The 59,473-nt window shown below is 60.2% G+C and overlaps 5 protein-coding genes across 11 annotated transcripts; 3 read left to right on the top strand and 2 right to left on the bottom strand.

Annotated features, from left to right (window-relative positions):
- Window positions 1–14,400: 14,400 nt before the first annotated feature.
- On the bottom strand, window positions 14,401–27,829 carry OPRL1 (opioid related nociceptin receptor 1). Of its 2 annotated transcripts, none has more exons than XM_036323770.1 (4): window positions 27,421–27,829; window positions 26,512–26,767; window positions 16,515–16,870; window positions 14,401–16,443 (listed from the first exon to the last, which is right to left on the bottom strand). In XM_036323770.1, the coding sequence occupies exons 2-4, from the start codon at window positions 26,733–26,735 to the stop codon at window positions 15,920–15,922; spliced, it is 1,104 nt and encodes a 367-aa protein (XP_036179663.1). In that variant the 5' UTR covers window positions 26,736–26,767; window positions 27,421–27,829; the 3' UTR covers window positions 14,401–15,919. The 2 variants fall into 2 exon arrangements, with proteins under 2 accessions (XP_036179663.1, XP_036179664.1); XM_036323771.1 differs by lacking the exon at window positions 27,421–27,829 and adding an exon at window positions 25,994–26,005 and having other exon boundaries at window positions 26,487–26,629.
- Window positions 27,830–30,097: 2,268 nt separating this feature from the next.
- On the top strand, window positions 30,098–31,883 carry LKAAEAR1 (LKAAEAR motif containing 1). The gene is made up of 3 exons (XM_036322835.1): window positions 30,098–31,020; window positions 31,245–31,367; window positions 31,445–31,883. Exons 1-3 carry the CDS (start codon window positions 30,580–30,582, stop codon window positions 31,502–31,504), a joined length of 624 nt encoding a protein of 207 aa, XP_036178728.1. The 5' UTR covers window positions 30,098–30,579; the 3' UTR covers window positions 31,505–31,883.
- Window positions 31,884–34,713: 2,830 nt separating this feature from the next.
- RGS19 (regulator of G protein signaling 19) lies at window positions 34,714–40,203 on the top strand. Of its 2 annotated transcripts, none has more exons than XM_036322256.1 (6): window positions 34,714–34,846; window positions 35,117–35,371; window positions 37,749–37,845; window positions 37,995–38,113; window positions 39,121–39,195; window positions 39,283–40,203. In XM_036322256.1, exons 3-6 carry the CDS (start codon window positions 37,816–37,818, stop codon window positions 39,704–39,706), a joined length of 648 nt encoding a protein of 215 aa, XP_036178149.1. In that variant the 5' UTR covers window positions 34,714–34,846; window positions 35,117–35,371; window positions 37,749–37,815; the 3' UTR covers window positions 39,707–40,203. The 2 variants fall into 2 exon arrangements, with proteins under 2 accessions (XP_036178149.1, XP_036178148.1); XM_036322255.1 differs by having other exon boundaries at window positions 39,280–40,203.
- Window positions 40,204–40,846: 643 nt separating this feature from the next.
- TCEA2 (transcription elongation factor A2) lies at window positions 40,847–57,393 on the bottom strand. Of its 5 annotated transcripts, none has more exons than XM_036322254.1 (10): window positions 57,151–57,393; window positions 45,176–45,238; window positions 44,760–44,865; window positions 43,704–43,794; window positions 42,774–42,937; window positions 42,606–42,662; window positions 42,053–42,207; window positions 41,828–41,974; window positions 41,225–41,296; window positions 40,847–41,030 (listed from the first exon to the last, which is right to left on the bottom strand). In XM_036322254.1, the coding sequence occupies exons 2-10, from the start codon at window positions 45,200–45,202 to the stop codon at window positions 41,022–41,024; spliced, it is 828 nt and encodes a 275-aa protein (XP_036178147.1). In that variant the 5' UTR covers window positions 45,203–45,238; window positions 57,151–57,393; the 3' UTR covers window positions 40,847–41,021. The 5 variants fall into 5 exon arrangements, with proteins under 5 accessions (XP_036178147.1, XP_036178143.1, XP_036178144.1 ...); XM_036322250.1 differs by lacking the exon at window positions 57,151–57,393 and adding an exon at window positions 47,521–47,775; XM_036322251.1 differs by lacking the exon at window positions 57,151–57,393 and adding an exon at window positions 47,521–47,772 and having other exon boundaries at window positions 42,774–42,904.
- Window positions 57,394–57,540: 147 nt separating this feature from the next.
- Window positions 57,541–59,189, top strand: SOX18 (SRY-box transcription factor 18). Its single transcript, XM_036323523.1, has 2 exons — window positions 57,541–57,961; window positions 58,083–59,189. Exons 1-2 carry the CDS (start codon window positions 57,634–57,636, stop codon window positions 58,880–58,882), a joined length of 1,128 nt encoding a protein of 375 aa, XP_036179416.1. The 5' UTR covers window positions 57,541–57,633; the 3' UTR covers window positions 58,883–59,189.
- Window positions 59,190–59,473: the final 284 nt, after the last annotated feature.

Below are 59,473 nucleotides of genomic sequence, written 5' to 3'. Positions count from 1 at the left end.
TTTGGCACTATGTGTTTTAACCAAGGTCTCTGAGAAAGGTTGTTTCCCCAGGTAGGGATTTTCCCCTGAAGCTAGGGAGGGGATAAAACTCCTTAACTAAGTGCCAGGCGGGTAGTTAATCACTTTAACTATAAACAATCACGCTTAAGCTACATAATCTTTACTCCCTGGAATGGAGATAAGAAACGCCCTAACCTTTGTAATAGAGATTGATAGGATTGAATCAACTGGTATAAATACAGATGTAAGAACACAGAACTTAGAATACGGAACCAAGAGAGACAGAACCTAGGCACAGAACCTACACAGAACGTTCTCTAGAGACAGAAGCACTTCGCTGGAGAGAACATGGCAAAAGTTCCTGGACAGAAACTGGCAACAGAACCTAGAGGCAGAACCTAGCGAGAGAACATGGCAAAAGATCCTGGACTGAACCTGATTATAGAACATGGCAAGAGAACCTGACTAGAACCTGGTGACTGAACCTGGCTGGAGAACCTGGACAGAACCTGGCTGGAGATCCAAAGCAGAACCTCTCTGGAGATCCAGACCAGAACTTGGCTGGAGATCCTGGCTAGAGATCCTGGCTAGGCTGCTGATCAACTGAACTCCGTCTCCGTGTCATTCCTTCTTCGCCGACTCCATCCACACCTTTGGGGACCCCTGGACCTGCTGGGGTTGGACTCCGGCAAGTGCTGGCCATCCCTGGTGCCACAGGGTCAGACAGGCAGCGTCCGCCCGCCCCGCAGGGCTTCCTGTGTCCTCCAGGCCCCACGCACCTGGAGGGCCTCCATGATCCCTTCATTTCCACTGTCCCCACAGGGACTTTCCTTTGTCCCCTTCCCAGCCACACGCTCAAAGCGGGTGCGGGGCCTCCTGGGGTCCTGCCCTCCCCTCCCCAAGGCGCACATTCCACAGCTCTCCTCTCCTCCCCCTTCTCCTCTGACTGGGCCACAGACTGAGGGGTCACCTGCTCCACACCCCACATCCCATGCTACCCAAACTCAGCTCAAGGCCATCTCAGTAGTCCCGGAGGCCCCTGTCCAGCCACAGTGTGGTCACCAGCAGCTCCTACGGGACAACAGCCAAGTCCCTCTCCCAGGCCAGTCTCCCTGGGACCCAAACTTCTGTTCCCCGCCCCGATCCCACTGTCAAGCCCCGCCCACAGGGACCCCACCCAGCTGGACACTGAATTTCTGACAGTCAGAGCAAGTGCCCATCAAAGCTGGGCAACCAAAAAAATTGTTTTAAGAATTGGAGTTCTCACCAATCAGAAAGGATGTATGCACCCCTATGCTCACAGCAGCACCATTTGCAATAGCTAAGATCTGGAAACAGGCCAAGTGCCCATCAGTAGACGAGTGGATAAAAAGCTGTGGTACATTTACACCACGGAATACTATGCAGCTGTAACAAAGAAGGATCTCTTACCCCTTGAGGCAGCATGGAGGGGCCTGGAGAGTATCATGCTGAGTGAAATAAGCCAGTCAGAGAAGGACACGTATCACATGACCTCACTCCTGTGGAATCTAAGTAACAAAATAAACTGATAAACGGAGTGGATCCAGGGACATGGAAGCATGGAACAGAGTGCAGAATCTCAGAGGGAAGGCGGGGGAGGGTGGGTGGGTGGGAAGTAACCAATCAAGAACCTTGTGTTCGAATATGCATGGCCCAGGCTGGAGGGGTCAATGGGGAAAAAAGGGAACATGTATAATACTTTCGACAATAAAGGATTATTTTTTTTAAAAAAGCGTTCAATATCTGCTAATTTCCAGCAAACAGCAGATAATAATAAAATGCACTCATCAAACCAAAAAAAAGAAGAAAGAATTGGGCTTCTTTTTTTTCTCAACAGAGTCTGTCTAGTCATCCTGGGAAAAATCATTTGAGTCTTTGTTACACCGACTTATGGCTTAATGTTTTTGGTTGAATTTTTATGTCAGGGAGGATCACAACTTTTTGGCAAGGGCTCAACACACATGTGCTGAATGAATGAATGAATGAATGAACGGTGGTGCAGCACGGTGCTCTCGCTCGTGGGCCCTCTTTCGGAGGAGGCTGGGCCCTGTGCACACCGATGGCCTTCCTGGCACTCCCACCCCCACAGACCTGGCTTCGTGAAGCTGCACTTTGGCCAGACCAGGTCAAGGTCACTCACCAGACCCAGCCCTTCCTCCCTCCCATTCCCAGCTCAGTGTCCACCATCCAGCCATCCACCATCAGCCTCCCCACCCAGCCCAGAGCAGAGGGGACCTGCAGGTGCACCCGTTCTGCCTACCTCCTGGTTAGGATTGGTCTTGGGGGAGCCCCACAGGAGGAGGTATTTATCCTCCCAGCCCTCTCTCTGCAGGATCCCCATCCACTGGTCTCCCCTCCTGTTGGGCAGCCTTCTCCAGGTCCTCTCCTCTTACCCTTAGTGGCTTCTCTGTGCCCTGCACACACCTGAAGTCCTTTATTCAGTTTCCCAAACTGACACAGATCCCTGACTTGGATCTTTTTTCTTTTTTAATCCTCACCCAAGGGTATTTTTTCCATTGCTTTTCAGAAAGAGTGAAAGGGAGGGAGGAAGAGAGGGAGAGAGGGGGAGAGGGGGAGGAAAAGAGGGATTGATGTGAGAGAGACACATCAACTGGTTGCCTCCTGCACATGCCCTGACCAGCACAACCCAGGTATGTGCCCTTGACCGGAAATCAAACCCACAATCCTTCTGTGTATGGCTGATGCTCTAACTGCTGGGAAACACTGACCAGGGCTGACTTGGATCTTATACCAAAACTAGTGGCCTGGTTCATGGATTCGTGCACATTGAAAGGAAATTAATTAGAAGAAATATTTTAATAGCACTATTCACCCTTTCTCTATAATAGAAGTGTCAACTAAATTTACAATTGACAATGACAGATCGAAACACATGCATGCAATTGGAGCCAGCGAGAGCTTTATATGTATCGCGCATGTACAAGTCAACTTAGCCTTTTATAGGTATAGAATAAACTTGCTTAGACCTGCTTTCTGATTTAGCTAAACTTTCTCCAGCCCAGTGAAGCACCCCAACTTCTCTTTCAGGTAATTGTCAGCAACACAGCAGTAAATATCAACACAAAGCCGATTATTATTGTAGATCACCCAGGGAGAACAAAGGGTGAAATATTTAACTGCAGCAGCGTTTGACTATATTCTGTGCAGTGAGAAAACCTGAAGTCATTTTCAAGTTCCACCATTTCTTACTTCTTTTCAGTCAGGTCGTTTCTAAACTTTCTAAATCTCCATTTTCTGGCTAATGAAAAGAAAATAGGATTCCACCAAGTCTCCTATCCACCTACTCTAGGACTTCTGTGAGGATCAAGTGAGATGAGGCACAGGAATACGTTTCACAGACATTTCATTGCCATGTAAAATGTTTGCACCTGGCTATAAAGCAAGTCAGGTTCCTGGGTTGAAGAAACTCCAAGGAGGCTAGTTGCTAGGGAGAGGAAGCCAGGCCTTGCTACATGACATCATTACCTGGCACCCACAGTGACCGTTTCCAGGCTTTGGCTGGGCTATAGGCTGCATTTTGCGCCATGGGGTCTTGGCAGCATTGGCTGTGATTTGGTGGGGTGTCACTCCAGGGTGGTGGTGGGGCCTGTGTTCCACTTGGGGGAAGCTGAGTGTTGGTTTGTCTGCCCTGGGTCCGTGGTGCTGTTTATTTTTAAACTAGAGGCCCAGTGCATGAAATTTGTGCATGGGTGGGGTCCCTAGGCCTGGCCAGCAATCAGAGCTGATTACTGGGGCAACTGGCAGGGTGATCAGGGCCCCCACTCACACCGCCTTGGCCTGGTGCCACCCACTCACCTGCTTTGCCATCCCACCGTGGTCCCGCTCTCATCGGGGCCTATCGGGGCTGGCAGCACCTACACAGTCACCCACTGACAGCACTGCGTCACCAATGCCTGCCATGCTCCACGCCACCCTCTGGTGGCCAGCGCACATCTAACTCCCGGTCAGTGGAACTCCTACCCGTGGGGACAATTTACATATTAGCCTTTTATTATATAGAACTAGAGGCCCGGTGCACAAAAATTTGTGCACTCAGGGGGGAGGGGGGTTCCTCAGCCTGGCTGTGCCCTCTCACAGTCTGGGACCCCTCGGGAGATAACGACCTGCTGGCTTAGGCCTGCTCCCGGGTGGCAGAGGGCAGGCCCAATCCCAATCCCTAGGTGCAGCCCCTGGTTGGGCTCAGAGCAGGGCTGATTAGGGAGTTGGGGCGCCGCCCCCTGTCATGCACAGAGCAGGGCAGATTGGGAGGTTGCGATGTCACCCTCAGTCATGCTCGGGGTAGGGCCGATTGGGGGGTTGGGGCACCACCCCCTGTCACACTCAAGGCAGGGTCGATGGGGAGGTTGCGGCACCACCCTCTATCACCCACAGAGCAGGGCCAATCAGGGGGTTGGGGTGCTGCCCCCTGTCACCCACAGAGCAGGGCCCATCATGGGGGTTGGGGCTCCGTACCCTGTCACGCACAGAGCAGGGTCAATCAGGGGGTTGGGGAGCTCCCCCCTGTCAAGCACAGAGTAGGGCCGATAGGGGAGTTGGGGCACCGCACCCTGTCACACTCAGAGCAGGGCGGATCAGGGGGTTGGGGCGCCGCCCTCTATCACCCACAGAGCAGAGCCGATCAGGGGGTTGGGGCGCCGCCACTGTCACACTCAGGGCAGTGCCGATGGGGAGGTTATGGCTCTACCCCGTCACACACAGAGCAGGGCCCGTGGGGGGGGGGGGGGTTGGGGCGCCGCACCCTGTCACACAGAGAGCCGCAGGGCGATCAGGGGGTTTGGGCGCTGCCCCCTGTCACGCTGATCCCGGTGCCCGGAGGCCTCTCGGCTCCACTGATCCCGGTGCTGGGAGGCCTCGCAGCTCCGCTGATCCCGGTGCTGGGAGGCATGTTACCCTTTTACTATATAGGATAGAGGCCTGGTGCACGGGTGGGGGCTGGCTGGTTTGCCCTGAAGGGTGTCCTGGATCAGGGTGGGGGTCCCCACTGGGGTGCCTGGCCAGCCTGGGTGAGGGGATGATGGCTGTTTGCAGCTGGTCACACACCCTTCAGGGTGGGGGTCCCCACTGGGGTTCCTGGCCAGTCTGGGTGAGGGGCTGAGGGCTGTTTTCAGGCCGACTGAAGCTCCCAACTGCTCCTTTTTTCTTTTTTTATTCTGGGCCAGTTTTAGCTCTGGCTCCAGCCCTGAGGCCTCTGCTGCTGAAAGAAGGTATCTGGTTTGTTTAGATTCTATAATTGAAACAATGTATAACTCCAGCTCTGAGATCCCGGGCTTGCTGAAAGATTTCTGGGGTTTTGTTTAGCTTCTATATTTGTTACAATGTTTCTTAAACTGCAAGCTCAGAGGCCGGCAAGGCAGGAGGGGAACGTTGCAGTCCTCCGTCACTGAAGCAAGCAAGCCTCATGTTAGTTTCAAGCTGCCTGGCTGCCGGCCGCCATCTTTGCTGGCAGCTAATTTGCATATCTCGCTGATTAGCCAATGGGAAGGGTAGCTGTCGTACGCCAATTACAATGTTTCTCTTTTATTAGATAGGATGGCCAGTGCACGTCATAGCAGCTCCTGCATTGAGCATTTGCCCCCTAGTGGTCAGTGCACATCATAGCTACTGGTCAGATGGACACTTAGCCATTTATATATATAGATAAATCCTAAGTTGATCAAAGAAAAAAGCATTTAAAATAACCATAAAGTACTAGAAGAGAACATGAGGACAATATTATGAGCTCACAAAGCCCACACCATAAAGATTAATTACCTTACATAATAATAAATTTCTACATGGCAAAACTACTTTAAACAAAGACAAGAGCTAAATAACAAACAAGGATAAATTTTTAGGGATAAATCCTTCCTATGGAAAGAGTCTGTACAAATAACTAAGACAAAGTCCAACAACTCAATAAAAAACATGGGTCAAAAGTCGTTCCATCTGACTCATGGTAGGAGACACTAATTTTAAGATGCAGAGTTTCTCTTTTAACACTTAGTCAGTGGTTCTCAACCTTCTGGCCCTTTAAATACAGTTCCTCATGTTGTGACCCAACCATAAAATTATTTTTGTTGCTACTTCATAACTGTAATGCTGCTACTGTTATGAATCGTAATGTAAATATCTGATATGCAGGATGGCCTTAGGCGACCCCTGTGAAAGGTTTGTTCGACTGACAAAGGGGTCGCGATCCACAGGGTGAGAACCACTGACTTAGATTCTCAAAGATGCAAAGGTTTCCTAACACAGACATGTTGAAAGGGTGTTGGGGACAAAACACTCCACCCACTGCTGTGGGCCAGTATGGGATGAGCTCGCGAGGCCACAGTCACTGCACACTCACCACTGGGAAGTGCACACACTCAAGGACATCACTGATACCATCATCTGTGCAAAAAAGTGGGGAGACAACCCACCCGTCCATGGATAGGGGTATGAGCTGCGTGGAGAGAGGCTAGCGTGCTCACAGCCCGGGAGGTCCCCCAAGGCAGATGGCAGGCTGATGGGGACAACAGGGACAGATGTTTCCTTTTCACAGGTCCCTCCCTTTCCTGTTTGACTCTGCTCTGCATGTATGACCTATTGCCCCTCCCCCAAAAGGAAAAACAAAATATATTAAAATACTTGAATAAGCATGTTTGAATTCCTGCTTCTGTTGCCAATCCAGAGGTTCTGACCCTGGGGCCTGGGGTGGGGCCCACCAGGGGGTTCTCAGTGCTTGGGGTCGGGGGCTGGGAGCAACACGTTGCCTCTTCCTTCTGTGTCAGCCCTTCCCATGGGGGTATCACTGGCCCCCAGGAAGTCTCAGCACCCCACAGGTGGCCCCCAAGAAGCCCTGCAGCTGTCCCAGTAGGCAAATGTGAGGAGATGCTGCCACCCTCTGGTGGGTGAGGGAGGCAACACAGTCTGGGGACCCTACTAAAACCTGAAGGTCCCCCAGGGCCACATTCCATTCCTGGTGGTCTGGGGCTCATGGTGAGAGTCCATGGGACACACACTGGTGTCTGAATGTGCCATGTGTCTGCTGTGCTTCAATCAGAGATAAACCTGGGTGGCAACCCCTTCCCACCTGCCTGGGCCGTGGAGGGCTGGAAGTTAACAGGGTCCCCAGGGGCCACTGGAGGGGCTGCTCAGGCTCCTGCCAATGTGGCTGTGGCTGCGGACCAAGATCGAGGACCCGGGGAGAAGTGCGTCCCGACCCACCCAGTTCCCGGGACTCCCCGAGGACAGAGACAAGAGGAGGGGCCCCACAGGATGAGAGTGGAGCCAGAGCAGGCATGTGGGAGAGGATGGACCACCACCGCACCCCTCCTGGCTCCCAGGCCCTCATCCTGCCTCCTGCCCTGCCCAGAGACCAGGCTCAGCCAGACGCCTCCGCGCCCCACTGCGCAGCATGGTGCTGCCGGAGGGCACACTGTCCACTCTGAGGCCGGCTCTGCACCTCGTGCACCTTCCCTCTGTGTCCACACTGCAGGCCTCTGTCCTGGGACACCCACCCTGTGATCTGCCCACAAACAGTGCACGCACCTGGACCCAGGGCCCCCAGAACACAGCTCCCCTGCCACCTGTGGGCTAGATGGTGTCGATAGTCCAGGACACACTGGGAACTCTCTGCCCTCAACACCCAGCGCAGTCCTCCCATGACCTGGAGAGGGATTCGCACAACCTTTGACACAGGGCTCCGTTTACCTTCAAAAATGTATCTCAGCATTTTCTGATGAGCTATTATTTAGCTGGTGGTGGCTGCTCAAAAGCCGCCCGCTGCCTTTAGGAAAAAGTCCAAACTCCCCTCCAAGACCTACCCTCCAGCCAGGCCCGCCTGGGAGGCCCCTCCCCACACATCCCATGCACTGTGTGACACCTGGTGGCTTAAAAACTACCCGAGATTCCCTCTCTCACAGCCCGGAGGGCAGAACTCCAAATCCAGATGTGGGCAGGTGCTCTAGCTGTTTTGGCTCAGTGGATAGAGCGTCGGCCTGTGGACTGAAAGGTCCTGGGTTCGATTCCGGTCAAGGGTATGTACCTTGGTTGAGGGCTCCATTACGACCCTGGTCAGGGTGCGTGTGGGAGGCAACCAACTGATGTGTCTCTCTCACATCGATGTTTCCCTATCTCTGTTTCTACCTCTCCCTTCCACTTTCTCTGGAAATCAATGGAAAAATATCCTCAGGTGAGGATTAACAACAAAAGAAGTAAAAAAAAAATTTTTTAATGCCGAAACCGGTTTGGCTCAGTGGATAGAGCGTCGGCCTGTGGACTGAAGGGTCCCAGGTTCGATTCCGGTCAAGGGCACATGCCTGGGTTGTGGGCTTGATCCCCACTGGGGGACCTGCAGGGGGCAGCCAATCGATGAGTCTCTCTCATCATTGATGTTTCTATCTCTCCCTCTCCCTTCCTCTCTGAAATCAATAAAGAAATATTTAAAAAACACACACAGATGTGGGAGGGTCGTGCTCCCTCCAAGGCTCCAGGGGACGAGCCTTCCAGCCCCCGGCCCAGGAGTTCTCATCGCCCGGCATCCGCCTGCTGTTCTTCCTCTGTCATCGGTGTCGGGCCCAGATCTCCCGCTGCTTATGAGGACTCCAGTGCGACCTCACCAACAGTAACCGCACCTGCAAAGACCTAACTTCCAAGCAAGGTCCCATGACAGGTCCTGGGTTAGGACTTCAACATGTCTTTTGGGAGATACAATTCAACCACAGCACCGGTTAATGAAGAAAGCAGGACTGTCACAGCTCAGGTCCCAGGAGAATGGGACCACAAGAAACACGTGGGCAGCCAGGAGCCCTGAAACCATTTGTCAGTAGGTGCAGAGCTAGTTGAGACCCAAAGGCAGTCTTCAACTGCTTTCCACCGGACAAAACTGATTTGCATTTCTGTGAAGAATTGTTTGCATTACTATCCATTTTCTGCAAGCAGAGCATTAAAATAGTTCAAAAATAATGAAAGACAGGAAATCTGGAAGGGCAAGCCAACAGGACACCAAGTTAAATTTTCTTTTTACATGCAAAGTCTTTTGCAATTTATTCTGACAGAACTTCTAACATACACACAGGTAGAGAGAGCCCAGGCGCCATGGGCACCCCTGGGCCCAGCAAAGACGGCTCTGGCTACCCTGGCTGTCTGCACTTGCCCACAGCCACAGGGTCACCTTGAGTCAACCCCAGCCGTGACCACGTCATTTCATCCATCCATATTGAAATGAGTTTTTAAGGCTTTTCGAGAGAAAAATGACTTGACCCTGATGGGTGTTAGGAAGCTCGCTCTGGCTGCCAAGAATGGCCTGAAGGAGAAACAAGAGGAGCAGAGATCAGCCCAGCGCACATGCACAGGTGCACGCAGACACTGGCATCCACACAGCACGCCTGCATGTGCGCATGCACACACTACACACACATGTGTGCCCGGCCCAGAGGCGCCCCCTCAGGATGACAGCTTTCAGGTCTCCAAAGCTCCTAGGGCCTCACCCTGTGGCTGCCCTCGGCTCCAGCCTCATCCATATGCCCTGGTCTCCAGGCAACGCCCACTGCCCAGCACCTCTCCGTCCTCAAAAGGCTCCGGACCCTCTCCTCTGCTATTTCGAGGTGTGGGGTTTGACCCCACACTGCCTGCCTCACTGGTCAGGGAGATGACTGAGGCCTTCCCAGGGGCCCAGGCTAGTCTGAGGCCTTGAGAACTATTAAGCCCACAGACCCCCATCACCACATCAGCCAGGCCCCCACCACCTTCTGCCTCAGGAAGGCTGGCATCCATAACTGCTCCCCAACTCACCCCCACGTACCAGCTGCCCCCACATTCTCTGCTAGTGCCCTCTCCCACCAGGCTGGGTCCCTGGCTCCAGGCCCCACTGACCCCCTGCTGCAGCCTCGGTGCCTCCGTCCACCTTCCAGAATGACTGTTTGGATACACAAACATGGCCATGTTGCTCCTCTGTCCAAAGTGCTCTGAGCCCCCCCCCCCCACCCCCCAGCTAGAGTCCCACTGCAGCCCCTCCCAGTGCAGCCTCCTGCCTTCGGGCCTCACCCCTCCCAAAAATGTTCACAGTTCTCCCAGCAGCCTCTCTCCCTCCCTCCCCTGTTCCTCACCTCCCCGCCCCCCTACTCACCCCAGAGGCCACCTTGCCCTGACTCCCATTGGGGCAGGCCCATCACAGACAAGCCTCCAGAGTTACTAACATCAAATCCAGAGCCCTCAGAGCCCACAGACCAGCAAGTCCACAGCCACGACCCAGGGCTCTTTTGGGTGTTTCCAGGTTATTCTTCAGGAAGCGGCGCTAGGCCTGGCCCCCCAGTCACCTGCTAGGCCAACTCGCCGGCCTCCCTGCCGCAGTGCTCAGGACTGGCCACTGGGAGTCAGGCTTGGGCTGTGTTGTGCAGAGCCGGAAGGCGGAGGCAGGAGGCAGGAGGCAGGAGGCAGGAGGCAGGAGGCAGGAGGCAGGAGGGGACCCTGCTATCTCTCCCCCTGGGGCAAGGGCTGCTCCTGCTGGACAGAACTGATCCACAGGGCCTCCTGGAAGAGGGCCCTGAGGCACTGCCTGTGCCTCACAGGCTCACTTCCAGCCAGTGGCCACCTCCTGGTACCACAGCCCCTGCTGACCAGGGTCTCCCATCAGGGCCTCCCAAACGGACCGGACTCCGTTCCCAAGGTGGCCTGGCCCCACCTGGCACCTGACCCCTGACCCCTCACACGGTGCCAGCACTGCTGACTCCACCTTCGTACAGAGGCACTCACGGTGCAGGCGGCGCCCCAGGCTGCAGGCCCATCTCTATGACCGGCTGACGTCACAGCTTGATGGCACACTGAGGCCAAAATCGGGTGGGTGGGGGTGCCAGTCTAGATTCAAGCCTCTGTCCTTCCCAGGCACCAAAAGCAATGGTGGCCACGGGCCCAGGACACGGGACTGTCCCCACAGACGCTGCAGGACCCACCAGGAGGCCAGGCCAAGGCCCGCCCACACCCTGTGCAGACCGCATTTTGGACCTTGATAGAGACTGAGGTCCCAGGCACGGCAGTGGAGCTCTGACCAGGCCACACACCTCGCCTGTGTCAGCGCCAGCCCTGCGATGCCCTGTGGCTTCCACACACACCGGCACAGGCACGGACACCACGACCACATCTATGTGGGAGGCCTGCGTCGCTATGGTAACCCCAAGACTGAAACTTGCTTCTGCCAGGTCTTCCTCTCCTGCGGAAAGCTGCTTCCACTGGGTGCCAGCCTCTCCCTCCCGACCCCCCCCCCCCCACTGCCACCACTGAGCATGCGTGGCCCACAGGGGGTCCCAGACCCCGGCCAGGAGGCTTAGGCAGGGAGGAGAGAGACGTGTCTCACCGGACGCGTGATGAAAGGGGCCAGGAAAAGTGGGTTCCTGGACCCTGGTCATCACTCACTTCTCTGTCTCAGTCCCTCAGACAGAGCCACCAGCAGGACTCGAAGCAGAGCCCACCCCACCTCGCCCAGCAGCTACGAGGTGGCAGCAAAAGCACCCCGTCTCGTGAGCCCCGGACAGAGGGGAGACCCCGCTCAGCCCGGGCCTGCCGCACCATGGGACAGCACCAGGCTGCGTCACACAGACCAGCAGGAGGCCGCGGGCACAGGGCCAGGGCGGGGCCGGGGCAGCTCCCCTGCGGAGGCCAGGGCGCAGCAGGGTCCAGGGTGAGGTCCCAGGCTGAGCGTGCCTCCCTCCATCAGCAACCATCATGCACTTCAAATTGAGGCCACAAAATGCACTCTCACGTGCCCATGCTCCCTCCGCTCCCACTGTGGCTCTGGCGCCCGAGCCCTCATGCCATGGCCATGCACCTGGGAGCCCTCCCAGCAGCAGCCTGTGGCCCTTCGTGTCCTGCTCTAGGACTTGGGGCCCTTTGGGCCCCACCACAGTCCAGAGGGGGCATCGGCCATTTGGACAGGCTGGCATCTGGCCCTCTCCTCTCAGGTGTGGCCTGGGGCCTCGGCAGCACCAGGTCAGGTGGGGACACGGCCTCCTGGCTGCTCAGAGCGTCTCCCAGGTGGAAGGAGGTGGTCCCTGAAGACCGCACGGTGGCCTGGCGCTGTGCTCCCAGCTGCTCCACACGGGCACAGCCTGGCTGTTCTGCGTCGCCCAGCACCTCCCAGTGACCCTTCTCCCCCAGGTGCGCAGGTGCTTTTGGTCCTCATGACACGGTCCCACCAGTCCGTCCAGCTGGTACTCAGGACCCACTGTTTGCCATCCTCTGAGGTGGCCCTGGGGTGCAGGATTGACTCCTCACCCAACTTGTACTCCAGCTTCCTGGGTCACATGGTCCTGGCATGTCTGAGCCCCGAAGAGCTCAGGCCACACCCTCTCTCAGCCTGAGACAGCACGGTCCCTCCTGCGGCAGGAACACTGCTGTGTGCAGCCTCCCGGGAGCTCACTTTACGCGCTTGTTCCCATCACGGTGGGTCGAGCAAAACGAGGCAGGTCACTGAGGGCTCCGACAGTGACTGAATTCTCGGGCACGCAGTGTCTGTCGGTGAGGCCTGGACATCGCTCGTGTGGCATTGCTTGTGCACTAACAGACTCCAGTCGGGCGCGCCCTAACTGTTAGGCCTGTGACACCGAAGACTGAGATGCTTTACGGCGCTGCCTGGCACAGCCGTGCCTCCCAGGGGCGCCTGCCTGGGTGCCTTTGGACCCAGAACCTGAGAGCAGCTTCTGGAGGCTCTAGTCCAGATGCCCTCCCAGGGCTGCTTGGGCGGCACGACAGCGAGGCTCCCCAGGGCCAGCCATCGAGAGGGCCAGGTGCCGCCCCATTCTCTCCACTGGAAGCTCATCACTAAGGCTGGCCCACCTGCGGGCTGTGGACACTTTTTTAACCGCCACTGACACCCACTCTCTGCCCTCTCCCTCTTGCGCCACAGTCACACCTGAGGTAACATCGTGATTCCCACATCCTGTGCCCCCCAGTTCCTGGAGGGGAGGCCCCGAGACCCCAAGACGCCAAGAGAGCGGTTGTGAGGTGAAGGACAGAGGCAGTGTGAGCACAGATGGGGAGTGAACAGGCAGAGGCAGTGAAGCAGGAGTGCGGGGGAGGGGTCCCAGGTGTGACTCCCCCCGCCCCCCCCCCCCCCCCCCCCCCCAGCCGCCCTCTAGCCACAGCAGAGCGGTGCCCACCAGCCTCTCCCTCTGCTGCTCTGGACCTGCCCTAGCTCCACAGGAGAGCACATCCCCCAGGACGGGGACCAGGTGGTCAGACACAGCCAAGGCACACGGACCCCCCCACCCCCCACCCCATACCCAACTGCAGGGAGACCCAGGACCTGGGAGCCGCAGGCCAGCCATGATGCAGGGGCAGGTAAACCCTCTCCAGATTCCTACCCCAGGGCGTTACTGGCCCGGGAGGAGAATGCCGTCTCGCTACAGATGCTGGTCTCCCACCTCCACAGTGACTCCCTGAGATGGGCATAGGCACGAACAGGGATGGTGCCCATGCTCTGGGCTCCTGGTCCCAGGGAGAAGCCGGCCCTCCCCTTCTGGTCCCCAAATACCACAGCCATTGCCCAGACCCCAGCCAGCAACACCCGGCTCGCCCCTTGGCAAGGCATACCAGAGCCACAGCAGCCCTGATGGGCAAGCTCCAAGTGGGTGGGTCCACAGCTCGCCTTCCCAAGGCTGGGCCACCCCCACAGCCCCGCAGGGGAGGGTCAACCTTTGGGCTCAACTGAGAAAGGGGAGCTTAGAGGAGCCCAGAGACCAGACCAGGGGCTGGGGCTGCAGCCTGGGGACAGGCAGTTTGGGGGGCTAAAGGGTGGGGCTTGAGATGGAGGTGAATGTGGGGAGATCAGAACTATAATGGGGAAGAGGGTAGGACAAGGATTGAAGGTGGGAGAGCTGTCGATTGAATGTGGGGGGAGGTAGGGGTGGGTGGAGCCTGGGGGATCAGGGTTGGAGGTGGGGCCAGGAGTGCAGACAGGGCTCAGCCCTGGAGAGCTGGGGGTGATGGCCCACTTTGGAGATCCCCTGGCACTGCCCACCCCTCACGCCTGCCTGGCCCAGTGCTCCCTGCCGGTCAGTGCAGTCTCTGTGGAGTCGCCCTGGACACACAGCCTGTGGACACACCACTCGAGTGCCCTTTGCCTAACTGCCTGTTCCTCCCATACTTTCCCTTGATGCTAAATGTTTATTTTAACAGCAAAGTGCCGGTCATTGAAACTTGTGTAAAACTGCACCTTGGCCCGTTGGCCTTGACCAAGCACTGCAGCCCATGGTCACCCTCACACCCCTCAGAGCTGCTCCGGGAAGGAGAGCAGGGCTGGGTGCTGAGAAGCCGTACCCATGTGGGAGGAGCCCCCCCACACACACACACTGGAGAGAAGCAGGCTGTTGTTTATGGAGAAACTATTTGTCCTGAATAAAACGTAACAGCCCCAACACATGAACTAGTCGCACCCATTCCCAACATTGGAGCGGGGCAGGGGGGGCGGGGGGACTGGTGAGGAGCTCAGAGCGGGTGGGAGGACCACACATGCTAATCCCAGAGAAGTTACCCCAACAGCCCACCCTGCAGGAGTCAGAAACGCCACCAGGAGGAGTGGGCCTGGAGGGAGGGGCAGGGGAGGCTCAGGCAGGTCGCAGGCAGGGCTCACTTGGCACACGTGTAAGTACATGGGCACAGGGGGCACAGGCACGAGTTCATGAGTCTCTGTCTCAGCAAGAAAGCGCTCAGCCCCAAGGGCCAGGGTGCCGCAGCCAGTCGCAGGTCCTTGCTTCCCAGGTGCTTAAGTCACCGGGCCCAGGGCTGCAGCTCAGCTCACAGGTGGAGGCAAAATCATCTTTTCAACGTTGCAGGGCTATTTGCAAAGTCACCAAGCTCCAGCTTCCATCTGCAGGCTGGGGCAGGTGGGGGCTTCTCTGGTGACCACACTAGGGAGACACCCCCACCGGTGCCCCACAGCCCAGACGGTTCTCACAGCATCACTCAAGCAGGCCCTGCCAAGCCCCACCTCTCCCCAGTTCCCAAGGTGAAACTGCCCTCTGGTTTGGCACCAGAAGTTCAGGCCTCCCCCACAGACACCTGGAGGCTTGGAAATGAGGCAATAGGTCAGTCACTGCCAGTGCAGAGCAAACCCATCCCAACCACCACTCTTTCAAGGCCACTCAGACCCAAGGAGGGCACAGGGTCCTGCCAGCAGCACAGCTGGGGACGTCTGATTTCAAGAAAAGGAGAGACTGTGAGGGAGAGGGCCCCAGGAGGGCACAGGGGCCCCAGGCAGGGGCCCTCAGCATCAAGCAGTCAAGACCAGGTACACAGGGCCACTTCACGAATGACGGACAGAGCAGCCTGTGGCGGCCCTGCCCGCCCTGCAGCCCGAGTCAGCTCTGCGCACGTGGCCCCGCGGCTGCAGCGCATGAGTTCACTGAGCCTCTGGAGGGAAAGGCTCCTGGAGGGACATGGATGTGGGGACCCGACCGGAGGCGGCACCAGTGACGCTCGGGCAAGTCCCTGTCAGCAGCTCCCAGCTCTGGGCCAGTCCCACTGCCCTCACGCAGCCCGCACACAGCACAGGGCCCTCGGGTTGCACACACTGCTGTTCCGCCTCCAGATGTGCCCACCCAGGGCCCGCGGGTGCAGTAGGGGGGAGGCCTGGAGTCCCATGAATCGTGGGTGTGTCCATGAGCTCTGGCCAGGCTCACTCACTGGTGAGTTCTTTCACACACACCCCCAGGTTAGTGTGACTGAGGCCACGGGGCAGCCCTAAGCAATGGGTCCCATGATGTCATCAGGCCCTTGGGGTCACAGGGAAGCTCCCAGAGTCTGATGATACTCAGGGGTCAGGTTGTGAATCAGCCTAGAGAGCAGTGACCTGGGTGAGCTCCGTGTTGGGTGTTGACGGGCTCTGCGGGCTGACGGGCACCATGGGCAGGTCCACGCCTAGTCATGCAGGCCTCGGCACCGTCTCTGAGGTCTTGCGGGCGAGGGCCACATCCTTGGCCATGCCGCGCACACGGTCAGACCCCGGCCCCTCCCGGCGCAGTGCAGATGTGCAGCAGAACTTGCGGAAGCAGGCCTTGAAGTTCTCATCTAGGAAGGCGTAGAGGATGGGGTTGAGGCAGCTGTTGACGTAGCCGAGGGCTGTGCAGAAACGTAGGATGGCTACCGCCGTCTCACTGCCTGGCTGAACTCCCAGTCCTTGGACCAGCACGAAGACCTGGACAGGCGTCCAGCAGCCCACAAACACTGCCACCACCACCAGCACCAGCCGCGTGATGCGCCGCAGGTTCCGGTCCTTCTCTCGGGAGCCTGAGAGCAGGCGGACACCACGCAGCCGCTGGATCATGAGGCTGTAGCAGATGGAGATGATGAGCACGGGGATGATAAAGGAGAAGAGGAAGATGCAGACAGCAAACAGGGGGCCCCAGTAGTCCTGTGGGGCAGGGATCTCCACCAAACACTCGATCTCTGCGGAGAGAGAAGCAGGGTCAGGTGGAGCCAGGGAGCATGGCCCTGAGGAGGAGGGACCACTGACTGACCTTCATCCTCGACCTGTGCCGAGCCCATGATGGCCACCGGGATGCCGACGACAGAGGCCAGGGCCCAGATGGCCACATTGACAGCCTGGGCCTTGCTGGACGTCCGGACATCGAGGGCACGAATGGGGTGGCAAATGGCTACATAACGGTCCACGCTCATGGCGGTCAGCGTGAAGGTGCTGGTGAACATGTTGTAATAGTCGATGGCAATGACAATCTTGCACAGGGCATTCCCAAATGGCCAGAAGCCCAGGAGCACGTCTGTGCCCTGGAAGGGCAGTGTCAGCAGCACCAAGGTGTCTGCCAGGGCCAGGTTAAAGATGTAAATGTTGGTAGCTGTCTTCATCTTGGTGTGTCTGCAGGGGCACAGGGAGGGGAAAGGACAGCTTCATTTGGCTACTGGCTAGACCTGGGAGCAAAGCCACCAGGAGGGCACCCACTCTGAGACCCTTGTGAAAACACAGGCTCCTGGGCACTGAGCCCGGGGCAAACAGTGTAATAAGCTTCAAGTCCTCCTGGCACACAAGAGAGTTCCACACCTAGGACAGGTCTGCCTGGGAAAAGCAGGTGTGAGGGTAGCAGGCACACCTGACATGGCGTGGAGTGAAGTGGGGGGACTGTGAGCGAAAGAACCGTGCCTCCTCCCTTGGAGTCTCCCCCATGACCCTTCGTGGAAGAAATCCTGTGCCTGCAGCTGTCAGAATTCTCCGGCCTCCCAGACCACATTGTTTTCCAGCCATCAAGACAGGAAATGGTGACTATGATGGGAGGGGTGCTAATGAGGTCTGATTGTATCCAAGCTACTGTAATAGGGCTGGGGAAACTGTGGGTGTTCCAGAAATATTAGTTGAATGAAGTAATAGTTGTGACAGTGGTGGTGGAGGTCATGGTGATGGAGGTAGCGGTGGAGGCGGCGATGGCGGTGGAGGCAGCAATGGCAGTGGGGGCGGGGTGGTAGTGGAGGCGGAGGTGGAAGTAGTGATGGAGGGGAGGTGGTGATGGAGGTGGAGGTAGAGGTAGAGGTGGTGATGGAGGTGGAGGTGAAGGTGGAGATGGAGGTGGTATTGGAGGTGGCAGTGGAGGCCGTGGTGGAGGTGGAGGTGATGATGGAGGTGGAGGTGGAGGTAGAAGTGGCAATGGAGGTGGAGGTAGTGATGGAGGTGGAGGTGATGATGGAGGTGGGGACGGTGATGGAGGTGGAGGTGGAGGTGGTGATGGAGGTGGAGGTGAAGGTGAAGGTGAAGGTGGAGGTGGAGGTGGAGGTGGTGATGGAGGTGGGGACGGTGGTGGAGGTGGAGGTGGAGGTGGTGATGGAGATGGAGGTGAAGGTGAAGGTGAAGGTGGAGGTGGAGGTGGTGATAGAGGTAGAGGTGGTGATGGAGGTGGAGGTGATGATGGAGGTGGGGATGGTGATGGAGGTGGAGGTGGAGGTAGTGATGGAAGTGGAGGTGAAGGTGAAGGTGGAGGTGGAGGTGGTGATGGAGGTGGAGGTGGTAATGGACAGGGAGGTGGTGATGGATGTGGAGGTGGTAATGGAGGTGGAGGTGGAGGTGGAGGTGGTGATGGAGGTGGAGGTGGTAATGGAGGTGGAGGTGGAGGTGGAGGTGGTAATGGAGGTGGAGGTGGAGGTGGAGGTGGTTATGGAGGTGGAGGTGGTGATGAAGGTGGAGGTGGAGGTTGTGATGGAGGTGGAGGTAGTGATGGAGGTGGCAGTGGAGGCGGTGGTGGAGGTAGAAGTGGTGATGGAGGTGGAGGTGGAGGTGGTGATGGAGGTAGAGTTGGTGATGGAGGTAGAATTGGTGATGGAGGTGGAGGTGGGGATGGAGGTGGCAGTGGAGGCGGTGGTGGAGGTAGAGGTGGTGATGGAGGTGGAGGTGGAGGTGGAGGTGGTGATGGAGGTGGCAGTGGAGGCGGTGGTGGAGGTAGAGGTGGTGATGGAGGTGGAGGTGGAGGTGGGGATGGTGATGGAGGTGGAGGTGAAGGTGAAGGTGAAGGTGAAGGTGAAGGTGGAGGTGGTGATGGAGGTGGAGGCGGAGATGGAAGTAGTGATGGAGGGGAGGTGGTGATGGAGGTGGAGGTGGAGGTGGAGGTGGAGGTGGTGATGGAGGTGGAGGTGGAGGTGGAGGTGGAGGTGGTGATGGAGGTGGAGGTGGAGGTGGAGGTGGAGGTGGAGGTGGAGGTGGAGGTGGAGGTGGTGATGGAGTTGGAGGTGGAGGTGGTGATGGAAGTGGAGGTGGTGATGGAGGTGGAGGTGGAGGTGGTGATGGAAGTGGAGGTGGTGATGGAGGTGGAGGCGGAGGTGGAGGTGGTGATGGAAGTGGAGGTGGTGATGGAGGTGGAGGTGGAGGTGGAGGTGGAGGTGGAGGTGGAGGTGGTGATGGAGGTGGAGGTGGAGGTGGAGGTGGAGGTGGAGGTGGAGGTGGAGGTGGAGGTGGAGGTGGAGGTGGAGGTGGTGATGGAAGTGGAGGTGGTGATGAGGTGGAGGTGGTAATGGAGGCAGTGATGGAGGTGGAGGTGATTTGGTGTTAGAGGTGGAGGTAAAGGTGGAGTTGGAGGTAGTAATGGTGTTGGCAGTGCCAACAGCAGAGGTGAGAGTGTTCCATGTCAATTCCACTGCCACAACGGAATACGAGGTTTACTCTTGCCTCTTAAAGAGGAATTGAGAATAAGCCCTGAAGCCTTCATGACCAAATAGCAACAATGATGAAGGTAAAGTCCTGTGCCAAGCTCTTCACATTGATTTTATCACATTTAAGTTTCCAAAAGTGCTCTTTTTGTTGCCCCCTCAGTGCAGTAGGACACGCAGGCTCACAGGGTTTAAGTGGCTTTCTGAACACCACAGAGCCAGTAAGCAGCAGAGAGGGCCAAGGGATTGAGAAGAGCAGCCGCGGACAGGAGAGAAAATGTGCCAAAGACACACTAGGTACAGGGCTGTTATCCAGAACACAAAAAAACCAATACTCAATGATAAGAATATGGACAACTGGGTAAGGAATGGGCAAACACCTTGCTAGAACCTCACCAAAGATGACATACACAGTGAAAAAGCAAATGAGAAAATGCTCCACATCCTACATCATCAGGGAAATGGAAATTAAATAATGAGATTCCACTGCACACCTATCAGAACGGCCAAAACCCAGAGCACTGACAACACCAAGTGCCGGCGAGGACGCGGAGCAACGGGAGCCCCCCTTCACTGCTGGTGGGAAGGCAGGGGCGCAGCCACTTTGGAAGACAGCTGGGTGGTCTCTTACCAAACTGAACAGACTTGTGGGACCCAGCAGTCACACTCCCTACTATTTACCCAAAGGAGTTGAAAACTATCCTATCTAATAAAAGAGAAACATGGTAATTAGCGTACATCCGCTACCCTTCCCATTGGCTAATCAGGGCAATATGCAAATTAACTGCCAGCCAAGATGGTGGCCGGCAGCCAGGCAACTTGAAGTTAACATGAGGCTTGCTTGCTTCAGTGACAGAGGAAACCCTGCCTGCCTTGCTGGCCTCTGAGCCTGCAGTTTGAAACATTGTTACAAATATAGAAGCTAAACAAAACCCCAGAAACCTGCTTTCAGCTCACAGACATCTCAGAGCTGGAGTTGATACAGTGTTTCGATTATAGAACCCAAACAAACCAGATACCTGCTTTCAGCAGCAGAAGCCTCGAGCTGGAGCCAGAGCTAAAGCTGGCCCAGAATAAAAAAAAAAAGAAAAAGAAAAAAAGGAGCAGTTGGGAGCTTCAGTCACCCACCAGCCTGAAAATAGCCCTCAACCCCTCACCCAGACTGGCCAGGCACCCCAGTGGGGACCCCCACCCTGATCCAGGACACCCTTCAGGGCAAACCAGCTGGCCCCCACCCGTGCACCAGGCCTCTATCCTATATAGTAAAAGGGTAATATGCCTCCCAGCACTGGGATCAGCAGAGCCACGAGGCCTCCTGGCACCGGGATCAGCATGACAGGGGGCAGCGCCCAAACCCCCTGATCGCCCTGCGGCTCTGTGTGTGACAGGGGGCGGGGCCACAACCTCCCTATCTGCCCTGCTCTGTTCGGGACAGGGGAAGGCACCCCAACCCCCTGATCAGCCCTGCTCTGTGCCTGATAGGGGGGAGCTCCCCAACCCCCTGATTGCCCTGCGGCTCTGTGTGTGACAGGGTGCGGCACCCCAACCCCCCCTCCCCCACTGGCCCTGCTCTGTGTGTGACGGGGTAGAGCCATAACCTCCCCATCATCCCTGCCCTGAGTGTTACAGTGGCAGCGCCCCAACCCCCTGATCAGCCCTGCTCTGTGGGTGATAGAGGGCGGTGCCCCAACCCCCCCCCCCCAACGGGCCCTGCTCTGTGTGTGACAGGGTAGAGCCATAACCTCCCCATCGGCCCTGCCCTGAGTGTGACAGGGTGCTGCGCCCAACCCCCTGATCCGCCCTGCTCTGTGTGTGACAGGGGGCGGTGCCCCAACCCCCCAATCGGCCCTACCCTGAGCGTGACTGAAGGTGGCATCGCAACCTCCCGATCCGCCCTGCTCTGTGCATGACAGGGGGGGTGCCCCAACTCCCCAATCGGCCCTGCTCTGAGCCCGACCAGGGGCTGCACCTAGGGATTGGGATTGGGCCTGCCCTCTGCCACCCGGGAGCAGGCCTAAGCCAGCAGGTCGTTATCTCCCGAGGGGTCCCAGGGGTCCCAGACTGAAAGAGGGCACAGGCCGGGCTGAGGGACCCCCCCGCCCAAGTGCACAAATTTTTATGCACCGGGCCTCTAGTCTATATATATAAAGAGCCAGGGTCCGTCCGTAAAGTCCAAAACGACCAAAGGCTCAACCGAACACCAGGCGGGGGGGGGGGGGGGGGGGCGGCGGGCCGAGGCAGGCGCAGCAAAGTCATTAGCCTCCAGCCTAGGCAGCCCGCTGACTCGTCAGTTGACTCCAACAGGACCTGGGCCCTCCCCTCTGTGAACCAGAGGCCCTTTTCCTGAAACCACATTCCCAGGATCTCTCAGACCCCTTTGTGGAAGTCAGGGAACACTACATGTAGTCATCCTGCCCTGGGGACTCCCAGGGCTGACAGCAAGGGTGGGCTTCTGTGGGGTCCCCTCTGTTATGCGATTCAGGGTTGTTACATCCTAATGTTGACTCTGGCAGAACTTGGGCCAGTCCTCTGAGTATCTGAGGTCCTGCTCCCTATACCAAAGCCCCTGAGTCTCTGAGACCCAGATGCAGAAATCGCCTGTCATCGTCATCCCACCCTGGGTGGGATGATTCTGTTCTAGGGTCCAGGGTCCCACCCTCCTCCCTCATGTTCCTCACCTTAGCCCTGGCAGGTCCTGGGATCCTCCTTCTGTTGACCCAAGGCCGGACTCCTCAGAACAAGGCCTCACTGCCCTGAGTCCTCTGCAGGAAGTCGGTGTACCTCACATCCGGTACCAAGCCCAGCAATTCCAAAGCCTGATGGCAGGGGCTGAGATGGGTTCCGTAGGGTCCTTTAGCCCTGCCTCTGATCCATACTTTGACAGGGCCTGGGCCTCCTGTCCTCAGAACCTGAGTCTGCAATCCTCCGACCAAGGGTCTGACTACCCGAGTTCCCTGAGGAGGTGGGGCGGTGGGAGGTGCAGTTTTCAACATACAAACAGGAAGCCCAACTTCGGGAATTTAAATTCCTGCCTCATTCACCTTATACTGTTAAACCCCAAATCTAGATACTATACCTACTATGATCACCCCCAAGATTTTAAACAAAGCTAAGATTACCAGTTGAGCAACTCTATTCGTTAAAGACAGCCTAAAGGCAATGGTTTCAACCTTAAAGCAGAAAGCTGGGGAGAGCCACATGGACAGTGGGGAAAGGGGGGTGAGATGGGAAATTTCTCTGGTAGTAGCCAAGAAGTGAATGGTTTCAAGGTGCATAAGAGCAACCTGTACTAGGGAAGCAGGGTGATTCACATCTCCAGAGAGACAGTCACATTACCTTGAAAAGATTTTAGGTAAATCTTATGAAAAGTAGCTAGTGGTGAAGGATGAGAAAGAACAATGAACCACTGAAATGGGTGGCCTAGGGAAATGTTTGGAGGAAGCATCATCTCCCTACCATGTGACCCATCAGAATTGAACAGGGGGTCAATAAGTTTGAGAAGGCCTAGGAGTGCTAAAGAAATGCCCCCTTTCTCTTACCAAAGCATCTTGGCCACCCCACCCCTCCCACGGAAGTGTCAGGATGGTGCTGTATGATATCTAAGTTTCTCTCCCAGAGCTACCATTAGCTGGAGGAGAGGCTTCCTAATTAATTAAAGCCTAGGGCAGCGGTTCTCAACCTGTGGGTCGTGGCCCCTTTGGCGGTCGAACGACCCTTTCACAGGGGTCACCTAAGACCATCCTGCATATCAGATATTTACATTACGATTCATAACATTAGCAACATTACAGTTATGAAGTAGCAACGAAAATAATGTTATGGTTGGGTCACAACATGAGGAACTGTATTTAAAGGGCCAGAAGGTTGAGAACCATTGGCCTAGGGCAGTGATGGCGAACCTTTTGAACTCGGCATGTCAGCATTTTCAAAAAACCCTAACTTAACTCTGGTGCCGTGTCACATATAGAAATTTTTTGATCTTTGCAACCATAGTAAAACAAAGACTTATATTTTTGATATTTATCTTATATATTTAAATGCCATTTAACAAAGAAAAATCAACCAAAAAAATGAGTTTGCGTGTCACCTCTGGCACGCGTGTCATCGGTTCGCCGTCACTGGCCTAGGGTTTGTGGCCCCTCATTGTCCTAGAGAAAAGCATATGTTCAGGAGGCCTGGGGAGGGCCATAGGAAATTTTGACATGGTGAAGATGACCAGGAAACCACAAACTCCTAGCACAGTTATGTAACAACCAACCCCAGTCATCAAAAGAAGGTAAAAGAGGAAGAAGCCGTTAACCCAGGTCCAGTGTCCAGGATGAAAGGACCACACCCAAACTTCTCCTCCTCCTCTTCTTTAGTGGCATATCCCCAAGACTTCCTGGTCTTGCCTGGCAGATTCCATCCTCAACCCATACTTTTTCTCATGAAGACTTTTTTCCCTTTCATCCCAGCAATTTCCCCACAAACCAATGTCCTTCTGCGCTCACTCTGTTGTCCTTCCAGGTACTAAAGACATCCATGGGGGTGAAAAGATGTCTTTAAGTTCAAGGAAAGGAGCCTTCCCAAAAATTCCTACCCCTTCAAGAAAACCTACGAAAGCTATAAAGCCAACAATATGTGGCCATGATCACAGGCCAAAAGAGGAACTGAATAAAAATGATCCAGAAAAAGACCAAGACGATATAGAAAAATTCACCACCTCGAGTAATAACTTGGGCAGCCAGTAACTTCAGAGCAAGGCCCAAGACCTCAGAACTATCTATGAAGTCTCTGAAGTCTGGCCCCCAAGAAATGCTGACAGTGTGGAAGCCAGATTTTACACCTACAGGTACACCAATAGTGATGATTAAAATAAAATTGATAAGTGGTTCACTTCCAGTGTAAACATAATTTGCAGACAATTTTTATTAAATTTATTGGGATAATATCTATACTAATAAAAGGGTAGTATGCTAATTAGACCGGGAGACCTTCCGGACATTCTTCTGGACAAAGCCATGGTGGCAGGGCCAAGGCAGAGGTGGCTAGGGGCGATCAGGCCAGGTGGGGAGGGCAGTTGGGGGTGATCAAGCCAGGAGGGGGGGCGCAGTTGGGGGCAAGAAGGCCAGCAAGCAGAGTGGTTAGGGGCGATCAGGTGAGCGGTTAGGAGCCAGTGGTCCCAGATTGCGAAAGGGTTGTCACAGATTGGAGAGGGTGCAGGCTGGGCTGAGGGACACCCCCCATGCACGAATTTTGTGCACTGGGCCACTAGTGTTTACATAAAAACCTGCACATGTTTATAATCATTTTATTCAGAATTGCCAAAACGTGGAAGCAACTAAGAAGTACTTCAGTGAGTGGATGGATAAACTGTGGTTCATCCAGACAGTGGAATATTATTCAGCACTAAAAAGGAATAGCTGCCCTGGCCAGATAGCTCAGCTGGTTAGAGCATCAGCCCAATATGCCAAGGTTGCAGGTGCAGGTTCAATACCCAGTCAGGGCACATACAGGAATCAACCAGTGAGTGCATCAATAGGTGGAGCAACAAGTCCATCTCTCTCTCTCTCTCTCTCTCTCTCTCTCTCTCTCTCTCTCTCTCCTTTCACACACACACACACACACACACACACACACACTAATAAATAAAAAATAAACAAATGAGCTGTCAGGTCATGAAGAGACGGGGAGGGAATGAAATGTACGACTGAGTGGAAGAAGCCAATCTAAAAGGCCGCGTGACAGCCCGACCGGTTTGGCTCAGTGAATAGAGCATTGGCCTGAGGACTGGGGGTCCCAGGTTCGATTCCAGTCGAGGGTGTGTGCCTTGGTTGCGGGCACGTCCCCAGTGCGGGATGTGCAGGAGGCAGCTGGTTGATGTTTCTGGCTCTCTGTCCCTCTCCCTTCCTCTCTGTAAAAAAATCAATAAAGAATATGTTAGAAAAAATAAAATAAAAAAGCTTTGTGACATCGGGAAAAGGCAGCGCTGTGCAGACAGTGAAGACCATGGTGGCCAGGGGCTGGGGGGAGGGACGGACAAGGGGGCACAGAGGATTTTAGGGCCGTGAAACTACTCTGTGTGGTACTATGACGGTGGGCACATGTCGTAACACATTTGTCCAGACCCACAGAACCTACAGCCCCGAGAGGGACCCCAGTGCACACCGTGGCTCTGGGTGCTGATGATGTGTCAATATGTGTTCATTAATTGTAAAAAGTGTACTATTCTGGTGGGAACTTTGGCCATGGAGAAGACTGTGCATGTGCAGAGTGGGGAGTATGAGAGAAATCTCTGTGCCTTCCTCTCAGTTTTGCTGTGAACCTAAAACTGCTCTAAAAAAGTCGTCTTTTAAAGAGACAGACTTGGAACAGTGGTCAGTACAGGGAAGGGGGCAGCTATTCCTCCCATTCCCTTGTCTGAGCATGCACACCACACACACCAACATAACACCATGCACATGTGCATTACACACTCAGTTACATGTACACATTGTGCACTTGGACATACATGTGAGAGCCAGCACACATTTCTATATACTAGCACATATGTGTGCCCACTTGCACATACAAGTGCACGCTCACATGTACATGTACACCATTGGGCATACATGTACACAGTGGTACGTTCATTTGCACAGCCACATTTGTGTACACATGTACATGTTAACATGTTATGTGTGCACATGTGTGTACATTATATTGTGCGTGCACTCGGATGCATGCACGCTCACATGTGTGTGCATATGCTCGCATATGTGTACACACATCTGTCCTCCCATGCTGTCCCCATATGGTCCCCATCCTGTCCTTGCATGCTATCCCCCCACATGCCCCCATACTCTCCCATACTGTACCTCCACGGTCCCCATACTCTCCCCACACCCTCCCCGGCACTGTCCCTATGATGTGTAGGGGCCTCATAGCCTGGCCACCCCTCTGGGCCCCACCAGCTTTTTCATTCTTTTTTTTTTTATTAAACTCTTTATTAGTTAAGGTATTACAAATGTGTCCTCATCCCCCCCATTAAAGCTTTCTCATTCTGAGGACACAGATGCTGGAGCCGCCCAGCGACAGGCATGAACAGGAGCCTGGGGTGGACTGGCCAGCACTCCTCGCAGAGTCACTGCAGGGCCCATGAGACCTCACGGCTGGGAGCACCACCTGTCAGAATCAGGATACACTGTCTGGGGCACACCCAGGCTGGTCCCCTCGCCTCCCTCTCTCCCCAGCCAGTGCCCTTACCCTGAGGAGCTGCGCATCAGTTGGGACCAACCCCACTCCATGGCGGGACAACCAGCCACCAGCCAGGCCCACCCAGCACAGCCCTGCCTCATTGCCCTACAGCTGCATGGGGTTCACCAGGCGGGACTTCGGCAGGGCCCAGCTTACCTGAGGATGACATACATGACGAGGCAGTTCCCCAGAAGCCCCCCGACACACACAGCCAAGTAGAGTCCCACGATGGTGACCTTAAGCCCGAGAGGCAGGAAGGCCCCATGGCTGACATTGAGGAGCAGGTCAGGGGGCAGCAGGCTGTGGTTGGGGCTCACGAGGCCATCCTGCAGGTCACTGCTGTAGACCTCCCCGGGCGGGGTGGGGAAGAGGCACTCCATGCTGCTGCCCTGCCTGCGCAGCCACTCGGTACCTGGGAGGCACAGGGACACGTGACCACAGCACCTGACACCCACCCAGCCGAGGCCTCCAGCACCATGTGCATGGCCCAGCAGGCATGTGAGTCCCCCCATGGGCAGCCACAGTCCCAGAAGCACATGTTTGCACACAGGGACACAGGCTCACACATGGGCACACACAGGGACACACAAAGCATAGAGCCATGCCTGCCTACACAGGGACACACAGGCACGCAAATGTGCATACACAGGGGCACAGGCACATATGCAGACATGAAGCATAGACAGGGACACACAGAGAACATGTGTGCACACACAGGCACAGTCTCATTTGGTCTGCAGACCCCCACATGGGATGTGTGGGTGTAGGTACACACCGGGACATATTTCCCCCACAGGGACTCCTGCACATGCAGCTGCCCCGTGTGCTCACAGGCACAGGGACACATGTGCGCGCACACGCACACACACAGATGCCCAACCCTGCCTTCCTGCGCACACAGGCACAAAAGGGACCAGACCCGCCCAGAAATACCTGAGACAAGGACACAGGGAGTGAGAGCACAGCTTCCGCCCGCCCTGCCCAGAGCGCAGCCGGCTGGCGGCAGGTCACCCCACATCCACCCCACATCCACCCCACACCCACAGCCAGTGGCGCAGGCCTTACCTTGGCACCCCCGTGGGAGCTGGGGCCGTGGAGACCTGACCCTGGCCCACGAGCAGCACAGGCTGCGGCTTCTGCCCGAGCAGCCGGGGTCTGGCTGGGGCTGCAGCAGAGGCAGTTGCTCCTCCTCAGCAGACGCCAGAGCAGCCACAGCCGCAGGAGCAGGCGGGAGAGGCTGCCGCGGGGGGCGGGGCTGCGCAGGCGGGAGGAGAGGCTGCAGGAAAGGGGGTCACCAGGCCCCTGACTGGGTGGGACGGACACAAGGACCAGGGCGCGCATTTAGAGATGAATGACAGAGCCAGGCTCAGACACAGACGCAGACAGGAACTTAGACAAAAGGACAAACACAAGGACACATGAGGACTCAGAACAGGCACATGGGGACAGACACACACACACACAAGGACACAGAGAGACACACACAGACATGGGACAGAGACAGGAGGAAGTGCACACGAAACACACAGACTAGGTCATAGATATGGGGCCGTGTCTCACATGCAGAGCCAGCCTTGGATGGGCTCAGACTGCCTGTTTGAGGGTCCCAAGGAAGCTGAGCCAGAGCGGGCCAGCAGGTGGGTGGGCACGGCAGAGCCCCTCCCTGGCCAGCCTCAAGTGGATCAGTCTTGTTGTCAACAAGCAGGATGCCTGTGCGCCCTTGTGTGCCTACTGTGTGCCCCACATGCCTCCCAGGCCCCAAGCCAGTCACAAGCATGACCTCATCCACCCGCATCGTGCTTGGCCATTGCTATCAGCATCACCTTTGTGCAGCGAGAGCATTAGGACTCAGAGGTGTGAGGCCACTTGTCAAAGTGACAGAGACAGGGTTTGAACCCAGGTCTTTCTGTCACTGAGATACACTAAGGAGGTCTGCGCCACAGCTGGGCCCCAGAGTAACTTCTGAGCATCCTTCTCTCATGGCCTGCCCTCAGCAACCACACAGCTGACAGCCCCCACTGGGAAGCTGCTTCCTAACACTGGGGTCACATGCCATGTCGGGAACTCCTCAGCTGAGTTGTCAGCCCCACCCAGTCATGGGGTCAGTCTTCCTGCACAGGCTCTGCCCACACATCCCAGACCCTGTCTGAGCCTCCGTCTCCAAGGATGGGGACATGGTTGCTAGGTGACTGGTGCAGCGTTGCTAGGATACCTGGGGAATCAGGAGAGGACAGAGAAAGCAGATGCCTCAGGACTCAGCATCCCAAGCTGTCCCCCAGGACCTGTCTCTGCATCTTCGCAGCAGCCTACTCAGGGACACAACATACAGGCTCACATGCCTATAAACAGGCACATGGGAAACACACAGACATGGGCACATGCTCAGGAATGCACAGGCACTGGCAGGGATGCACAAACACCTGGGCCACACATGCAAACCCATACCAATGTGCATGTGAGGCACACGGTTAGACACGAGAGAACAGACAGACAGAAGGTAAGGGCCTTAGACACCTGGGGTACACACATGGGCACCATCCTCCCCAGGGGAAGCTTGGCCCTGCTGACCTCAGAAGCCAAGAGGCTCACCTCCTACAGCTGCCCCTGGCTAGGCTCACCACAGTCTCAGCAGCCAATCCTAGTCCCTCCTGCATCCAGGGAACCTCTATGGAAAGACGGGCGGGGGGGGGGGGGGGGCCGAGACAGTCCTTCTGTGGAGCCTGGGGGTGGGGTCCACGCTCAGAATTTAGGGGCAGAGACTCCTAGTTCACCCTTGCCCAGGAGGCCAGAGCAAGCTGGCCACAATGGGGACAGTCAGCAGCCTCCTGCGGAGAGGCCCGGACTTCAGCTAAGACCCCGATCCACAGCCAGGATGGTCCCCTGCTCTGCGGCTCAGGTCCTGAACTCCCAAGAAGGCACCATCATGAGCCCAGCGCCCACAGCCTCAGGACACATGCACGAGTGAAGGCGAGAGTGGCATAGGCACTGTGGAAGCCACCGATACTTGGACAAATTAGGACTTAAAGCACTGATTCGGGCCCAACATAAACTGTGGGGTGAGCATATGAATTAGTGAATTCCAGAATAAACTGCTGAGTGCATGAACAAATTACAGAATCAACTGAGACGGGAATTGGTTATAGAAGAGTATGAAATTAGCAAACACAAATAGATTACAGAAATCCAGGAGCCAGAGGTTTAGGGTTCAGCAAAACCCAGGTCTGATCTTGTAGGACCCCTGGGACCCCAACCTTGCCCTGGGAGGGGTGAGTGGTCGTTAGTGTTGCCCCATTTCCAGTCTGTGAACTCCAGAGGCTGTGCGGGGCATGTGGAGGGAAAGGGCTCAGTGCTAAGGTCTCTAGCTGCGCTCCTTGCCCCCAAAATTAGCCACCAAAGACTGCCCCAGCCAGGAAGCTGGGCGCACAGGCCCCCACAGTGTATTGGGGCCCCAGAAGGAAAGACAGCTCATGGGGACCAGAAAAGCTGCTGTCACCACCTCCACGATCTTCGACTGGCTGGGGCGGCTGCGGGCATCCGGTGGCGATGTGGTCTGCTCACCTGGACCAGGGTTTTGCCCTTGCCCCGTGAGTGCGTGCGTGCGAGGGGCCACTCACTGTGGCCCGGGTTGGGGAGGGGCGGGGCTCCCGGTTGCCGGGCAACCGCGCGTCACAGGCCCCAGTGAGTAGGGGCTTTGTTGGAGGCTGACTGCAGAAGCTGAAATGTATGGGGTGTCGGAAGGGGGAGGGGGGCAGGACCTGGCCCGGGGTCTAGGGCCTGGGGTGGTATGGGCTGGACCCCGGGAAGGGAGGAGCCGTGGAGGGGAGACCGGCCGACCCTGGTGAGCCCTCCCCGCTATCCCCTCACCGTCTAGACCAGTGGGGGGCAGACCAGGAAGATGGGTCTCCCCAGAAGCAAGCCAGCGTCCATTTGGCTCTGAGCCTCCCCTGGGGCTCCAGCCATCGTCGCGGGGAGGGTCTGCCAGGCCTGGTCTCCAACCTTGGGTGGGGCCTGAGGGCAATTCAAGGGTCTCAGCATTTTCTCAGTGGACAGGGAAACAGCCCGTGGGCAGAAGTGGGATTTCCTGAAACTCCGAGAGGAACAGAAAGTTCTAGCAGGACCGATAGCGAGGCTTGGCCCGGGGGCAGAGGCTGGAGGCGGGGACCTAAGGCGGCTGCGGGGTCTAGAGGGGGTGGCAGATGCCCCACGGACAACGTGCTGGCACCAATGACGGGACGTCCTCCTCCCTTAGCAAGGCCCAGGATGCCACCCCCGGCCGCAAAGGAGGCCGGGAGCAGGGACCTGCGGGAGAGAGCCGGGAAGGGCGCGCAGAGCGCAGAGTCCCGCGAGAAGCGCGCCAAGGGGGCAGCCGCAAAGGGGCCCCCCAAGCCAGGCTGGGCTCTGTCACTGGAGGGGCTGGAGGCCATGAGCCCCAAGCAGTGCCACCGCCACCTGCTCTTCGGGGACTTGCTTGAAGACGTGGGTGCGGCCGCCTCCATCTTCCCCCGCGAGTCAGCGGAGTTGGGGTACCGGATGCCCGACCCGCGGGCGTGGGCGCAGTCACTGGAGCCGTCGACAGCGCGCCAGGACCGGCTGCTCGGCGTCCTCAAGGCGGCCGAGGCCCGCGGTCGGGTCCGCGCCTTGCGGTTGCGCTACACCTACATGCGGGTCAGGCGCGGGGGCCAGAGGCAGGGGCGGGCATGCGAGACGGTGGGGCAGCCTGCGCAGGAGACAGCCGGGCCCTGAGGAAAGGGGTGGGGATGGCGAGGGCTCCCTGCGGGAGCGGAGGGTGGCGGCGGGGCGGGGCGGCCCGCGGGGTGCCCTGCGGGAGAGAGCCAGGCGGGGCGACTCTCTGGGGCTCAGAAACCCCCCACGCTGCGCCCGACCCACAGGCGGAGGAGATCTCGCTTCTCATCCAGCGACAGAAGTCCGCGCGCGCCGCCATCCGGCTGGAACTGTTCCTGCCGCCGCAGCTGAAGCCCACGCGGATCCCGGACCCCCTGGACCGCCAAGAGGTGCCTGGCAGCCCGGGAAGGGGCGGAGGGGGGCCGCCCACTGCCCTGCACACCTGGCCCCAGCCCCTCTCCCGCAGCGGAGGCGCGTGGAGACCATTCTGGAGGAGAAAGTGGACGGCAGGAACTTCCTGCGCTGACGGCCAGGCGCACTGGCGACCACACCCCACCTCCCCCATAAAGTTCTGGTTCTCCAAGGCCTGCTGGTCTTTATGCTCCCCCTCCAGGCCCCTGGGAGGAAAGGGGGTCACCGAGTGGGGCATCTCCAACAAAGCAGGAAGATGCAAGGGAGGGGTGTCAGGTCCACAGGGGCCAGGGACACCCTTAACCTCCCAAACCCAGAGCTGTCAACCTGCAGGAGAGGAGAGGGGAGAGCCTGGCTCAGCAGCAGTCACAGCTCCATGGGAGAGTACGGGCAGCCCATGCCCGCAGGCTGCAGGCCACCCCACAGGGGTTCAGAGAGGAGTGATGTTCTGGGCACACGCCTTGGAGAGCAGCAGGCTGGGCGGTCCTCAGAGGTGGGGAGGAGGGGGAGGCCAGCCGCTGTGCCCTCTGGCTCTCCTTTCCATCCTGAATGCTGCCTCTGCCCTGCTCCATCTCCCTGACCAGCCGCTGCCCCCCCCCCCACACACACACACACACGCACACACGCACACGCACACGCACGGAAGGAAACTGCCCTGTTCCATTTGGACAAACCTACCTCCTGCAGATCTTCTAGATTCTGAAGAGCCTCCAAGTTTCTGGACAACCCTTGGAGAATACTCTTGCTGTTTGCAGAGCCCAGGACTTCCCTCAGCCACCCTCCACCGCCCCCACTTCCCTACCCCCCCCCCCCCCCCGCCAGACTGCAGTGGGGGCTTCAAGGGACTCCACAAGCTCCAGCCCTAGGGGCCCTCCCCCTCCCAATAGGCTGCAGTGCAAAGATCCTGGAGGGGTGCATTCTTTACAGTCCCTAGGTCAGAGCTGGGGTCTGGCAAGGACTCTTGCTCAGTGGTAGTCACTCTCCCTCCCTCGGCCAGCTCAGGATGGGGACCGCTGTGGGGACCGGGCCTCTGTGCCCTCAGCTAGCCCTTCCCCCTGCAATGACCCTTTGCCCTCTCTGAGCTATTGCTGCCTTTAGCCTGGATCACACCCAGGACCATGTGTGGAGCTGGAGTCTGGCAGCTCCGGGAGGGAGGTATTCAAGAAGGAAGAGGGAAGGAGGAAGGAGAGACGGACAGGGAGGCAGTTTCTGTCCAGGAGTGGTGGCCATTCACACTCTGACATGCACTGGACGACAGCCAGGGCTGGCTCTCTGCAATTGGGACCCCAGCATTCTGTCTCCTGAGAATGAGCTGAGGGCCTGATGATTCCATGTGTTTGTAAAAGCACATTTCATGTCATCACTTCTCCGAGCCTCCATTTCTTCATCTAAAAAGGAGGCCCTCAGGGGCCTCGCTGGGCGCCATGCCCTCCACACAGCACTTACTCCACCAGGGAGGGAGGGCACTGCCGTAGGCAGGCACCAAGGGCAGAAGGACAACACAGACATGCCAAGCCCTACGAAGGCCAGCTACAGAGTAGCCTAATAGACGGCTGCACACCAGATGTCAAGCGGGCACACAGGGCACCCTTTGACCCCCATGCCAAGGAGCGGACCCTAGGTCTGCAGAGGAGGCCAAGGAAAGCAGTGAGGAAAGGTAGCTGGGCCTGGAGGTGGTGGCTGCTATGAGCAAGCGAAGCATGTGAACTATGATTCAATGTATGTGAGGGATTAGGTGGTTCCCAGGGCTGAAAACTTAAGCTCTGGACAGAGGGTCCTGGGTTCAAATTCCATCTCCACCATTATCTTTTTAAAAATATATATTTTTATTGATTTCAGTGAGGAAGGGAGAGGGAGAAAGAGATAGAAACATCAGTAATAAGAGAGAACCATTGATGGGCTGCCTCCTGCACCCCCTATACTGGGGATCGAGCCACAACCCGTGCATGTGCCCTTGAAGGGAATTAACCCGCTGGCAGACGCTCTATCCGCTGCGCCAAACCGGCAGGGGCATCTCCTCCACCATTTTCTTGAGTGAGTTTCTGCCCAGCCTGCCTGGGCTCCTCCGTGGAACATGGGGACACTCTACAGAGACAGACTCCCCAGAGGAGGTGCAGGACACCCAGAAAGGCCGAGGCAAGGGGATGGAGAGCAGGCCCAAGTGGCCAGAGGACGCGGGGGAGTGGCTCAAAGGGGCAAAGAGGTTTGTGGACCCGCACCCACAGCCAGCTGCTACACATTTCTCAGGTGGGGTGGAGCTGCTACACCAAGGGATCAGCCTGGCAGAGTGACCGTGACCAGTACTGGCCCGTCTTCGTGGGACCTCGGGTCTGGACAGGCTCTCGGTCTCTGCCCCTGTCCTAGCCAGCCTGTCACATGGCACCAAGCTCCCTGGGCCCACAGCATCAGGAGGCCCCCCAGGCTCCAGGGCCCTGCCACCCCTCTGCCCCTCCCCTGCCTCTCCATCTCTCACCCAGTAGCAGTCCTCCAGGGCCGGTCTGCCTGACACCCTGTGAGGCCCCAGTGCGGCATGAAGCGTGTGTGTAAAGTCTCCATTTCCCTTCACACCTCAGAGTTCTGGGAGCCTGTCCACAGGGCGACTGTACAATGGGAAGTCGTTTTGTGAGCAGAACCCAGCATCAGGAGCTGTGCAGGCTGTCGCCTGCAGGGGACCCGCTGAGACCAGGGGTCACACCCACTGCATGCCGGGAGCATGAGCAGGGCCACTGCGATGCTCCAAAAGCTGGGACAGGAACTGAACTAACAACTGTACCAGCTCTCTAAACTGTAGGGCACCTTGGGGCAGCATGAGGGGTTAGAAGGGACTCACCCCAAGACCCCACGGATAGGACAGGGACTTTTGATGACTCCAGATGCAAGAACCCATCCCCCCACCCCCCACCCCCCACGGCAACCCAGGGCCCCTGCCCCTTCCTTGGTAACCCCCTACATTGTAGGGCCTACACCATGGAGATAGGGGCTCCTACCCTCATTTTACTGGTGGGGCCTGGGGCAGGCGGGCAGAGCCACGCGCGGTCCTGGCGCGGCCTTAGCCCAGGGCTCTCTGGCTGCACTTTGGAACAGCGTCTCAGGGCGCCCACGTGCAGGCAGAGCCAGGCACGACCACACCCCCAGGGGCTGCAGAGCTAGCCCAGGCCGCTCAGGGGCCAGAGGCCCCAGGGGCGACACCTCACCTTCAGCCACAGCCCTAGCGATTCACGGCGGGGACCGAGGGCCGAGCCGGCCGGGCCGGGTGGTGGGGAGCGGAGGGAGGGGCGCGGAGCCGCGAGCGCGGGGCGGGGCGGGGCGCGCGGGCGCCTCCCCGAGCGAGGAAGTCCCGGCCCCGCGCTTTGGGGAAGTGCGGCCAGGCGCCTGCGCACAGCACCCCGCGCCCGGCCGGCGAGCGGCGGGACCTCGGACCTCGGAGCCGGGCCGGCGAGCGGCTGAGAGCCTGGCGGTGAGTGCGCGCCGGTGGCGCCGGGACCGCTACTGCCCCTGCGGCCAGGGCTGTGCGGGCGGGAGCGGGCTCCGGTTCCGCACCCCAAGGACTCCCGCCGCGGGGTCCACGTGGACCCCGGGCCGCAGAGGGACTGGAGTCCACCCCCACGCGCGTGGGGGAGGGGGTGCTGCCACTGGGTTCCCGTTTTCTGCAGCTCAGAGCCTGGGGAAGTGATTGCTCAAGGGGGGGCCGGAAGAACCCAGGTTTCCGTGTCTCCCGCTCCCCCAGCTGGTGGGGAGGGGCCGAGGCGGGACACCCTGTCGGCCCGCTCCGTCCGTCGGATCTGGCAGCTTCTCAGACCTGCGAGTCGCAGAGGAGGCGCTGACCCCCACCCCAACGGAGAGGGCCGGGCCGGCGCGATCCAGAACCGCGGGAACCTGCCACCGACTCGCCCCCGCTGCTGCGGCGCACGCCCCTTCGGCAGCCAGGGGCGGCCCAGACCGAACCGGCCCCTCCCGCTCCCGCCTCGCCGTTGGGTCGCTGGTGAGTGGGGCGCCATGGCGACTTCCTCGAGGTCGGGGTGGGGGCCTCGGGTCCCTGCAAAAGGAGACAGGCTTTTGCAGGCCAGACCCTCCCGCAGGAAAAGGGATCGAGAAGTGAGTCTCCGCCACCACTGGAAAGGTGGGCTGGGGCGCGGGTCACCTGGTGAGGAACATTGGCCTCGGAGGAGCCAATCTGGGGCTCACCCACCAGCCAGATGTGGAGGGGGGCAGGTAGGAAAGGTACTGAGCAGGATTAGGAGGGAATGGAGCCCGAAGGTGATGGCAAGTCTACTTAGAGGTACACTGGCTGCCTGTCCAGTCTCTTTCATCCCAGACTGGGGAGGGGGTGGGGAGCTTCGAGGGACTAGGGAAGGGGACGGAGCCCCCCTCCAAATGCCAGGATGAGGGGCAGGAACCCCAGCCAGGAGAGAGTAGGCGCCCTGGGGCACAGGCTGGCCACAGCCAGCCTGAAAAGGGAGTCAGGTCCAGGGCCTGCAACCTGGACAGCAGGAACTTGTCCCCCCTCTGCCCCAAATTTGGACTCCAGCACCTGGGCCCTGCACCCTCAGACAGGGCCCCTCTGCTTCAGAGCTGAGTCGGAGATGGCAGCCCACTCAGGTGCTCGGGGCTGGGGACAGGACGAGGCCCTGCCCCCACTGACGGGTGGGGGTGCAGAGGAGGAAGAGCAGCTCTGCCTGGGGAAGTCACAGCAGCCTGGGGTACAGCTACAGCTGCAGGCCGCAGAGGCTGCCACACCCCTTCCTTTCCCTAGAAACTTCACCCCTGAGGGAAAAGCTGTGGGCTGCTGCTTCCCCATCTGCTTGCTGGGAGCCCCTAGGACCAAGTTTGAACCCTAACCCTACCCTGCCATGATCTCAGGGTTGTAAGGGGCTAAGGCCCCAGGGGACCCTGTGCCTTGCTCCCAGTTATGGGTCAGGGCAGGGGCCTCTGTGCCAGGCCCTGAGACAAGGGTGCCCTGAGCATGCACAGGGTCCTGCCCAGACCTGGCCAGGGCCAGAATGGAGCCCTGCTCCAGAGCTGCTGGCCTGGGGACTCCCAGGCCCTGTCCCTAGGGCATCCACCCTCCCCTCCTGACCATGGCCTAGGCCAGCATGGACCACAAAGGGTTAAAAGATCCTCAGCTGACTGATGTGAAACCAAGTTTTGAGCCTCCTGCCGGCTGAGACAGGTGGTGGGGGCTCAAGAAGGTTTGCGAGGCAGATGGACAGGGCTCCCCAGGCCCTGTGGGCCCTCAGCTGGGTGGGTGGGGGGCTCCCCAGGCCCTGTGGGCCCTCAGCTGGGCCGAGGTGAGTGCAGGCAGGGGCCGTGGTGGGGAGACATTCAAAACTGCCTCCAGGGTGCTGGTGGCTGCCCTGTGCTGTCACTTTCGAGGTGCAGTACTTGGGGATCTGAAGTCAGCCTCCCTGGAGACACATGAAGGTTGCCTGGCTGGAGCCTTCAGCTCCCCCCCCCCGCCACCCCCCCACCCCCCGTTCCCCGCACCCCCTGCGCAGAAAATGCTGCAGAGACTTTCTGCAGAGACACTGAGAAGGACACACCCCTTGCCTCCCTTGGGTACCCCGCAGTTCCAGCTAGGGAGCAGGACACCCCCTCTCCTCCCGCTGCAGCCCCTGCTCCCCTCCCCCCACCTGTGCCCCCTGCTCTGTGGCAAGGCAGCAGTTTCCCCAGCCCGGAGCAGGGAGGGAGGCCGGGAGACCTGGGCAGTAAGTGGCCAGCTGGGGGTCGGGGCTAGCAGGGGCCAGTCGTTGAGGACAGTGGAGCGGTAGGTCCACCGCAGAAAACTCATGGCTCTCCTCACCATGAGCCCCGCTCCCCACGCCCTCAGGAAGCCCCGCTCCCTTTCCCACTCAGACCCTTCATGCTGCAGGCATGGTCGGCGCCCCTTGCTCAGTCCAAGTGACCAGGGCATTGCTGTGGGGCCCAGGGGCAGATCTGGATTCCTGGTGGGAAGCCACCCTACCCATCCCCACCCCCCAGCACAACCTCCACAGGAGACCCAGGACGGGGGGGGGGGGGGGGGGGGCTGGGATGGGGGTTCTGCATGCCTCACCATCCTCCCTGTGCACTGACCTGACAGCCCCAGGCACTTGGGGCCCCAGCCCCCTTGGGAGGGGCCAGGAGCCGGAAACCAAGAAAGAGGAACCCAGGCTTCCGGCTTCCCAGGGACCAAGCAGATGGGGGTGTCCCAGAACCTCCTGGGAGCTCTTCACAGCCCTGATATAGGCTGGGGCGAGGCTGCAGGCAGGGGAGCAGGCCCTGCTGGGGCTCCAGGAAGGAGGGAGGCAACTCTCAAGACCCCTCCCAGGGGCCTCAGGGCTGGGGTCTCAGGTTCTCTGAGAACCTTGGCCTCTCCTCAGACCCCCAGGTTGTGGTCAGGGTCCCGAGCCAGCATCACGGAGCCCGAGCGACGACCTCCACCCACCCATGCCCACCGCGCATGAGGCCGAGAAGCAGGTGCACCTCCTCCGCCCCTGCCTCGCCCCCTCAGGGACTGGGGGGCGGGGCAACAAGGAATTGAGGGACCCTCCAGCACCGGGGAGGCTGGAACAGTTCTGCCTTTGGGAGCGTGGCCACCTGTGACTGAGGCAGCCCGTCTCCCCCAGCACACAGGGCCAGAGGAGGCAGACCAGCCTCCCTCCATGTCCAGTCATGCGGGGCCCCCGGCTCCCCCCAGCCGCAACCCCTGCTGCTTGTGCTGGTGTTGCTGTTGCAGCTGCTCCTGGTACGTGGGGGTGGGGAGGGGTGGGCTGAGCAGACCTGGGCCCAAGACCCCACTCCCTGACCCTCATGTGGCTTCTGAGGCATCACCTGCAGGCAGGACGCCTCTGCCACCCACAACACGTATCCAGGGGCTGTTGGGTTCTGGTGGCTGGTAGCCAGTGCCCTGTGTGTGCGCACCCCTCTGTCTTTTATTCAGCACACGCTAACTGGCACCACTTACAGCCGGCCCCTGCTGGCCCTGCGGACCCACAGACTGTCAGATGGAGGGGGCTGAGCAGAGGCCTGGCCTGGGGACAGTGGGGACACACCTCCAGAGCAGCTGCTGGAGTGGGCATGGGGCTCCGGGTCGTCCCCGGGTGGGCAGGCATCTGGGGAAGCTGTTTGAGTTTTTGTGCCTTTCAGAGGCCTGACCCGACTCAGACTTCCAGCCCTTAATTGCAGAATGGATAGCACTGCAGGGAACCAAAGGGGGCGGCTGACCTGTGAGCAAGTGAGGCCGGAGCCCAGATCCAGGATGGCTGAGGGTGGGCTGGGGGTGGAGAATAGGAAGAGTTGGGACTCACTGAGAGTTTGGCTTTGGAGGCCAAGGGGTGTTTGGGGTCAGGCAGGCGGCAGTAGGTGTGGAGTTCTGTGTGGACGCTTTGGTGTGAGGTGTCTGTTAGCCAGGCATGGGTTTGGGAGCCAGAGGGGAAAGACAGGCTTCTAGGGAGAGTCAGGAGTCACCCCTTGGGCCAGGGGCTTCCCCACCCCATCAGTAAGGCCTTTGGGAGAAGGTGGGTGAGGTCAGACGGGGGGATACCAGGAGCCCGTGAAGGCCCAAAGGCAGGAAGACAGTGGAGGTCCTGGGTCAAATGCAGCTGGAGCAGCCAAGGCCTGGGGGCAGGGGAGAAGGAGCGGATCCTAGGGCTGCCACCTGCGGTGGGCTCACAGGTGCTGAGAGCCCCAGGCCTCATGTCCACACGTGCTGAGTGTCCGTGTTCACGCATGGGCCCGCGTATCTGCCATCAGGAGTGAAGGGCGGCGACCAGCATGGCGGGCTTCCGGGGAGAGCAAGCTGCAGCCCCTCCCCAGCTGCGAAGCCTGGTGAGTCTGGGGCCGTGAGCATCTGTGGGGGGGAGGGGGTCTGGGTGGAGCGGCACGTGCTTGACCTGGCGGCGGGTGCCCCAGCAGCACGCCAAGCCCTGAGGAGGTGCAGAGCTGGGCACAGTCCTTCGACAAGCTGATGCACAGCCCTGCGGGCCGCAGCGCGTTCCGGGCGTTCCTGCGCACGGAGTACAGCGAGGAGAACATGCTCTTCTGGCTGGCCTGCGAGGAGCTCAAGGCCGAGGCCAACCAGCACGTGGTGGACGAGAAGGCGCGGCTCATCTATGAGGATTACGTGTCCATCCTGTCCCCCAAGGAGGTGAGCCTGGACTCCCGCGTCCGGGAAGGCATCAATAAGAAGATGCAGGAGCCGTCCGCGCACACGTTCGATGACGCACAGCTGCAGATTTACACACTCATGCACCGGGACTCCTACCCCCGCTTCCTCAGCTCCCCCGCCTACCGTGCCCTGCTGCTCCAGGGGGACTCCCAGTCCTCCCACGAGGCCTAGGCCGCCCCCCACCGGCAGAGACTCAGGTCACCTTTCCCATGCGGCAGCCGGTGTTGGCACACCAGGCCCAGCACCCTGAGGGCAGGCCAGGCGCTCTCCCCGCCCAAGGGGCGAGTGCCCTGAGGCCCTGCTAACAGGCAGGGGTGTTGGCCGGCCAGGGGCTCCTGCCCGGTGAGGGGCGGACCCTCCAGGAGGCATCTCAGATCCACCAGCCTCGAGAGGCCCTGGAGCCTGGAAAAGTGCCTTTGATGGAAGAGACCTCTGCACTGTCCAGTGTGTGACGTGGCCAGACCTTCCAGCGGGAGCTGTTTGCTCCCCGGAATCAGCCCCAGAACCTCTGAACTAGGCTCAAGGTGACAGGATCCAGTTTCTCTCTTCTATGTTCATTAACTTTGAATCTGGAAACTTGTCCTCGCTGTATTTTATAAGGAAAAAAAGTTTTCATATTTATCTCCATTCCACCTCCCCCAAAATAGGATGTCTTGTTATTGAAGATACTTTTAAAGCAAGTCTCCTCCTTTCCATGTCCAGACCCAGGCAGGGGAGCAGGCGCTGTCCCACCCCAGCAGGTGTGGCTCCCGCAGCACCTCGCCAGGACTGGCAGTGCAATGGCAAGCACTGCCCAAGCCTTGGGTGGGCAGGGTCCTGAAACGCCTCAAAGGTCACCCCAGAGACTGGCCTGCAGGGCAGTACCCATGGGGTGAACCCTCCCTGAGGGTCCCCGGTGCCAGACACTATTAACTCCGCTGTCTCAGGCATGTGCTGGCCACTCATCCCTGAATTTCTGGGACGCAAAGGGGTTTGATGCTGCATGTGGCCCGAGACCCTGAGCTCGCCGGAGATCTAGCCCCTCCCCCGCCAATGCCTCCCAGAGCAGACTGGCTGTCGGGAAGGGCCGCCAGCGGAGGCTGAGGGACCCAGACTTGCCCTGGGCCCTGAGCTGCAGTGCCTGGGGAGGAGACCGGGTCCTCTGTGTGCCCGCGGCCCCCTTCACTCGGTCCCTCCAGCACTGCTCCCCCAGGGCCACCCCCATGTTCCCTGACCCCAGGAAGGAGGGTTGTCCCCAGCAGCAGTGGGAAACCCAACTCACAGCCCAAGCTCTGCATAGCCCACCAGAACCAAAAGCCAAGGGCAGCATGGTGGCAAGAAGACACATTTAATTGTTTGGATACAGGTGCGCTGCAGATGGGGGGCGGGTGTCTGCCTTCTGGGGACAGCCAGGAAGGCACAGGCAAGGCTTCAGAGGCTGTGTCCACAGGAGCCGAGGAGGGACGGCCAGCGCTGGCCGCCGTTGCAGGCACATCTGCAGGAGGGCTCAGCAGAACTGCAAGGAATGGCAGACACTCAGCATCGGTGACCCTGAGGGCGGGAGGCAGGAGCGGGCGAGGTCTCCACCACCCTCACCAGAGCTCCCAGGAGGCTGGCTGAGCAGGGCTGCCATCCAGTTCACACTGTGCAGACCCCACACAAGTGGGAGATCCCATCCCAGAGGAAGGGGCCCTGGGTTCACCCACATACCTTCCAGCGGTTCCCACACTCGTTGCAGACAACAAACGTGGTCATCGGCTCATCAGAGCTGCGGGTCTGCACCTGTGGGAGGATGTGGTGAGGACCCCCAGCCCCGCGCAGGTCTTCCCTGGAGTCACAACCTAGGAGGCCACCCATGCTGGGCTCGCAGCCCCGGGGTCCCTGTGGGTGATGTGCCCGGCTGCCCCAGCGACCCAGTCTTCCAGCCACCCTGACACACTCCTCTTCCCAGAGCCCTGCTGCCTCCTGGGGGCCACAGCAGTGTGGCCTCTGCGGGTCTGGGTGTGGTTCCATAGCCACCACCAGGGAGCACAGCCCACCCCCTCCCACCAGTAGCAACAGTCCTCGGGCCCCTCCATGCTGGGCTAGGCCAGGTTCCCCAACTTTAGTGTCCACAGCAAGCAGGACCTACCCCCCAAGATGCTGCTTACTGGGGCCCAAGGGTCCTGGCATGGGGAGAAGGTGACCATCACTCCCTGGCTTGGGTCCCAGCCCTGGCACCATTCACACTATGGGGTCAGGTGTGAGGGTGTGGACCCCACCCACAGGGCCGGCTCTGAGGGCACTTGGGGCCCTGAGGGGGTGGCCGCACACCTGTGTGTAGGTGCAGTTCTTCTTCCTGCACTTGCTGCAGGTGAACAGGTCTGTCTGGGTGCCCCCTGTGCGGGCCATCTGATGCTCTCGGATAGCCTCCTTGGTCATGGCCTTGCGGATCTCCTTCAGCTCATCACTGGCCATCTCCTGGGGGAGGGGGTGCTTAGCTGTGCAGCCAGCTCTGCAGGCAGCGCCCCCCCTCCACCGGGCGGGGCCGGGAAGCACCTCCGACGTCATCACCGCGATCTGCTGGGGCGTGATGGTGCCACACAGCACGTTCCGCCGCAGGTCAGGGTTCTTGGCGTCCTTGAGGTTGGCGATGCGGCTCCGCACGCGGTTCTTATACTTCATGTCCGTGTTCCCCACATCCCGGAAGATGCGTGCGGGCATTTAAGGACCCGCTGTAGGCTGAGGCTGCTGACCCCCACCCACCCCGCTGGGCCAGTGAGGGCCTCCCAGTGGGGGCCGCCAGGGTAGGGGTTGGGCTGGGAAGAGGAGCCCAGCCCTCTGGATCAGTCTGCCCCCAAGTCAAGTGGTGAGCTGAGGGGCTTCTGGGTGACCCACCTGGACCCAGTCCTGGCTCGGTTCCAGCTGCAGGCCAAGGCCCAGGCGGCACCAGCAGGCGGAACCAGCCCGCAGCAGGCTCAGGGATGAGCTGACCGCATCACCCCATAGCCTGGCAAAGGCGCCAGGGCAGTGGCCACCAGGGCAAGCTGGGCCTGGCTGGCCCGCTGACTCCTCTGGAACCCCCAGCCCAAAGCCCCTGCACAAAGGATATATTCCTCGATCTGGGCCGACAGGTGCTCGCAATCTGCACTGATGGCCGTGTGCTCACCTGCAGGAAACAGCTCTCTCCAGCCGCCCCGCTGGCTCCTCACCCCCTCGGCCCGCCCAGCACCAGGTGGCAGCAGTGGGTTGGGGACCAAGCTGTCCGGTGGGCACTCACGGTCCGTCTGCAGGGCGGCCGTCAGCATCTCCCGGCACTTGTTCCGCACGGCGTCGCAGGTGACCGGCGCCGGGGGGAACGTGGTCATCCTCGGGGCTGGCGGCGCCCTGGGCAGCTCCCGCCTCTTGCCACTGGAGAGAGACCGGCCCCTCGCACCACGTGAACTCATGAGACACCAGCCACCAGAAAAGTCAGCTTCATGGCCAGTTTCCCCTAAATCCCTTCAGCTTCCCCCAAAGAGCAGCCAGTGACCCCATGCATCTGCGGTCCAGCCCAGCATGCCCTGGGGTCTGCCCCACTGTCCAGAGGTAGTGAGGCCATCTGGGTAGGGCACCGACAGAGCACTAGGGGGGCAGCATCACACCCAGGGAAGCCCAGACCACGGGGCCACAATACCCAACACCATGTGCCAGATCAAGGAGAGGCAGGTGGGGCTGGGAGTCGCCCAAGGCCAGGTCTGCCCACCAGCATGGCTGCCCTCACAGGGCTGGGAGCCCCAGCCAGGCTGCCTGCCATCCAGGCTGCATCCTCCCACCCTCTCTCACAGTCTCATGCCGGTTTCATGCCGTGACCCCCATGAGGGAGGGAGAGGCCACAGTGAATGATGCAAGTTCAAGGGTGTGCAACCTGAGAACCAGACCAAGGGCCGGCCTGCAGCCCCCTCAGGGTTGCACAGCTCTTTTCAGCTCAGACACAGCCTCGCCCCTCGATGGTGGGGCTGAAGGCAGTGTCTAGAGGAGCTTTGGAAGGAAGGCATCCCCAAGAGGCCAACCAGGTCAGGCCTGGCTGCCTGGGAGAGTCCCTCCAAGAAGCTAGCAGGGCCCATGTTCATGTGTCCTCAGCCTGCCCAGGGCGCAGAAGTCAGCACCTTCATGCCAAGCAGGTGGTCCCTGGCGGCAGGAAGTGTGCACCGCCTTCCAGGTGCACTACCTGGAATCCTTGACCTCCGAGCCCTCCTTTGAGGATGATGTGGGCGGAGGCCCGCCCCTCCTCCGGTCCCTGGCTTTGGCATCTGAAGCATCTGCAAGTGCCCAGAAAGGAGGGGGTGTGGCTGGCTAGGGGAAGGCAGGCCGAAGGGCAGGGCCAGGCCAGGGAGGGGAGCAGATCATCACCAAGGCACAGCCTCAGGTAGCTGGCCAGCCGAAACCCCCCACCCCCCGCCCAACCCTGCCCTCCCCACCCAGGCCCTAGTGCTGAGCCTTCCTGCTACCAACCAACTGGGGCCCTCTCCTGCCCAGACTCAGAAGGGTGGCCCCCACCCCTTTCTCGTACACATCCCCCCTCTAGAGGCTGCCTGTGGGCCTTTCTGGGGTCCCCCTAACTGCCCGTCCTGCTGGAGCAGACTGCCATCCACCCACAGCGACTCCTGTGTACAATCTCCCTGGCATGCGCACACACAGGCACAGTCCCCACAGGTGAAGCACTTGAACTTGGACAAAGGCGAGCCAGGACAGGCCATGACCCAGCTGGACCTTGGGCACCAGTGACCCCCTCCCCTGAGCACATCCCCCACTAGTCTCCTGAGACCCTGGTCTCCCTGGGACCTTCCCGTGGGATGAGGATCCCAGCCGCCACCAGGCCACGCGGGACCAGAAGGAGACCCGGGACACAGGTCTGCACTTTGCAGGCTTGGACAGAGCGCTGAGGCTGGAGGGCCTCAGGGTCCTGAAGCGGGCACCTCTGCGGTCCCCAGGAGGAGGCTGCCCCAACCCCTCTGAGGGGCAATGCCCCCCTTCCTCTCTGCCACCTCCCTCCTCTTCCCTCCTTTTCCTCACCCTTGGCCCCTTCTCCCTCCTCCCCCTCCCTTCGCCCCTGGCTGGGTGGCTCCCTGCCCTCCTGCCCAAGCCCTGCACTCACCCTCCACTCTCCTCTCTCCTGGCTCTACCTAGCAGCCCGACCCTCCCTCCGGCCCTCAGCCCCCACTCCCAGGTGGCTCTGACTCAGGGACAGTGGGGCCCCAGCACAGCCCGTGCTGCTGACGCGCACCCAGGAGCTTCTTCCAGGACTTGATGAGCGACTTGGCCAATGCAATGACCTCCTCATCCGAGCTCTGCTTCCGCAGGGCGTTGACAGACATGCCGACCCGGGTGGACTGCAAGGCAAGCATGTGGGCTGGGGCAGCCGCCAAGCCCCCTCACAGACCCTCGGAGCTCCCCCAGGGCGGGCTGAGGGACGGGACACTTCCCGAGGGCGACTGCCCCACCTGGGACTTGGGAAGCTCAGGGGGAGGGCAGGTGGGCCACCCTGTCCTCCCCCCCCCTCAGAAAACAGAACAAGGCACAGATGGTCTCTTCGGGAAGGGGTTTGTACTGACCAAGGACGGAGGGGGGCGGCCAGGGAGCCCTGTGAGGGCCCAGGAGCTGTCCCCGGAGCTGTCCTGAGCAGGGGCACGAGGGCCCTACCTGGAGCAGGTGCAGCGTGACCGGCATGGCCTTCAGCTCCCGCAGCAGGTCCACGGCCCCGTCCTAGAAAGGGCAGGGGTGCCTTCATGAAGGACTCCGAGTCTCAGCGCACAGGCCCACCTCTGACAACGAGGGGGACAGGGCAGTGACGATTTGGAGATCCACCTGGGCCAGACACCCCGGAGGGCCGGAGTGAGAAGTGGCCATGCACTCACCCAGCAGTACAGGTCGCGTGACTTCTCACCCAGCATCAGCCACTGACCAAACCGGGACGATGGGAAGTGCCTTGGAGGGCCACAGCCAGGTGGGGGGTGCCCGGGGTGCTCACTGTCCTGTGCAGTCCCATGCCCCTTGCCCAGGTGCCTTTTTCTAAAGTGGCCCACTCACGCACTGAGAGGGGCTGACCCGGGGCCCAGGGCGCCTCCACCACACCCACACCCAGGTTCACAGCCCCCACCCCACCCCATCAGTCTCTGCAGGACTCTCAGGCCCTGGCCAGCCACCCCCCTCGCCTGGACTATCAGACCCCTGGGCTTTCTCTGCCTCACCCCCACCCCACACCTGTTTTCTCCAAGCCCTGACACAATAAGGCACAGCTCCTCAGGCTCCTCCAGGGGCCAAGCTGCCGCTCCCATACAGGGTGCCCCAAGGGCTGTGCCCTCCCTCCCTCAGAGCTGTTTAAATGGCACCTTCTCAGTGGCCGCACCCCATCCTTCTCCCTGCTTTTCTTCCCTCCAGAGATGCTTCGATTTTTAATGCAGTGAGGATTTCATGTGTCTCCCCTGACGTAAAGACCCCACCTGTCACCCAAGCTTGTGAGAGCCTCAGATGTCCCAGGTCGTGGGAGGGCTTGGCCCACCCCCACCACCAATCTGGGTGGCATCTCTGCTCAGGCTACAGCCCTGGGTGACCTCCTCCGAGGGGACGATGTCGCCAGAGCCAAGGCACAGTGCCACTCACTGATCACCTTCCCCTGACGGACCTCCGGCTCCAGAATGCCAGCTTTCCAGGGCTCCAGACCAGAGACAACTTGATTCCTGACATCCCAAGCAGGGCCCAACTCCCCCAGGGGCTTCATGGGCACTGGAACCCCCAAGGGCCTCTGCCAGCTCTCACCCCCACTCCACAGCACCCAGCCCCGCCACCTCGGCCCGCAGTGTTCACCGGCCACTGTTCCCTGGGGCGTGGCCTGAGCAGTGCTTCCACCTGCACCCCTCCCCCAGTCCTGCCTGGCCCCACCTACCCTGCTTGAGCGTCGCCACCCATCTCCGTCCCCCGCTGGGGGTGTTTATTACTCGTTTCGTCTCCTTTCTCTGGCCATCTCTGGAAAAGGCTGCAGACTGTTCCCACGCCCCTGCTCGGCTGCCCACGCCTCCCAGGGATTTGCACAAAGAGGAGGGTAGGCGCTCCCGGCAGGGTGAACGAACGAATGGGAGCCAGCCCCTCTCCCAGCGACCGGGTCAACCAGGGATCCACTCAACCCTGCTCAGCCCACAGCCACCCCAAACGGTCAGCGCAAGCCCCGGCGGGGACGGCTGCAGGGTGCGAGCCCAGGAGCTCCGCTGGCTGAGGCCACGGTCCGCCTGGAGCCCAGGAGCTCCGGGCAGCGGAGGGAGTCGCTGTGTGCTGAGCCGCTCCCGGCGGCCAGGACCCTCCGCCCACGGGGCGCTTCCGCGGAGGGCCTGCGGGTGCCCGGGCCTCCGAGCTGTGGGAACCCCATCTGCCAGGCCCCTCCGAGCAGAGGCTCCGGGCGGCAGAACAAGAGGCCCAGGCACCCCCGCCACGCTCGCGGACCAGGAGGGCCCTTTCCTGGGGGTCTCCACTGCCCCCCCGCCCCAGCTGCTGCTGGCTGAGTCCTGGCTAAAGAAGGGAAAGCATTTATTAAGGAAACCTGGCTCTTGTGAGGCGGGGACAGGGAAAGGCCCGCGGCCGGCTCCTGAAAGGTGACCATGAGGGCCCGGCCCCGCAGGGACTGCAGGGGATAAGAGGCCGATCTCGCACCCCGAACTCTTGCAGGCCGGAGTGGGTGCGGGACCGAGGGATGCGGTGAGGTGGCCCGGAGGGGCGGGGCCGAGGAAGGTCGTCGCGGGCCGCCCGCGGGGTCTGGAGTTGGGACGGGAGGGGGCGGGTCCCAGGCCGCAGTTGGGGTCTGAGTGCCGAGCGGTGGCTGCCGGACCAGGTCCAGGCCTGATGGCGGCCTAACCGTGGGTGCGGGGGTGATGGGCAGGGCTGGCCCGGGGCAGGGCTCTCGTCCTGCCCCTCGGGTAATCTCCCCGGCCCTGACGGGGGCTCGGCGGGCTCGGCGGGGCGGGGGTCCCGGGGTCCTGGCGGCCCGCGCCCCTCACCGCGCTCTTCTTGGTCACCATCTTGTCCAGTCTCCGGGCGATGCGCGCAATCTCCTCCTCCTTGCCCATCATTGCCTCAGGGGCAGCGCCCCCAGCGCCCGCCGCGCCAGCCTCAGCCTCCCGGCCCAGACGCCAACCCCCGGCCGTCACCGCCTCCCCAGGCCGTCACCGCCTCCCGCACCCGCCGCCGCCAACGCAACCTTGCCGCGGGAGGGAGACCCTCAGTTCAAACCCTTGGCCCCCGCGCCCGCCGCGCTGCAAACTGGGACATGTAGTTCCCACTCCCGCCCGCCTCGCGCCGCGCTCTCCCCGCTCTGGACCACAACTCCCAGGAGCCACGCGGGTGCGCACCGCTTCTTGGGAATTGTAGTCCTGACGCAGGCCGTCGCCGCAGACCTACGGAGCAGAAGGACTCGCAGTCCCATAAGCCCCCGCACGGTCCGGTTAGCCGGGGGAGGGCGCTGCGGTGGCGCGTGGGGCTAGGACGTGAGTACCAGCTGCAGCTTGGACCCCGAGATGTATCCCAGCCCCGCAATCCTCCTCCCTGGATTGGCCGGGAGATCCACTGCGCGGGAGACTCTAAGGCAAAGGCACCTTAGAGCCCTTCCCCTTTCTCCACCCACTTTGAGCCCTCCTCTTCCACTACCCGCTGTCGCAGGGCAGCCGCATTCTGACTCTGGTGTCCAAGAGCCAAGTCCTGCAGAAGATGCCCTGAGCGCTCTGCTCCGGATTTGGGCATCTAAAGCCTCGTGCAGAGCGCCGCCTGGAGGCCCGAGGGAGCAGTAACAGGTTCCGGGGTCTGGGAGAGGCATGGGCTGGGGTTAGCAAGGCACCAAGGGACTTGGAGAGGCTGCGCGGCCAGGGACTCTGTCTCCACAGTCATCTACCGGATGCGAATCACTGGCTGCCACTTCAAATAAGTCATTGACCACTTTGGACCTCAGTCTTCCCATCTGTGAAATAGGATGTTGATAGTATCTACCTTATTGGGCTGCAGTCAGGATGCTATGAGCTGATTCGCATCATGCACTGAGAACAGGGCACAGGGGAGAGAGCATGAGCAATTAGGCTGTCTGCTGGAGCTCCGGGAGAAGAAACAGGATGCACTGAGTTGAAGGGATGACCTGGCCGGGGAAGGCTGGGGAGGAAGGGAGGAAGTGTCAGCATCTCCACCAGATGTCTACCACCTCCTCAGTGATGCAGATGCTGGGTGATTTTCTGTAGGGGGCACAATTCTGGGGGAGGGTAGAGGCCAGGGGACTGAGGTCTATAGTATTGTGGGCCCCACAGTCACTAAAATTCAAGTCAAATAACTGTGAGGCCAGATGGAAGATGGAATGTCCAGATGACCCCAGCTGACCATGACTTAGATATAACTGAGCTTCCCAGCAGCCAAAATGAAAAGGAAAACATAGGCTATGAGATTCTTAGTAATTAGTATAAGAAAAAAACATGGAATTCCTCATAGGGAGCAAAGGTTTTCCAGTGTAACAGGAGAACACAGCACCTCCAATTTACAAACTGGCTCTGATTCTGCCCCTCACATGAGCCTGGGCCATAGCTCTTAGCCCAGCCCAACCATGTAAGCCCTTGAGGCCAAAATCTCCTGGTAAGAGAGTGTGTGTAGCCTTTGAGGGTCCAGCAATACCAGTGACACTAGGGAGATTGGAGCCACACACCCTTCAACCTCTCTCTCAACAGATGACAACTGGCCAAAACAAGGAGCTGGCCAGGGTCCTATAAAACAGAAACCAGCAGTAACTCAGGAGAACCCAGCCCCAGAGATCAGGCTGCAAGGACTGCAAAGCTGGCTCCCCATCTCCCACAGGGATGTGTCCATGAGACTGCCCAGCCAGGCCACCCAAAAGGCAGAGTTAAGTGGATGGAGGACTGCTCAAAGGTAACTCCCCTTTGTGCTGGCACCATTTCTAAGCACCATGACTGGGGATCCAACAAAGACTGGAGCACAGGGGAGAGAAGTAAACCCACATGGTCAGTGTAGAGCAGCTCTCAGTCTCTGCCCTCTGCAACAGGAAGATGTGTATCCTAGAGACCTCAAAACAGCTGCAGGGCCCTAAGAGTAGAGTCAAAAGGAGAAGATGAGCCCAGCCTGCGTGGCTCAGTGGTTGAGTGTCAACCTATGAACCAGGAGATCACGGTTTAATTCCCAGTCAGGGCATATGCCCAGGTTTCGGGTTCAATCCCCAGTGGGGGTGTGCAGGAGGCAGCCAATCGATGATTCTCTCTCATCACTGATGTTTCTATCTCTCTCTCCCTCTCCCTTCCTCTCTGAAATCAATAAAAACATTTTTAATTTTTTTAAAGGGAGAGGATGAGCACAGGCCTCTCCGAAGTCTCTCCTGGGATATCAAGAAGGGTGTGTGCCCGACGCCCAACTCTGGCCCAGGCCTCAATAGGGCAGAGTCTGGGCTGTCAACCCAGCCCTGGAGTAGGTCGCTAACAAGGAGCCAGCCTCGAGGCCAGTCCCCATCTACTCTCTCCATGGGACGGGTCAGCACATAGTACTGGGGAGAGAGCAGACATGCAGACACTCGGGAGAGCCAGCCTGAGGGCTTACCCTCACCTTCCTGGGTAGGCGGCCCTGGACAGGGACGATCCCCAACATCCTGTTCGTAAGGGATGCTGCTAAGTGTTTAGCTGGACTGAAGACGCGCTAGTGCAGCCCTGTGAGCATCCGCTCGTGCACGAACGTAAGGACACGGAGGAGAGGAGGCGCTACTCCCTTGCCCAGCCAGAGTGGGAGCCCAAACTGCCTGCCCGCGGTCCTCTGCCTCTGTGAGAAGCTGGGTGGTCTCCACCTCAGGGGCTTTGGGGGCCACAGAGACAGCTGGTAGAAGCAGCATGTCTCAATGCATCAGAGACCCACTGACACTACAGACCCAGGAGAGCAAGGCGCTGTGGCCCCTCGAGGGCGATGGCCAAGAGGTGGGGCCCCTGCAGGAGGAGTGCCCAGCAGAGGGTTCAGCCTGTGGGGCTGAAGCTGGGCGTCCAGGGAGTCTGGCCCAAGGAAATGGACAGAACAAGTAGGGGGCAGATGGCTTCCAAGCCGGGGACCTGGGGACTACAGACCTTCCCCCGTGATGGGAGCCCTGAACTCCAACACAGTGCAGGTGGCTCCTACATGGGAGCCACCACCGCAGGGGGAGGGGTGTGGCCCTATGCAAAGTGAGCCAGAGTCCAGGGTCCAGGTGGGGTGACCCTGCTAAGGCCCATGTGGCCCAGCATGAGCAGTGGCCTCTAGGTGGCGGGAGTGAGCCATGGACCTGCCTATCGGCTAGGCATTCACCCTCCCCTAGGGAGGTCCAGTCCGTGTGGCCACCACCCCGAGGCAGCCCGAGTGAGACTGTGGCTAGTCCTGGAGAGAGGCCTTCCCCTGTGGAGGCTGTAGGTGGGTCCCACCCTCGCCAGGGCTCACACTGAAGTAGCAGTGGCCAACCCCCAAGCCCCCAATTCCCACCTGGGAGGTCCCTGTCCTGGGCCCCTATGAGTTCATGACTCCCAGAACCGTGCTCACCCCTGACCCCTGATGGGCCTTACCCGACCTTGGGAATTTCCTTCTCCAAGGAGCTTCCCCAACATGCGCCCAGAGGGTGACATCAGACGTGGGACTCGCCTTCCAGGGGGTTCGTGAACCTGGCCACAGCCTCAGCAGGGTGCCCCCCAGAGCTGGGTCCTTCCACCGCCCCCCGCCCCTCCCACCTTATTCCAGGCTGGGTTTGGAGCCATGAAAATGTGGATGTGTGGGGAATGGGGAGCTCCTTAGTAGAGGTCAAAGGTGAAGAGGAATAAGGGGTGGGAGACAGCACACTTACCTCCCAGACCCCTACCCCATCCTATTCCAGAAAGCCCTCCCGGACACTCTGTTGCCCCACCACTAGGGGGCCTCTCTCAGTGCCCTCAGTGTGCTAAGGGGCGCTGCGCACACCACCCCCCTGGGGCTGCCCTCCCCTCAGGGTTGTATCCCCTCCAGGGTTCCACACCCCACCCCTTTACTGAGAGATGCGGGTGACCTCAGGAGCACTCTAGGAGCCCCGCTCTGTCCTGGGTGCTCGGAGGGGGGCCAGACACAGCCCTGCCAGGAGTCTGGGGACACCCCAACAACACGCCAGGGTCTCCACACAGGCCCCGACACACCTTTAGCCCAGAGGCCTGCTCCTCCCGTCCTCAGTCCACAGAAACATCGGAAGCTCAGGCCGGTTATTTTTCTATTTGTGTCCCCTGCCCCTGCCCGCCCAAAGCCGGCCATGACCCCAGCGGGTTGTATCCGCACTTCCCTTCTGGCGGGGCAGAGGCCTTGGTGGGAAGGCCTGTGCTGCTAAGCTCACACACCCCTCGAGTCCCCATTCCCATGGCCGCAGGCAGGCAGGGGGGTCTTGCAGCCTCGGGGCACTCCCATCCCTGCCACCTGCCGGCAGCTCTCCTGGCCAGCACCCAGCACCTATGACCCTCTTCCCCAGACCCTCTGGCCCACCATGCAACAACAGGTCTCCCGCACAGGGACTCCGTGGGACTAAGACCCAGCCTACTCCTCTGAGGGCAGGGACCGGGGATGTCGATCCTGTGAACCAGTGCATGTCTTGGCTCTGCACTGCAGCCCTCCCTCTGGGCCTCAGTCTCCCAGTCTGCAGAATGGGATGAGGCACCTGCCCAGAGCAGGGTCTCTTGGAGTCTCCAGCCAGTCCTTCAACCAATCACCTTGGGCCAGGTTCAGCTTCCCAACCCCCTCTCCCCCACACCCTCACACTCCCCCACCCCCTAGCCTACGCCCACCCCAACGCCCCCTGCCCAGGCAGCACTTGTCCGGAGGCCGGCACCCCCTAGAGCAGCGGTTCTCAACCTGTGGGTCACAACCCTTTTGGGGGTTGAACAACCCTTTCACAGGGGTCGCCTAAGACCATAGGAAAACACATATATAATTACACATTGTTTTTGTGATTAATCACTATGCTTTAATTATGTTCAATTTGTAACAATGAAAATACATCCTGCATATCAGATATTTACATGACGATTCCTAACAGTAGCAAAATTACAGTTATGAAGTAGCAACAAAAAAAATTTTATGGTTGGGGGTCACAAATGAGGAACTGTATTAAAGGGTCGCGGCATTAGGAAGGTTGAGAACCACTGTTCTAGAGGCTGGTGGCTGCTCCAGGCTGCTCTAACAATGCTTCCCCACACAATTCCCAGAAACGCCGCCTCCCTGCCCGCCAGCCGGGCGGCCACTCCACCTCCCCTCCCCTCCCCAGGGGCCCCAGGCAGCAGCCAGTCAGGCAATGGGTGAAAGGAGGAGGCCGGTCAGCAAACCCAGGCATACCAGCCCCGCCCTTCTGGAGAGAAATAGAGGGGCTTCATGAGGGGGATTGGGGCACGAGGAGACAGGCCTTGGGAGGTGGCCTTAGCCAGGCACTGGTGCGGGCCCAGACCCCCTGCCTTTGTCACCTGGCCCTGCAAAGGCCCGTCTCCACACAGCACTGTGCTAAGGCTGTGGATACTGTCAGGGGACAGCCTCTGCTGCTCAAAGCCCCCCTGCCCCACACGGCCCCTCCTGCTCTCCCACAGGCCTGCACACTCCCTACCCCGGGCATTTGCACATGTTGGTCCCTCTGTGTAAACACTCTCCCCAGCGAGCACTCAGGACTTTCATGTTTCCTTCAAGAGCCAGCTCAAGAGTCACCTCACGAAAGTCTGTGGCACCCCTGACACAGCCCCTCTCCTCTGTGCGCGGCACTGTCCCTGGAGCCGGCACAGCCTGGCCCCCTATTCTGACTTGTCTGTAGCCTCGCTGATTGTCTCTCGCCCAGGGCTGGAGCTCCCCAATGGCAGAGACTTGGGTCTGACTTGTTTGCTGCCAAAGCTCCACTTCCTAGAACAGGGCCTGGTGCAGAGCAGAGCTCAGTACAAACAAGTCAATGGTAGAGGAGGATTCCTGTCCCTGAGCAAGAAGGGAGGGGGGTCCCTAAGAACACGGACCCCCAGCCTATCTGACAGCCCACCTGGTGGTGCCATCAAAGCCGCTTGTCACCACAGCTGCAGGGCCTAGGGGCTGGTGACCACCTTGGGGCTTGGTTCTTCTTTCCCTGCTTCCCGGGAGCTGAGGACTGTAGCCAGGACCTGCAGGTGAGTGTGGGGCCAGGCCCGCCAGGGGGCCACTGCACTCCTGGGGCCGGGATACCCATGTGTGCCAACACACAGCCCCCGCGCAGGGCTCACAGAGAGCCCCACCAAGAGCCACGAAGGGGGGAACAGGGCACAACTTCTGCAGAACAGGCACCTCAGAGCCAGACCCGGGGCACTGAGATATGAATAAAGAAGCCATACCAGCAGCTGCTCATGCCCAAACTGGGTGGCACAGGGTGGAGCCAGGGGCAAGAACGCCGGACGATGGCACAGACAGTGCCTGGCGCCTGCTCGGCCAGGGCCTCCGGCTCCCTCGCGCAGCTGCAGCCTTCCTTCCTGAGCTGGTGTTTCCTGGCTCCTCCCTGCTGTTGCCAAGGAAACCTAGAGCAGCCCATCCCCAGCCTCATTCCCACGGAGCCCTGCTGAGCAGAGAGGGGGCCACACAGCATGCAGCAACACCCCAGGACACACAGCCACACACGGCCCCCCAAAGGCTCACATAGCTCAACACCCCAACTCTCATTCAGTGCAACACCCACTGACACTGGAACACTCACAAAAGCCACTCCCACCACATGTGACCTCACCCAACCGTCCACAACTTGTCTGCCACCCTACAGCCTGCTATCACTCAAGGCCTCCCCACACGCCCCAGGCCCTGGGCCCCCACCCGCCCAGTCCTGCTGGCCCAGCAGCACTCAGGCCAGGTCCGACACCCTGCACAACAGTCCCCTCTGCCCACACACTGAGGCACCCCCATGACAGCAGCACCCTCTGCCCGCTCACAGGCTCAGCCCTCAGCCACCCACGCCCCCGAGCACTCGGACAGCAGTCCCACAGCTGGAGCCCTGCCCGCTGCAGCCACGCCACTGGCCGTCACACACTGACCCAAACCCAACCACTAGAGCTGCCGCCTTCACCATGTCCCCCCACCCCTTTCCAGGAGAGGCCCACAGCACTGGGAGACCAGCACCCCAGGAATGAGCATGAGGACCTGGGCCAGGCCTGCAGCCGGGTCTCAGGACACGAGGCAGGATCTGAACTGGGGAGCCTGTTTTCAAACTTGAGGTCTCAGGAGACCAGAGAGTCCGCTCCACCCAGACCTGTATCCAATGGGGACCCACCTCCACCCTCCAGAACAGGAGGGTCCAGCCCCACAGGACTCTGTAATTGGTCCCAGGCTTGCTGCTCCCGCGGCAGGGTTGGGCCGGCGGGGGGGGAGGGGGGGCGGGGGGGGGGGAGTAGGGCGGGGGGAGCCTGTGAGGTCTGTGCCCCGGGCAGTGCCTGGGAGGTCTGCCACCCCCAGAGCCCATCCAGCCCCCACCAAGAACCACTGAGGGGGATTACCCAGCATCCTTTGCAGGCTTCACCCAGAGGATGGGGGGTCCAGTCCAGGCTGAGGGAGGGAGTGAGCAGAGGGCAGCAGAGCAGTGTCTACACGACACCCAGGCCAGCTGCACACTTTAGAGGAAGCTTGCCCTCCACTGCACCTTTTGTCTGGGGAGTTAGGGGCTACAGACAGGGCCCCCCAAGGGTGGGCAGCAGCCAACCTGAGCCCCAGGCCAGCCTGGAAGCATAGGAATGCCCTCAAACTCATTAATCATCCACACTTTGAACAGAGCTGGGACCACAGCTTGGTGGCCAGAGAAGTCTTGGGGACACCCCCTTGGTGGGTGTGAGGGCAGGACTGCACTTGAGCAGGACCCCCATTCTAGGTCCTGTTCAACCTCCAACACTAGAACCTACCTCACCCCCAAACCCAGGCTGACAGTCACAGGCAGACCACACACAGATGCAGACACCCACATCTGAGGTGTCATGTCTCCCCCCCCCCCAAGCCACACACACAGCCAGCCACACCCACACCAGCCCTGCAGAGCCCTGGGGAGTCCTCACCCCCATTGTTCTCCCGTCTGGACAGTGGGCCTGAGGGGCCGGCTGTCCACATCCTTGCCAGGTAGCTCGAAGGGGAGGGTAGCCAGACCCCTGAAGAGATAGGGGGCACCCGGAGCTCTCACCTTGCCCCGCCCAGTCCCACACACAGGACATCAGAGCCAGACACATGAGGTGAACAGTTGGACCAAGAGTGAGAGGGTCATGGCTGTGGCAGCAGGCGGGGGACAGGGGGAGGCAATGCTGGGCTGCCTCAGAGCAGCTGGACAATCCAGGCTGTCAGGACAGCAGGGGCCAGGCAGGGCCCCTTCAGGAACTAAACTTCTTTCACAATGGGGTGGGTGAGGTGGGGTCACTGCAGTGGGGGCCCCGGAGGCCTCCTTCCTGAGCCCCAGTGACCACTGTCCCAGAACAGCTGCTGCCAGGCTGAGCCAGGCCCTGGCGACCCAGACCACACCCAGAGCTTCTGCCAGGTGCTGATCCCTTGGACCCACCCTTCCACCTGGAGTCTCCCCCACACCTGCCCACAGGGTTCACCCCCTCACTGGTCAGAGGGGAACCAGCCCACTGGAAGGGGCCTGCGCACCCGTCCACCCAGGGCCCTCCGTTCTGGCCTGCCTCCCAGAGAACCCAGTTCCTTGTGCCTTGGCTGCCCAGAACATCAGCTGGGCTCAGGGTCCTGGAACTAGGGCTGGGCCTGGGAGACCCGAAAGCCAGCCTGGAACCCCCAGCCCTTCACTCCTCCGGCTGTTGGATAAGACCCTACAGGGCCAAATCACCTGAGGGCCCTCAGAGGACCCCGGTGGGGTCCTGGCCTTCCCCGGACAGCAGGAACCTGGGGGCAGCTGTAGGCCCCCCGTGGGATCTACCTGTCAGAGTTGCAGACTGTGTATATGCATTGGGCCACCAAGGACAGAGCACCAGTGCCTCTGGGTCCCTGCCACCTGTGGCCACACCAAGAAGCGCCCACACCTGGGCAGGGCTCCTGGCAGGTCTGGGGGCTGTGGAGCTCCCGGGCTGGGGGACGTGTAGGAGGAGAACTCAGGGGGAGCCCGTGGCTGCCTAGGGCCCTTGCTCCACCCGCAACAGACACCCCTCAGCAGGCCCAGCAGGACCGAGTAGGAAGACCTCCCGCTGAGCCCTGGCCCCTCCTGCTAGGTGCTGGGGGTGGGGGGCCAGAAGCTCCTCTGGAAACCCTCCCAGGGCTGAGGGCTGGTAGGAGGGGCTCCCCCTCCCTCCCCACCGACCCAACCCTAGGTCCAGCCTCACTCTCCTCTGCTGCCCTGGTGGCCTGGGGTGGGCAGGTACCCAGCTGTGCCTGTCCCAGACCCCACCCCGCACCCAGCAGGCCCCGGGGAGGTGGAATGAGGCCTGGGGCTCCTCTGCCCGCCCGGCCCTTTGCCCAGGTGTGTCCTGTTCTGAGTGGGTTTGGGAGGGGAGGGGGGACGTAAAGACCATCTTCCCCGTTAGCCCCACGGACAGGACTGAAAGGTCACGTGTGTGGAGGGTCGGGGACATTACACCCCTGGTTACCAAGAGCAGCCCCCCCCCCCCACACACACACAGGGGAGGGCGCTTTCCCAAAGCTCTTCTTACCTTCGAGCTAGACTCACGGAAGGACTAACATGGTGCTAAAATATGGCCCCTTCCTCCCGCGGTCATCTCAGGAGGGAGGCACCACCTCCCCCAGTTACCACCCGCGGGTCTGACTCCGTGGGGGGGGCGGCAGCTCATCTCTGAACGTCTGCCCGCCCTGACGGCGCCCCTCCAGCTTCAGCCCACATCAGTGCCCTTTCGCATTCGGGGGTCTCTCCTTCAGAGGGTGCGGGGGGCACGACGCGGAGGAGGCCGGGCGGAATGTGCCTGGAGGAGAAAGGAGCCCCCGGGAGGGGCGGCCTCGTCCCGCCCCGGCCCGCCCGCCCCACCGCCCATTGGCCCCGGGCTGCTATATCTGGACGCCCACCCGGCGCGAGGCCACCGCCGTCCCCGCCGCCGTCCACCCGCCCGTCCCGGCCCCGAAGTGACCGCCGCCCGCCCTCCGCGCTCGCGCTTCCTTCGCCCAGGCCGCGCCCAGCTGGAATGCAGAGATCGCCGCCCGGCTACGGCGCACAGCACGACCCGCCCGCCCGCCGCGCCTGTGCATGGGCCCCGCGACCCGGGGCCGCCGCTGAGCCGCGCGGCCCCTCCGCCGCCCCTGCCGCGCCCGCCTCGCCGCCCAGCCCGCCGCGCAGCCCCGATCCTGGGAGCTATGGCCTCAGCCCGGCCGGCCGCGGTGAGCGCGTGGCGGCCGACGAGTCGCGCATTCGACGGCCCATGAACGCCTTCATGGTGTGGGCGAAGGACGAGCGCAAGCGGCTGGCGCAGCAGAACCCGGACCTGCACAACGCGGTGCTCAGCAAGATGCTGGGTGAGTGGCGGGCGGGCGGGGCGGGAGCGGGGGCGCCTCTCCCCGGGCGGGCCGGGGCGGCGGGCGCGTGGGGCCCGGAGCGACCCGCGCGACGGCAGCCGCTGACCCGCCGCGCCCGCAGGCAAAGCGTGGAAGGAGCTGAGCCTGGCGGAGAAGCGGCCCTTCGTGGAGGAGGCGGAGCGGCTGCGCGTGCAGCACCTGCGCGACCACCCCAACTACAAGTACCGGCCGCGCCGCAAGAAGCAGGCGCGCAAGGCGCGGCGCCTGGAGCCCGGCCTCCTGCTGCCGGGCCTGGCGCCCCCGGCCCCGCCGCCCGAGCCCTTCCCCGCGGCGCCGGGCCCCGCCCGTGCCTTCCGCGAGCTGCCCCCGCTGGGAGCCGAGTTCGACGGCCTGGGGCTGCCCACGCCCGAGCGCTCGCCGCTGGACGGCCTGGAGCCCGGCGAGGCCGCCTTCTTTCCGCCGCCCGCGGCGCCCGAGGACTGCGTGCTGCGGGCTTTCCGCGCGCCCTACGCGCCCGCCGAGTTGTCCCGGGACCCTGGCGGCTGCTACGGGGCGCCCCCGCCGGAGGCGCTCAGGACCGCGCCCGCCCCCGCGGCGCCGCTCCCCGGCCTCTACTACGGCGCCCTGGGCGCCCCCGGCCCGCACCCCGGCCCGCTCTCGCCGCCGCCTGAGGCCCCGCCGCTGGAGAGCGCCGAGCCGCTGGGGCCCGCCGCCGACCTGTGGGCCGACGTGGACCTCACCGAGTTCGACCAGTACCTCAACTGCGGCCGGACTCGCCACGACGCCGCCGGGCTGCCCTACCACCTGGCGCTGGCCAAGCTGGGCCCGCGCGCCATGTCCTGCCCGGAGGAGAGCAGCCTGATCGCCGCGCTGTCCGACGCCAGCAGCGCCGTGTACTACAGCGCGTGCATCTCGGGCTAGGCCGGTGCCGCCGGGCCGCCTCGCGCCCTCCCGCAGGGTGTGCTGCCGCCGCCGGCGGGGACCGCAAAGCTCGAGCCTGGCCACGGCCCGCGGGCCCTGCAAGGGTGGGTCCCACTTGTACAGGCTTTCCCAGGACGCGCCGGGCCGAGAACCTGTGGGCTGGCCCTGCCAGGGTTAAGTTTTCAAGCGCCTAATCCTTCTCCTGCAGTGTTTTCTAGAATCAGGCTGTATTTTCTACCTTGCCTTTTTTATATACATAATACATTATATTTAAATTTTAATTAAACTTTTAAACCTTTTCTTCCAAGGGGTTTCAGTGATCAAAGCATCAATGTAGCCAGGGCTTTTTAAGCAGGAGTGACAATGTTTGCTGTAAAGGAGGAGCCTGGGGCTGGTCCCCCTGGGCCGGGTGAGGCCACAGTGAAGTGCCTCATCCTTGCCCTGAGCACCACCTTGTCCGTGGTGGTCGGGGAGGATGGGCCCTGGACATGCACTTCCCTCCAAATCTCCCTCCACAGCCTGACCCCCAGCTTGGACCCCACAGCACCCACTTCCCCATCCTTCCCAGAAGGACACTCCCCAGAGAGTGGG

Source organism: Myotis myotis, unplaced genomic scaffold (assembly GCF_014108235.1).
Source record: "Myotis myotis isolate mMyoMyo1 unplaced genomic scaffold, mMyoMyo1.p scaffold_m19_p_9, whole genome shotgun sequence".
NCBI classification, from domain to species: Eukaryota; Metazoa; Chordata; class Mammalia; order Chiroptera; family Vespertilionidae; genus Myotis; species Myotis myotis.
The sequence above is the reverse complement of the archived record's forward strand: the minus strand, read 5'-3'. Positions and strand labels throughout refer to the sequence as shown.

Bases quoted from the DNA above. Each gene is read 5' to 3' on its own strand.
- OPRL1 (XM_036323770.1), bottom strand. From the start codon at position 26,735: ATGGAGTGCCTCTTCCCCACCCCGCCCGGGGAGGTCTACAGCAGTGAC. The intron at 16,871-26,511 runs GTAAGCTGGGCC...GTGCCCCTGCAG, and splicing joins GTCATGTATGTCATCCTCAG to ACACACCAAGATGAAGACAG. The intron at 16,444-16,514 runs GTCAGTCAGTGG...CTCTCTCCGCAG, and splicing joins GGCACAGGTCGAGGATGAAG to AGATCGAGTGTTTGGTGGAG.
- LKAAEAR1 (XM_036322835.1), top strand. From the start codon at position 30,580: ATGACGGGACGTCCTCCTCCCTTAGCAAGGCCCAGGATGCCACCCCCG. The intron at 31,021-31,244 runs GTCAGGCGCGGG...CCCGACCCACAG, and splicing joins TGCGCTACACCTACATGCGG to GCGGAGGAGATCTCGCTTCT. The intron at 31,368-31,444 runs GTGCCTGGCAGC...CCTCTCCCGCAG, and splicing joins ACCCCCTGGACCGCCAAGAG to CGGAGGCGCGTGGAGACCAT.
- RGS19 (XM_036322255.1), top strand. From the start codon at position 37,816: ATGCCCACCGCGCATGAGGCCGAGAAGCAG. The intron at 38,114-39,120 runs GTACGTGGGGGT...ATCTGCCATCAG, and splicing joins TGCTGTTGCAGCTGCTCCTG to GAGTGAAGGGCGGCGACCAG. The intron at 39,196-39,279 runs GTGAGTCTGGGG...CGGGTGCCCCAG, and splicing joins CTCCCCAGCTGCGAAGCCTG to CAGCACGCCAAGCCCTGAGG.
- TCEA2 (XM_036322250.1), bottom strand. From the start codon at position 47,592: ATGATGGGCAAGGAGGAGGAGATTGCGCGCATCGCCCGGAGACTGGAC. The intron at 43,795-44,759 runs GTGCGCGTCAGC...GGGCACTTGCAG, and splicing joins GTCCTGGAAGAAGCTCCTGG to ATGCTTCAGATGCCAAAGCC. The intron at 41,975-42,052 runs GTGCTTCCCGGC...CCCCTCCCCCAG, and splicing joins TCGCGGTGATGACGTCGGAG to GAGATGGCCAGTGATGAGCT.
- SOX18 (XM_036323523.1), top strand. From the start codon at position 57,634: ATGCAGAGATCGCCGCCCGGCTACGGCGCACAGCACGACCCGCCCGCC. The intron at 57,962-58,082 runs GTGAGTGGCGGG...CCGCGCCCGCAG, and splicing joins GGTGCTCAGCAAGATGCTGG to GCAAAGCGTGGAAGGAGCTG.